The sequence below is a fragment of the Nyctereutes procyonoides genome, unplaced genomic scaffold, assembly GCF_905146905.1.
Source record: "Nyctereutes procyonoides isolate TBG_1078 unplaced genomic scaffold, NYPRO_anot_genome, whole genome shotgun sequence".
Classification (NCBI taxonomy): domain Eukaryota; kingdom Metazoa; phylum Chordata; class Mammalia; order Carnivora; family Canidae; genus Nyctereutes; species Nyctereutes procyonoides.
In genome coordinates, this window is record NW_026575128.1 from 5,865,005 (window position 1) to 5,926,614 (window position 61,610).

At 54.1% G+C, this 61,610-nt stretch overlaps 3 protein-coding genes across 6 annotated transcripts; all 3 read left to right on the top strand.

Annotated features, from left to right (window-relative positions):
- Positions 1 to 144: 144 nt before the first annotated feature.
- On the top strand, positions 145 to 700 carry LOC129520671 (ubiquitin-40S ribosomal protein S27a-like). Its single transcript, XM_055341822.1, has one exon. It carries the CDS (start codon positions 183 to 185, stop codon positions 651 to 653), a length of 471 nt encoding a protein of 156 aa, XP_055197797.1. The 5' UTR covers positions 145 to 182; the 3' UTR covers positions 654 to 700.
- Positions 701 to 36,279: 35,579 nt separating this feature from the next.
- On the top strand, positions 36,280 to 50,111 carry CSF3R (colony stimulating factor 3 receptor). 4 transcript variants are annotated; one of them, XM_055341887.1, is made up of 17 exons: positions 36,280 to 36,308; positions 37,873 to 37,927; positions 39,755 to 39,838; positions 41,849 to 42,145; positions 43,062 to 43,185; positions 43,348 to 43,535; positions 44,220 to 44,389; positions 44,502 to 44,655; positions 44,747 to 44,826; positions 45,232 to 45,439; positions 46,128 to 46,316; positions 46,722 to 46,823; positions 47,408 to 47,557; positions 47,672 to 47,812; positions 48,049 to 48,142; positions 48,410 to 48,491; positions 48,913 to 50,111. In XM_055341887.1, the coding sequence occupies exons 3-17, from the start codon at positions 39,775 to 39,777 to the stop codon at positions 49,390 to 49,392; spliced, it is 2,523 nt and encodes an 840-aa protein (XP_055197862.1). In that variant the 5' UTR covers positions 36,280 to 36,308; positions 37,873 to 37,927; positions 39,755 to 39,774; the 3' UTR covers positions 49,393 to 50,111. The 4 variants fall into 4 exon arrangements, with proteins under 4 accessions (XP_055197862.1, XP_055197861.1, XP_055197863.1 ...); XM_055341886.1 differs by lacking the exon at positions 36,280 to 36,308 and adding an exon at positions 36,708 to 36,843; XM_055341888.1 differs by lacking the exon at positions 36,280 to 36,308 and adding an exon at positions 36,708 to 36,843 and having other exon boundaries at positions 44,523 to 44,655.
- Positions 50,112 to 51,685: 1,574 nt separating this feature from the next.
- Positions 51,686 to 57,399, top strand: MRPS15 (mitochondrial ribosomal protein S15). Its single transcript, XM_055342177.1, has 8 exons — positions 51,686 to 51,857; positions 51,994 to 52,038; positions 52,872 to 52,944; positions 53,720 to 53,768; positions 54,235 to 54,319; positions 55,478 to 55,536; positions 56,807 to 56,998; positions 57,249 to 57,399. The coding sequence occupies exons 1-8, from the start codon at positions 51,728 to 51,730 to the stop codon at positions 57,381 to 57,383; spliced, it is 768 nt and encodes a 255-aa protein (XP_055198152.1). The 5' UTR covers positions 51,686 to 51,727; the 3' UTR covers positions 57,384 to 57,399.
- The last annotated feature ends 4,211 nt before the right edge of the window (positions 57,400 to 61,610 follow it).

Consider the following 61,610-nt stretch of genomic DNA (forward strand, 5'->3'; position numbering starts at 1 on the left):
ACTCAAAAATTAAATTAAAGAATGTTAACACTGGTTATCTCCAGTTGGTGGGGGTGACAGGTGGTTCTACTTCCTTTGTATTTTCTGACTTTTCTTAATAACCACGTGTTACGTTTTTAAGTCAAGAAAAACAATAGCGCTTTCCTTCCCGATCGGCCATCTGCGGTGGAACCGCCGCCAAGATGCAGATTTTCGTGAAGACCCTTACGGGGGAGACCATCACTCTCGAGGTTGAGCCCTCGGATACGATAGAAAATGTAAAGGCCAAGATTCAGGATAAGGAAGGAATCCCTCCTGATCAGCAGAGACTGATATTTGCTGGCAAGCAACTGGAGGATGGCCGTACTTTGTCTGACTACAACATTCAAAAGGAGTCCACTCTTCATCTTGTGTTGAGACTTCGTGGTGGTGCTAAGAAAAGGAAGAAGAAGTCTTACACCACTCCCAAGAAGAATAAGCATAAGAGAAAGAAGGTTAAGCTGGCCGTCCTGAAATACTACAAGGTGGACGAGAATGGCAAAATCAGTCGCCTTCGTCGAGAGTGCGCTTCAGATGAATGTGGTGCTGGAGTTTTTATGGCTAGCCACTTCGACAGACATTATTGTGGCAAATGTTGTCTGACCTATTGCTTCAACAAACCAGAAGACAAGTAATTGTATATGGATTGATAATAAAAGAAGTGAACTGAAAAAAAAAAAAAAAACAACAACAGCTTCTTTAAAAGTCCGCCTCACTTGCATAAGCTGAGGGCCTGGCTGGGCCGCAACTCATGTGATGAGGGAGGTCCTGGAAGCTTGTGGTTCCAAGGAAGCCATTTAGAAATGGGGCCAGAAAAAAAAATTTTTTTAATTAAAAAAAAAATAAAAATAAAAGAAATGGGACCAGGGTTCCTGTGTGGCCAGAGAGGGCGGGAGGAGGAAGCATGGGCAGAGGCATGCTGCCGCTCAGGGAGGCCGCCAGAAAGAACTTTCTATCAAGGTTGTCCTGAAAGGAAATGAGCAACCCGTCCCGGGAGGTGTGAAAAACACAAAACAACAACCTGATAAGCTTGTCAAGGGGTTACGGAGAGAATTCCTGCTCAGCAAAGGACTTGGAGAGCCCAGGAGCTCTGGGGTCCAAGGTCAGATCTGGGGGGGTAGAGTTTTCTAAGCCCAAGGGTGCTAAGCAGGAAGCCCACCTCAGGGGTTGGGACTGTGCCCTCAGTCCCTGGCTGCCCGGGCCGACCACCATCATAGGTGCAGTCCCACCTGTAAGGCAACGAATGTAAAAACTGCTAATGACACCTAATCATAAAAGATCGTAAAAACCGGTTTATCGAGCACGGATGGGGTTCCAGGCACCACGCTCCTCGCTTCCATGGATTAACCGATTTAATTTTTACAACAACGACAAGGTAGGTAGGGTCATCATGCCCATTTTACAGATGCGGACACGGGAGTGGGGCTAGGGCAAGGTGTTCTGGACAGAGACTTTTTCTCTCCCAGTGTTACGGGCTGAATTGTGTCCCGTCCCCCAGATTATATATTGAAGTCCCGCCCCCCCAAACCTTCAGCAGGTGGCTCTGTTTGGAGATGAGGTCTTTATGGATTTATTTTTGAGTAGGCTTGATGCCCAGCATGGAAGGGGACCCACGAGGTCTTTAAAGAGGTCAAGGAAGACAGGCACCTGGGTGGCTCAGCGGTTGGGCGTCTGCCTTTGGCTCAGGTCTTGATCCCATTGTCCCAGGATCGAGCCCCACATCAAGCTTCCTGTGTGGAGCCTGCTTCTCCCTCTGCCCATGTCTCTGCCTCTCTCTCTGTCTCTCCTTAATAAATAAATAAAATCTTTAAAAAAGGGGGGGTCAAGGAAGGTAAAATGAGGTCTTTAGGGTGGGCCCCGACCCAGTATGGCCCTAGTATTCTCATGGGAACAGATTAGGACACAGACACACAGGGAGGCAGACCAACCAGGAAGGTACAGGGAGAGCACGGCCACCAACAACCCAGACAAGAAAAGCCTCAGAAGACACCAGCCCTGGGCAGCCCGGGTGGCTCAGCAGTTTGGTGCTGCCTTCAGCCCAGGGTGTGATCCTGGAGACCAGGGATCGAGTCCCACGTCGTGCTCCCTGCATGGAGCCTGCTTCTCCCTCTGCCTCTCTCTCTCTCTCTCTCTCTCTCTCTCTCTCTCTCTGTCGCTCGTGAATAAATAAAGTAAAAAAAAAATATAAAAAAAATAAAAAAAGAAGACACCAGCCCTGTTCACACCTCCGTCTCAGACTTGCGGCTTCCAGACCGTGAGTGAAGAAATGCCTGTCATTGAAGCGCCCAGGCTGTGCCGCTGTGTTACGACACCCTTAGCAAATTAACACACCGGTGGGCTACGCGTGGCTGTGCAGGGAAGAGCGTGTCCTCCAGCCTCTGTCACTAGTAGTAGCAGGAGTACTGCTGGGCAGACGTGCAGGAGTGTGGGATGCAGCAGGGCGATGCCAGGCTGGTGGGCTGGGGCGCATGCACCTGTGCGGGCTTTGCAGGTGAGCTCGCACTGACTTGGTTGTACATGCGTGAGCGCAGGTGTGAAGCCACAGTGTGGCCATGTGGGCAGCTGGGGGGTGGGGGGTTGTGTGTACACAGACGCGTGTTCATTCAGCCGGGCCTGGAAACACGCTCAAGGGAAGGTGCTGTGCTGGGTGCACACGGTCCCCTAGGAAGGCGTCTTGGTTGGTGACACACTTCTGAGCCACTCTTGGGTCTAATGCCAACCCCGGCGGGTAGCAGAACCAGGCGTTTACCCCCACGCATAGTAAGCACTGGTTCAACACTGAGGATGATTATCACTATCATTTTTATTACAATTTTGCCGATGATGAGGGGCCCCTGGGTGGTTAAGTGTCTGCCTTTGACTCAGGTCATGATCCCGGGGTCCTGGGATCGAGTCCCACATCGAGCTCCCTGCTGATCCCTCTCCCTCTGCTCTTTCTCAAATAAAAATCTGTTTTAAAAAAAAATTGGGGGGGGGTGACACCTGAGTACTTCAATCAGTTAAGCGTCTGCGTTCAGCTCACGTCACGATCCTGGGGTCCTGGGATGGAGCCCCCATGTCAGGCTCTCTGCTCAGGGCCTGCTTCTCCATCTCCCTCTGCCTGCTGTTTTGCCTACCTGTGCGTGCACTCACGCTCTATGTCAAATAACTAAATAAAATCTTTAAAAATTTTTCTTTTTAATTTTACAGACGAGGAAACAGGAAAAACGGCCCTGCTCTATACCACATGTAACACGTACACGGTAGAAAGAGAAACAGCTCACGGAGCTGAATTCCCCCGCTACGCTTTCTTTCCCTACATTCCACCTTTCACACAGACTGACGTGCGCAGGTGTCCATCACCCACACACGTACTCAGTGTCCGTGACATATACAGTCAGGGGCGTCCAGCACGCGCGCACACACACACACACACACACACACAGGCAAGCAGACACCTAATGGTAACATGATAACAGCCCCTATTTTGCCTGGCAATGGACTTAGCACCTCACATGCATGACCTCACGTCATACTGACACCCACCCTGTAAAGCAGGTGCCGTTCTTCTCTTACAGAAAAGGAAACTGAGGCACAGAGTCACTAAGTGACCTCTGCTCGGTCACTGCTGTTGAGCAGAAGAGCCGAACCTGAGCTTTTGACCCACCTGCCCTGTGACTCCCAGCGCGCATCTCCCTTCCGTCTTTCTTTCACTCCGCACAGGTATATAATCATCCATCGTGCCACAGTCTAATATTAAAATGAAACTAGCAGCGACCCAGGCGTGGGTAGACACTTTGAAACTTGGCTCCCTCCCCCATTCTCTTCCCAGGGAAAGCCAGAGTGGTTTTACACGATCACACATCTCTGAATAATGGCTTTTCCTTTGTTCTTTTTCTTCCTGATGGAACTGGCCAGAACGTGCACCTGGGTGAGCCGCGGTCCGACGGGAGCCGCCTGTAAACAAGTGTTCAGGTGCGAAAGGTGCAAATGCCCTTTCCCGTCCTGTCTGGTCTGCGGTCTGGAACCCCAGAATTTTCAAGTTCGGCGGAGGGCACCAGGGGGCTCAACTGGGGGCCTATTTGGAAGATTAAAGGTGGGGCGAAGAGCCTCCAGGACGAACAGCAAAAGTCACAGCCGCAAATCTCTCCTCCCAAGGTCCAGGTGTCATATGGAGATGGAGACGAAATTGGTAGAAGGAGATTCAGAAGTTATTGTCCCCTTAGGGCTTTCATATAAAGGCTAAGAGGAAATTTTTCTCTCAGACTCAAGACTCCAAGACCTCGCTGACCCTCATCCCGTGGAACGTGCTACCTGTCGATAAAACTTCCAGAACAGGGGCACCCGGGGGGCTCAGCGGTGGAGCGTCTGCCTTCAGCTCAGGTCCTGGGATCGCATCGTACATCAGGCTCCATACGGGGAGCCTGCTTCTCCCTCTGCCTGTGTCTCTCGTGAATAAATAAAAATCTTAAAAAAAAAAAAAAAAACTTCCAGAACATTACGCCAGCCAAGCAAACTTGGGTCTTAATTTTTGTCCTGCTGTGCACGGTGCTAGAAGCCACAGCTCTGGAAGGACGGATCCTGATATTAAAACACGGGTGTGGGAGCAATACTTACGGAGCCGCTAGTGCGTGCCAGGAGCTGAGGATGCCGCTGGAAGAAGCCAGGGTCCAGGCCCTCGTGAGGTGCGTGGTGGTGTCAGCTCTGAACAGGGGCCATCCCAGTGCCCAGGGACAGGCTATGGCCTGCTCAGGAGTGGGGAACGGCTCCGACCCAGGCCACTGCCCTCCTGGACCTGCTGTGGGAGAGGCAGGGCAGACGGCAAGTCCCTCCGCACAGTCCCGACACGTGGCCTAGAATTCCCCAGGCTCAGATGCAGGAAGTTCCCAGAAAGGGACCCCGGGGATGTCCTGACCCAAGACCGAGAGGGCCCAGACTGGGGGCAAGGAGCAGCTTCCCTATCATGCACCTGCCCTGCCCCACCCCACCCCACCCTACCCAACACCCCCTTTTTTTAAGATGTTATTTATTTATTCACGAGAGACACAGAGAGAGAGGCAGAGACACAGGCAGAGGGAGAAGCAGGCTCCATGCAGGGAGCCGGAAGTGGAACTCGATCCCGGGACCCCAGGGTCACACCCTGGGCTGGAGGCAGGCGCTAAACCATTGGGCCACCCCCGGCGCCCCCCACCCTCCCTCTTCTTTTGCCACCACTTCTCCCTCCCTCCCTCCCGTTCCTTCTCTCCCAGGCACGCACACCCTCTGCCTCTCCGGGCACAGGGCCACCCCCACAAAGAGGTGAAGCCGAGAAAGCCACGTGTCCCCCTGGAAGCCCTCAGGCCCAGAGGTGACCACGACACTCGCTGCCGAGCACGGGACCACAGTGACCCCCAGGGGGCCGCCCCCCGGGCTCCCCAGCGAGGCGCCTGCAGCAGCACCGCGGTTTCTGGAAGCTGCAACTCCCTGAGGGACAAGGGACAGGGCGTGAGGGCCACGGCCCTGCGGCTGCAGCTGCAAGTCCACACAGGTTCAAACCCGGTCTCCGCACAGGGCCCACACCGGCTCCCCGGCGCTGGGCCGGCAAGCGCGTATCAGGGTCACGGGGCACGGGCTGGACGCGCAACCTCGGTCGGGGCACCGAGCCCCTGGGGGGTCCGCCCGATGCCCACCCCGCTGCCCGTGTCGCCGGGTCAGGGAGCTGCCTGCAGCCAGGCCTCCGCCTCCACCAACAGGCCACGGAGCGGGATCTGGTCCCCTGAGGGGTGGCCACGGGGCGGGGGCCCCCGCTGTCACTCCGCTGGCTCCCCAGGACGCTTTACAACTTCACCTCTTCTGCGTCACCGGCTTGACGGAGCATCCAAAGCAATTCCAGGACCACACTTCATTGTCACCTTTGTTTGCAAGGCACATCCGTCAGCCCCGGAGGTCGGGCCCGGCGGCTCCTCACTCTTACCTACGCACGGAGGCGCGCTCATGGAACCCCAGCCGGGACCTCGGGTGCACGACCCGGGGCACATGACCCAGGACACACTACCGAGACGCAAAACCTCCAGATGCACGACCCCCAGGCACACAACCCGAGGCGCATGACCCCGAGGCACACGACCTCCAGACACACGACATGAGGCGCACAACCCCCAGCTGCACAACCTCCAGGCTCAGGACCTCCAGACACACGACCCGAGGCACACGACCTCTAGGAGCACAACCACGAGACGCACAACCCCCAGACACACACAGTCGTGGACACGCAAACTTGGGGCGCGGCCAGTGCTTTGCCAGTCACCGTCCCTTCACACATGGTCACGCGTGCACACGCAGAAGCACACGCTCCGGGCACACAGACCCCGGAGAGCCGGAGTCCGCAGGCCCAGGGCACTACGGCAGGCCCTGCCCCGACGGGCTGGCAGGACGCCCGGCCCACGCCCAGCCCTCCAGGTCTCGCGCAGGGGAGCTCTGAGAGAGGCGAGCAGCAGCTCTCCAGGGCCCTCTGCCCCATGAGCTCCCCAAGCTGAGAAGGCCCTGCTCCCCCACAGCAGGCACGCACGCGCAACCGCACACACACCCAGCAGGGCCTCTTCAGCTGCCGAGCGAGGAGCAGCCGGCCATTAGCACTAATTACCACGCTTGTTGGGGAAAGGATTTAATTAACTCTCCACTGAGGCCTCGGAGGGGAGCCAGGGCCAGGGCAGGCTCCCAAGGCTGGGCCCCGTCCCCTCCCTCGGGTAGCTCTCCAGGTGTGGGGGCAGCAGAAGAGTCACAGGTCTGGGCAGCGGATCTGGACTGACACCTACGATGTGCGCTGAGATGTACGCACACGTTGCACTGACATACTCGGTGCTGTCCCCACAGACGTGCGACCCCACAGCTAGATGATGGCTACGGAGATGCATGGATGGCTGGATGAGGGGCGCACGGGGGGAACAGAGAGACAATGGATGGATGGGTAAGGGACGGATAAATAAACAGATACCGGGCGGTAGGTGACAGGGAGAGAGATGGACGGATGTGAGGGGCCAGGAGGATGCCAGGCCGGCGGACCAAATGCAGCTGTGCACAGGCAAGGGCACAGGACGCAGCGCTCCGTGCTCCACGCCGCGCTCCATGGCACATACACGGTAACCACTCACGCTCACGAAGGTGCATGCTCTCGCTTCCTCCTCCCCGTCTCCAGCCAAGAAAGGAGGCTCTCTGGCTTCACAGCTGCACAGGGGTCCCTGGAGCTCAACGGCTTGGACGGGAATGGTGCTGCCATTGCCCCGCCGTGGGAACCTGGGTGCGCTCCTGCACCCCCGCGCGCCTGTTTCCTCCCCTGCCAGGGGGACGAGGGTGCTGTAGCCTAGAGGGCTGGCGTGGGGAACACCAAAGACAAACCGTCCCGGGATCAAGGAGGGTGGTTGGAAGATGACTGGTGCACAGGAAACGTCACTACGTCCCAGCTAATAGTGCTGGGGTGGGTTTCTCTCCTACAGGGAACAATCTGGATGTCCCCCAAATATCCAGAACAGGCCCGTGTTCCCAGGGAAGGGAACTTCTTCTCGTCCCTACCAGCCCCCACCACACACACCGGGGAGACCAGGTCCTGAGCTGAGACCGAAGAGTGGGAAGGAGGTGCCCGGGGGATCCCGGAGGGTAGGGGGAGCCACGTGTGCAGACATGGGCTGAGCCAGGCCTATAACCCCAGCAATCAGTCAGGGGGAACCGGCCTGCGGGGCCCCCAGCCCCAAACCATGATACATATTTTCAATTTTCTCAAAGATTATATTTTTTTTTCCTTCTAGATGTTCATCTTGCGCTTTTTGACCGGGATAAACTAAAAAATAATAGAATCCAGATGGGAAAGAGATAGTCATTCATTCTGCACAGACTGTGGTGCCGGCACCAGCCACCCCCCACCCCTAACCCCTGGGAGGGCCACTGGGGAGCAAGTGGTCAGTCCAGTGCAGAATGTGGGATGTGGGATGGGGGGACACATGGCCCCCTGGGCCGCTGCACCCCCACTGGCCTCCTCCGAGCCTGGTAGCATGGAAAGAACCAGAGTATGGAGCTGGGACATTAGGGTCTTACCCCGTTATATGACCTGATCTAACCCACTCCCCTCTTGGAGCACGAAGTGCTCTTTCCTCACGTGCAAAATCAGGATGCTAATTCCTCAGTTGTCTGCGTGGGGAGAGGATAAGAAACTTGAATGAGCTGCCACAGGGGGGCTTCCTGAGATTCGACCCCACCCCACACACGCCCTGGGGGTCCTGGTGCCCCCCACCCACACTCCCAGGGCTCTGGGCCTAACAAACTGGCCTCCTCCTCTCTTCTGCAATTTACCCCATTTGGTCTCCCTGCCTCTGGCACATCCCATCCCTAGACCCTCTGGCCCCCTTGGATTGGGTGGGTTTCTGCAGCTCCAGGGCCCTGTCTGGCTTGGAAAGTTGGGCGACGTGCTCCCTCTGGTTCTGAAAGGCCACCAGCCAAGGCAAAGCCAGACTCTTGTCTATGTTAGTGCCTGCTTCCTCGGGAAGTCCTTCCCGCTAACGCAAACCGACTTTGCTGCAACATCGTTGCTTACCCTTTGCTTTTTCCTTTTTAAGAATTTATTTATTTAGGGGATCCCTGGGTGGCTCAGCGGTTTAGAGCCTGCCTTTGGCCCAGGGCGCGATCCTGGAGTCCCGGGGTCGAGTCCCGTGTCGGGCTCCCGGCATGGAGCCTGCTTCTCCCTCTGCCTGTGTCACTGCCTCTCTCTCTCTCTCTATCATAAATAAATAAAAATTTTTTTAAAATTTTTTTAAAATTTTGAACACCCTCTTTAAAAAAAAAAAAAAGGAGTCGGACACTTAACCGACTGGGCCATCCGGGCGCCTGTACTTGCTTACTCTTACTCCAGGCACCATGGGATCAAAACCTGGTCCGCCAAGGTCTATCATTTTCTGCCAAACGAAATTTTTCTCTTCCAACGCTCCTTTCGTGGGCTCGGGGGCCAACTAAGAAAGAAAAAAGATCAGAATTTGGAGTTCGAGTAGCAGCTCTGCCACTTCCTGGCTGTGCGACCTTGGACAAGTGACCTAACTCCTCTGAGCCCCGATCTCCGCGGGGTTCCCAATCCCGCCTTGCCTACCTCCAAGGTCACTGTCTGAGCCACCACCCCACCCTCCCACCCCGAGGTGGGGAGGCCTTGGGTGAGCTGTGATCACGCCGGCAAAACCTGACGGCTTCCTGGCTCCCAGGGACCTGTCCCCGTGCTCTAGGCCCCCGGCACCCGCCTCCCTGCCAGGAAGGAGGCTTTATCGCAGAGCAGGAGGGTAGTGATCTGGAAGGCGAGGAGCTGGCCACGCGGTGTCCGCCCGGGCTAACTGGTGGCTCCCCCGCGGCAGGGCCCAGCGCCTCACTCCCAGCCGGGGGGAAGCTGTGGCTTCATCATCCGTCATTAACTGGGGCCCTTCTGGCGGCTCAATTGTAGAACATGATTTTAATAACCCTGGCAGGAGGGGATCATTTTTCTTTTGTCACTTAACTCTGGGTCTGTTGGAGAGAGAGGGAGACACAAAAAGGAGAGAAAGACGAGCTGACAGGGCCGCAAAGACGGGGTGAAAGGGAGAAGCGGGGCCAGAGCAGCGGGGAGGGGGGGCACCTAAATAGGGGAGCTGGGATGGAGGTCAGGGAGTCGGAGCGGGGCGGGACAGGCACCCTCTCAGCCCCGGGGTGCCCGCTGGCGCTCCCTCGTCCTGCCAGACGCCACCCCGAGCAGGCAGGCCCAGGCTGCTCCCTTAACCTTCCGGGGCACCTGGGTGGCGCAGCGGTTTAGTGCAGCCTCCGGCCCAGGGCATGACCCTAGAGACCCAGGATAGAGTCCCATGTAGGGCTCCCTGCTTGGAGTCTGCTTCTCCCTCTACCTGTGTCTCTGCCTCTCTCTGTGTTGTCTCTCATGAATAAATAAATAAAATCTTAAAAAAAAAAAAAAAACCTGTCCCCTCCAGTTCAGCTGGGGGTCCTGCATGGAGGGTCAAAGCCCCCCAGGGTGGAGGGGGAAGAGGGAAGGATGGGCCCAGATTCGGGGCCGATGGCCTGAAAGCCCGAGTCCCTCCAGCGCGGCTGCGGTCTAGGGCAGGGGCTGACCCCCCCGCCGTGGGGCAGACAGGCTGCAGGCCCGGCGCTGCCCCGGTCCGCGGAGGCCCCTGGCCGTGGCGTTCTCACCTGACCACGGGAGCCTGCTTTGCACAGCTGTGCGGGGAACACCTGACCTGATGGGCGTGCTGCACCCACAGCCAGAGAAGTGGGGGGTGGGGGAGGATGAAACCCCCGGGGCCGCAGGGAACAGGCCCCTGGGCAGCGGAGAAGCTGCTCAGCTCGCAAGGAGCTGGGACATAAGCGGCAGGCCATGACCTGGTGCGGCTCTGCCAGGACTGGGGGGCGTCCTGTCCCCGGCAGAAGCCACCAGCAGAGGCAGGAGGACAGCCACAACGGGGCCTTGGCAGGATTCGGGTGTCTCGGGGCTGCAGGCCAGCTTCCAGCACCTTCCAAGCCGGGAGGACGGGCACACAGCACCACCTGCCGGCCACTGGGGGAACGACGCAGCAGCCTCCGGAGGGGAAGCCGGGGTCTCTGCTTTCAGGGGGTCGGGCTGGGGGGGCCCACCCAGGAAGGCACCAGACTCGGCCCTTGGGTCCTTCCCCCCACCTCAGAGCCCCCTCAGATCCCCTGAGCAGGCCCAGGCGCAGGCGGCGGCCAGGTCACAGCTCTCCAAGTTGGGGGTGACAGCAACAGCAGCTCCATCATCTCAACGGCTCATTTCCCTCCAAGCCCAGGGGCTGGGGCCCATCACAGAAAAAGGAACATCCTCAATTCAGACGTTGTTGTGGCCTCGGGTGGGGGGTGGGGGTCTCAGAGGAGAGAGGATCCAGTTCTTGTCCCAGAGGAGCCACAGTCTGGTTGGGGTGAAGGGGCTGAAAGCAGAGGCCGTCATGGGTCGGGGCCACAGGCCTTGCCCTCTTCAGGGACGCACAAAGGTCTGCAGGGGAGAAGGAACCTGCGCTGTGGGGCAGCGTGGGGTGCATCTAGAAGTCCTGGAAGTAAGAGGAACCCTGTCATGACTATCATTAACTCAGGGAGACTCAGCTCCTCCAAGGGCCCGGCCCACGGACAGGGTTATTCCCATTTCTGTCCAGTGACTGTGTTTACAGCCATCTCCTTTCTGGACCTCTGTGCTTCCCCATCTGTGAAATGGGACAAAGAAGGGGGACCAGGTCTTTGACCTGAGCCCAAGCTTTCAGCCCAACAGTGCCACCTCTGATTTCTGCTTTCTCATGTCCAGGAGGAAGCCATGCTCTTCTGAGACCTGCCAGTAATTCCTCTTTCCCAGGAATGGCAGGCGAGCCCAGTGGTGAGCTCAGAGCCTGGGCGGGCAGAGAGGGCGCTGATGTCCAGGCCAGGCCTGGAGCAGGGGCAGGAAGGACTGACCGCACATCCTGAGCGGGGGAAGCAAAGTCTCACAGCCCACAGACCAGCCAGCTCTGTCTCTGTGGCCGACGAGCACAGGACAGGGTGTCCCAGGACCCTGGAGACCTTCCAGGACCAGCCTGAGGGATGGGCCTGTGGCTAGCTGAGGCCTTCGTGCTCACACGTGGACTTGAGAGGGAGGCCTCACCCAATCAAACGTGCACCCCCGAGCTCCAGGGACTCCCCACAGCTTTGCACGCGGTGTGGGGCTCCTCGGGCCGTCCCCGCAGCCCCCCGACCGCAGGGCAGCAGGCAATCTCCACGGTCTCCATGGCCCCACTTGACCTCCCGCAGGCCCGCTCACTTCTTGCCTCTGCCCAGAAGCCTCCTCTGGCCCAGGAGAGGCCCCCACAGGGCATGGCCACCAGCATCACTCCAAAGCAGCCAGGACTGTCTGTACTTCCTCCTCCGATCCGCGGGAAAATGTGTCCCGCATCATGTGCCCCTGATCACATCCAAAGTGTGTTCAAAGCCTCTTGATTCTCCGTCCCTGAAATTCCGGAAATCCATGCTCTTCTCTTACCCCCATGGCTTGGGCACCCCGCACCCCGCGGCCTCTGCTGGTGCCCCCCAATCTCCCTCACACGGCTACCATGGGCAGGACCCTCCAACCCGTGTGTCCCTCCCCAGCCACAAAGGACAGCTACAGGAGCACATCTGCTGCCTCTGTCCCCCCCACCTCCCCCACCGAGGACACAGGACAGCAGGCTGATTGTCCCCTCCCCTGGGAGCAGAGCGCTCCAACAAGGCATCCCGCCAGAGCGCTGGGGGAGTTCTCGGGTCCCAGGCATCAGCAGCAGGAGGCCCTGCTCCCAAGCCCCACTACCGGCAGCCGGACCCAGGAGCTCCCAGCCCAGGAGCCCACCCTGCACCCCTTCTCTTCTGGCTGGCTTCACCTTGGGTTTCTCCTGGTGTCAGTCCCAGAAGGGAGCCCTCCGAGCCCCGCCCTTGCTCCCAGGCGACGGGTCCAGCATCGCTCGGGGCTTGTCCTGTGCTGTTGCAGCAAAGGGCACCTGCAGCAGCTGGCTCCGTTCCTGAACATTCCCCCGAGGCTGGCGGAGCCTAGTGAAGGGCAGGAGCAGGTGGCTCTCGGGGCAGCAGGGACTTAGCCACTAAGGGGACAGCGTAGCAGGTGAGCACACAAACGTCAGCGCTAGGTTCCTGGGCCCCAGCCCTGCTTAGACACTTACTGGGCACCATCGAGTGGGTTACCACACCTCTCCTGTTCATCTGTGAAATGGGGGTGCTGCTTGTACTGCCGAGTCGATTCTTACAAGGACTAACAGAATTAATACATGGAAAATGTTTAGTTAGAAGAGTGACCGGCCCCTAGCAGGTCTAGATGAATATCACATGAATCAAAAATGCTGTCGGGGGCAGTTGGCTGGCTTGTGCAACTCTTGATCTCGGGGTCCTGAGTTTGAGCCCCGCATAGAGCTTCCTTAAAAAATAAATCAATTTTTTTTAATAAATCAATTTATTGGGCAGTCCAGGTGGCTCGGCGGTTTAGAGCCGCCTTCAGCCCAGGGCGTGATCCCAGAGACCCGGGATCGAGTCCCGCCTCGGGCTTCCTGCATGGAGCCTGCTTCTCCCTCTGCCTGTGTCTCTGTCTCTGTCTCTGTCTCTCTCTCTCTCTGTGTGTGTGTGTGTGTGTGTGTGTGTGTCGTGAATAAATAAATAAAATCTTTTTAAAAATCAATTTATTAAATAAGATTAAAACGCTGCCAATCGGCTCCATTTGTGTTCACATTGGAGTCCCCTCCACATAGGTGCCCAGGCTCCACACGCTGCAGCCTCCCTGGCAGCCCCGGCTCCAGGATGGTACGTGGCAGCTCCTGGGCCCTTATTTGGATGGAAGGTGGAGCTTGCCTTGCACGCTTGCTTCATCCCACCCTCTAAGCTGTTTCCTAAGATGTGGGTCTCCCATCTGGGACCATGAGGACGAGAGGCACACCCTGGGGACGGGGAGCAGTAAGCTCCAAGGAGCCACGGTCCATGAACATTCCAGAGCCCCTCCACATGATGGAGAGAAAAAGCCTCTGTGTCTAAGCCCTCAAACAAATACACCTTCCCCGTGGCCATGTGAATGGAAACGCTGGCCTGGGACGTAGAGAAGCATTTTCCACAGTCAAAAACCTGCAAAAATGTCCCCTTCAAGCCAATTCCAGAGGGAACCCATTGCTGACGGATACCTCGCTCACACCGCTGAGGCCACCGTGGGTGCTGTCTGACCCCCACCCAGCACGACAGTCCGGGGGCGTTGTGGGCAGCTGATCAATCCCAGCCACAAGGTTTTGACTCTCAAAGACCAGAAATGTCAGGGGACGCCTGGGTGGCTCAGCAGTTGGGCACCTGCCTTTGGCCCAGGGTGTGATCCTGGAGTCTCGGGATCGAGTCCCACGTTGGGCTCCCTGCATGGAGCCTGCTTCTCCCTCTGCCTGTGTCTCTGTCTCTCTCTGTCTCTCACGAGTAAATAAGTAAAATCTTGAAGAAGAAGAAGAAGAAAAAAAAAAAAAGACCAGGAATGTCGGTACATTCACTTCTGAGGCCCAGTATCTAGAGGGACCGATGGCCAGGTAAGGCCCGCCCATGGCTCCTTGCAGGACAAGTCAGGATTCACGCTTGTACTTGACACCCCCCAAAAGATGGGCTGGCCAAGTGCCCGAGGTCACAGAGCAGCTCTCGGGGGCAACCAGGACTTGCCGCTCTGTTTCCACAGGCCTTAGCGGTTTCTCCCTGGTGGGTGCTTCTGCCCAGTCCCGACCCTAACACCGGGGGCCCTTGGGAAGGCCTTTCCCACCAGAACTCAGTCTGCTGCTTGTCTTTTAACTTCATTTATGGTGTCATTTGTCTTACAGATTTTTATTTTTATGAGGTCAAGCTCGACAGTGTTTTCCTCCATAGCTTCCGAGTTGTGTGCCTTTGCTTAGAAAAGCCTTCTCTGTCCCAAGGACATAGGTGCTCCACAGAGGGCCCTAGCAGCTGCAAGGTGGTGAGGCCACCTCGGGCAACCTCACAGACACTGGACACCACGGGGGACAGGGAGTGAGAGCCGGGGCCAGAGGACGTGGCCGATGCCACGCGGCCACTCAAGTGGGTCGGATCTTTCCCCAAACACCGTGCAAAACCCCCCTGGAGGCTCCCAGAAATAACTGGATGAGACCCGCAGGCTTCCGGAAATCCTGGTGAACAGATGGGGCTAGAAGCCAGCCAAGGACAGATCGTGACTGGTAATGTGACTCTGCTGGTACCCTTCCCAGGCTGCTGAGGCCTTGGGGGGAACTCTAAACAAAGTGCATGTGCCCAGCCACCACCATCGAGGTTCTCTTAAAACCGAATCCTTGGGACACCTGGGTGGCTCAGCGGTTGAGCATCTGCCTTTGGGTCAGGTCTTGATCCTGGGGTCCCGGGATCGAGTCCCACATTGGGCTCCCCGCATGGAGACTGCTTCTCCCCCTGCCTCTTTCTCTGTGTCTCTCATGAATAAATAAAATCTCTAAAAAAAAACAAAACAAAACAGATGCTTCTTTCCTGCTTCTTGTCTTGTCCAGCCACTGAGGCTCAAGTGTTGAGCTCAATACCTTCAAAACAGGTCTATTCTATAGCAGAACCCATGCTAAGTAGGCTACAGGATCGATATTCGTTGATCCTCAATGGTGACCTTTCAAGGAAATACAGTCACGATCCCAGTTCACAAATAAGGACACTCAGGAAAGTCGTCAAATGTGCACAAGAGCCCGGGATGTGTGGCGGGCAGAGCTAGGATCTGCATAGGGGCAGCCTGGCCACGCCAGCATCCCACCCATTCCTCCCCTGCTACCCCCAGCACCATCCCCTGGTGGTGTTGCAGTGGCTACCTGCTCTGTTGCCACCGTCACAGTTTTGAAACCCTTGCATGCTCAGCATCTCTTTCCCAAAAGGACACACGACAGCTTACAACAGGAAAGATGAATTCATTCAACAGAGTCGCATTGCTCAAGAATAAAAATAGCAATCCGAAGGGTTGCATTGTTGTTGTAAGCGATCCTGGAATTTGGCGTTGAGCTTCCAGGTAGTCAAGGCAAAAACTGAAACACTGAGTTCTGACACGGACGATCAGAAAGGAGGAAGCCCATCAGTTCCTCCACAGGTACAAGTATTTCCAGGAACTAATTCTGAAAGAGACTTCTCACACAGGGCCTTGTGTTGGGGACATGGTGTGACATAAGAAGAGAGCAAGCTTCTTAACACTTTACAGCAAGAGCCGAGCGAGAATCTCGGTGTAAGCATAGAGGGCACCACACAATCTTGGAAACAAGATCCAGGGGCCTCCAGCGTGTGCACTGCCTATAGGTGAAAGCTCAGAAACACTAGAATTTTTCCCCATGTGTCTTACCTTCTGCTGGGTTTTGTCATTTCTTTTTAAGATTTTATTTATTTATTTATTTATTTGAGGGGTCGGGGGATCCCTGGGTGGCTCAGCGGTTTAGTGCCTGTCTTCGGCCCAGGGCATGATCCTGGAGTCCTGGGATTGAGTCCCACATTGGGCTCCCTGCATGGAGCCTGCTTCTCCCTCTGCCTGTGTCTCTGCCTCTCTCTCTCCCTCTCTCTCTCTCTCTCTCTCTCTCTCTCTCTCTCTCTCTGTCTCTCATGAATAAATAAATAAAATATTTAAAAAGAGAGAGAGAGAGAGGGTGGGGTAAGAGAGAGAGCAGGAGCAGGGGGAGGGGGAGAGGGAGAAGCGGACTCCACTGAGCCCGATGTGAGGCTCAATCCCAGGACCCCAGGATCATGACCTGAGCCAAAGGCAGATGCTTAACCCACTGAGCCACCTGGGCACCCCCGGATTTTGTCTTCTGAGAACAGAAAGCTGTAACTGGTTTTGACAGATCCCAAAGTACCAAGGGGTGGGGGTAGGGGCAGAGCCACAGGCTATGGAAACCAGAAACACCCCAAGAAGGGTAGTTCCATTCTGAAAACTGAGGTTTCGTGCACCTATGTCCTTATCAGACATATATTCTATCCCTGTTGTGGCAGGTTGTGCGCTACGCAGAGTGGAACCAATAAAAGAAGTAACACAGGGTTCCCCACCTCAAGGAATTCAATCATTAACAGGAAAAAAAGGACCTAGATTTTTTTTAGTACCTACTGTGCGCCAAGCACTGAGCTTGGGGGTGCTTTGCAAATAGCACCTCATTTAGTATCTCGAACAAACCTATAGAATAAGTATCATCGTGGCTAGCCACAGCACAGGACCACACGGAAACTGCAAGTGCTGGACCCCACCACGGCACACCCCAAGAAGGAAGCCAGAGACCCAGTTGTCTCTGCATGTCCAACAGACCTCATCTACTTGAAGGAATCTTCTTATCCTAACCCCTGGTAGGGAGCCTCACGTCAACATCAGATGATGTCCTCATAGGTAAAAATGCTTCTAATCCACAAATAATTTCAGGCAAAAGAAATCTCAGGATGGGAAAAAGGGTCTGGGTTCCCTCCAACGGATGTTTATGGAGCAACTTATCCACACCAGGACTGTGCCAAGCAGTGTGAGACCATCCCTGATGTCAAGAGGCACCCCCGGTTTAGTGGAGGAGCAAATGCATAAATGGTAACTTTCAACATGAGTTGGTGCCTGCTGAGAGTGAGGCAAGCCCAGGGGGTTGGGGGAAGACAGAGGAGTCTATCTATTCCAGAGGATAGAGGAATCCTCCAACCTGTTTTCTCTCTCTCTAAAGAAAAAGAAGAGTCCTCCAACCTGGAGGAGGATCAAGGAAGGCTTCCTGGAGGAGGTGGCACAAGCAATACATTTTATAGGATGAGTAAGATTTATCCAAGCAGAAAAACGGTGGCGGGTGAACCAGTTGGAAAGGGAATTTTAGGCAGTCGAAAAAGCTTGGACTCCAGCAAGGAAAGAGACAAATAACACAGGGGGGGACCCCAGGGAGAGGGTGGTAGCCACAGAAAAGTTAGGAATTAGTAGAGCATACAGTCTGAAGCTAGAAGCCATGGGGATGAGTCTAGAAAGACTACCAGGGGCCAAGTCTTAAGGAGCATGGACTCCATCATGTGGGCAGTGGGACCACTGGAAGGTTTTCCCCAAGGAAGTGGCATGATCCCATGTGTGCTCTGGGGATTCTCTGGCATCAGTATGGAGGACGGCTAACAGCCTGGAGACAGAAGAGAGAGAGGGGAGGGAGGTGCACAAAAGAGAGGAGTCCTCTCCCAGCAACAGTGTGGCTGTCGGGCCCTCAAACTATAATCCTTGAAAGAAAGTGCCTTTTAAGGAGTTGCCAGCCATGCAGGGATAAGGGACGGCTCTGAGCACAGCAGCACCATCAGCGGAGAAATAGGAAAACTGAGAGTTGACATCTGCATGGGAAGAGCACAATAGGAAAACAAGGGAGTAAGAACAGGTTATACCGTCAGGATCCCAAGACTAGGCCAGAAGGAAGGTACCAGCCATCACCTTAACACTAACCCAGGACCTGCAATGCAACAGAGCCTGATGGGACCCCAGGCAGAAGTGTCCCTGGACCCCTAACAGAAGCAAACAAATCCTCGCTGGAGGACAGCATCTCCAACTTAGGCCCTTGGGATTTCCTAAGAATATCCACGGAGACCCACAGGTTTTTGAAAACTCAAATACATCTAGAGGCGAGAGTGAGCAGATGTAGCAAACAATAGCTCAAGATCCCCAAGGATGTCAGAGAGTGTAACTGGTATAATTATAGTATGTTAGATAAGGGATTGCAATTTTCCAAAAAATGAAAGATGAAATCCTTAGCGTCATCAAGTAACAAAAGACGATTTAAAAAGTGACTAGCCAGCTCTGGAAAAGAATACACTAGATCTTTTAAAAATGGAGAATGGTTAACTTGCCACTGAGAGCCAACAAATGGGTCCCACAGGAGATCGGACACGATGGAAGGGACAAAGGCTAAAAGACCCGAAGAAATCGCACAGAGCCACAGCACAGACACAAGCAGATGGAAAACGAGAAAGACAAGGGGACTGCCAGGGTGGCCCCACCCAAGGTCCCAGAAAGAGGCAAGAGGAAGGGGGAGGGGGACTATCTGAAGAGATCGCAGCTGAGAATTTTCCAGAACTTGCGGAAAGGCACGCCTCCAGAGCTATGGAGAGCAAAACATACATCTAAGGAGACAGATGAGAAGGAACCCACGTCTAGCCACACGTGGTGAAACGGCACATAGCAAAGTGCATCCTAAGGCAAAGATCTTAAAAGCAGCTACGCGGAAAAGCAACACCACCTACAAAGAAAGGATAATTAGATGACAGCACACTTCTCAAAAGAAACCGTGGAAACCAGAAGACAGGGAACAGCTTCAAAGCACTGAGAGTAAATAACCATCAACCTAGAATTGTGAGCTTAGCCAAACTATCTTTCAAGGCTGAGGCTGAAATGGAGATTTTTTTTTTCAGATAAATAAAAAAGGCCATCGGCAAGTCTTTATTAAAGGAGCCTCTGAAGGATGTGCTGTAAGAAAAAGGGAAATTATCCCAGAAGAAAGATCGGGTGTGCAGGAAAGAATGGTGAGCAAAGATGTTGATAAATGTGTAACTACATCTCCACAAACATTGTGTAAAATAATAAGAACGAATGGGAACAGAAAGAACTAAAACGCTGTGTGTAAGTGGTATGAGAATCTGCAGACGATCAAAGTTCAAGGGTTCAAAGCTCACTATGTTCCTTAGGAAGAGGTTTTAAGATCCTAATAAGCCTTAGACTTCATTAGGGTATGTGGGATGGAATTTGAAATTCCATATATTTCACTAGAAATACAGAAGAGTCTATACTTTTCAAATCAATAAAGGGAGTAGAAAAGGATAGATTAAGAAAATAAGCAAACGGGGCGCCTGAGTGGTTCAGCATTGGTGAAGAGTCTGCCTTCAGCTCAGGGTCTCAGGATGGAGCCCCCGCGTCTGGCCCTCTGTGCAGCAGGGGACCTGCTTCTCCTACCTCTGCCTGCTACCCTGCCTACCTGCACTCTCTCAGTCAAATAAATAAATAAAATCTTTAAAAATAATAATAATAATAATAATAAGCAAACGAAAATTCTAAAGTGGGGAGAAAGGATAGGGAAAAAATTGAATAAGTAAGAAAACAAATGCAAGTCAAAAGACAGCAATAATCACAGTAAACTTAAACGTCCTAAATGGGCCATCAAAAAGTGTTGGGTTGGGTTTTTTAAAATCCAGCTCTTTGCTGCTTACACTTTATGAAAGCTGCTTACAAAAAGCATTATTAGGGGAAGGAAGGGTGGGTACACAAAAACTAAAAAATTCACTTTTCCCAGAAGATAGTAATTCTCAATCTGCATGTACCTAATAAAACAGCCTCAAAAATTACGAAGTACGATGAAGTTTTGGAATATAGCGAGGTTTGATGGGGTGAGGTCTGGAGCTGATGACCAAGAAAGAATTCTTGAGACGTCTTTGGTGCAAAATGGTTTTATTAAAGCCCCGGGGATGGGACCCGTGGGCAGAAAGAGCGGCTGCCCCAGGCCCATGAAGGGAGGCTGATTATACACCTGGGAGTTGGGAGGGGTTTGGGGATAGTGTCCTCTCTAAGGAATTTTGGAAGCAAGGTTTCCAGGACCTTGAGAGGGCTGGTCGTTGTTGGGAAAAGGTCATTTATTACTATCTAATAAAACCCGACTCATGGCAGCCCAGGTGGCTCAGTGGTTTAGCGCCACCTTCAGCCCAGGGCGTGATCCTGGAGTCCCGGGATCGAGTCCCACGTCGGGCTCCCTGCATGGGGCCTGCTTCTCCCTCTGCCTGTGTCTCTGCCTCTCTCTTTGTGTGTGTTCTCATGAATAAATAAAATATTATAAATAAATAAATAAATAAATAAATAAATAAATAAATAAATAAATAAATAAAATAAAAACTAAACCCGACTCATGAGACCCTTCAAATGTATATCAGTGGGCCATGTGCTTGGGGGATGATCCCCAACATGTATCTTGGGGGTGGGGGAGGTGGTTAGAAATAAAGGAAATTTATAAAGGAATTTGTATATATTGGAGGAGATTCACAGGGTCCCGGGGGTCGGGCTAAGATTGTCTTTTGCCCTTTGCCAAGTATGAACATTGAGGCAGTTGAGTCCCTAGAGGAAGGTCCCTCTGCCTGTTTCAAGGACCTGTCAGTGCGCTGCCTGGCTTGTGCTTTGTCCTCAGCTAATCCTCTGTTCCCTCATCAAGTAGAGCGATGGAAGCACAGGGGAAGATAGAAAAACCCACTTCATGGGGGTAAATTTGAATATTCACCTCTCCATCACTGGTAGGCTAAGCAGACAGAAAATTAGAGGACTTGAACAATATAATTCAGCTAGATTTGATGGAAGTTTCTGGAATTCTGCATCCAACAATTAGAGATTACACTTCTCAAGTATCTATTTTTTTAGGTTATTTTAATTGGTCACATACTAGGTTATAAAGCAGGTCTCAATTCCAAAGAAACGTCATACAGATCCATGTTCTATCACTGCAGTGCATTGAAAGTAGAAGTCAGGAAGAAACAGATCCATTTAAAATACCCCCATACATTCAGATAGTTTAAAGTTTTCTTCTAAGTAATTCATAAATTAAAGAAGAAATCCAAATGAAGATCTAAAAACACTTAGAACAGAATGATGAAATGAAAATAGTGCCTGTCAGAACTGTGGGGTGGAGCCAAAGTAGTATTTCTAGTAAAACAGAGAGACTTGGAAGTTTCCATTTGAAAAGATGAAAAGCCAAAAAAATTAATGAACTAAGCACCCAACTTAAGAATTTATAAAAAGAAAAAAAAGAATTTATAAAAAGAGGTGCCTGGGTGGCTCAGTTAGTTGAGCATCTGCCTTAGCTGAGGTCAGGATCCCTGGGGTCCTGGGATGGAGCCCCCACCCTCTCACCCTCCCACCCCTTGAAGCCCCTACAAGAAGCCCCCCCATGAAGCCCCTACATCCCACTCCCTGCTCACCGGGGAACCTGCTTCTCCCTCCCCTTCTGCCCCTCCTTCTGCTCATTTGCACACATGCACATGCGCACTCTCTCTCTCTGTCACATACATAAATATGATCTTTAAATAAAACAAGAATTTATAAAAACCACAGAACAAACCCAAAGAGACCTTTAAAAATAAAGCTGAGAAGAGAAATTAACAACACCAAGCAAATTGAATTATTGCAAAGCAAAGGGGGAAAAAAACAATCAACAAAGTCAAAAACTGGCCTCCTGAAAAGAAAAATAAGTAGACAAACCTCTGGTGAGATTGATCCAAAATTCTGTATGAAAAAAGAACTTTTAAAGGAATGTATGTATATATCCAGAAGAGATGAGAAGGACAGAAAGTGAACACTATGAACGACTCTATGTCATTCTAACTTATACAAACTCTTAACGGAAATTAGAAAATAAGCACTTCTGAGCCTATTTCACGAGGACAGTATAACCTTGATTCCAAAATCTAACAAGGAGAATATGAGAAAGGAAAAATTACAGGCCAATTTCACTCAAGAGCATAGACACACACACAAAAAAAACCTAAACAAGGTAATAACCTGAACCCAGCTATGTATAAAAATGATAATATACGATGGCTAGGCTGGGTTTATCCTAGAATTACAAGGATGTTTTAATATTTTAAACCTACAAATATTATTCATCACATTAATAAATCAATTGAGAAAAACCACATTATCTTTTCATTAGATGCAGAAGCATTTGATATGACTTAACATTTTATTCATGATTTTTTTTTTTACTCTTAACAAACTAGAACTGGAGGAGAAAATTCTTAAATAACGTTACCTATCCAAAACATTTAGAAAACTTTATTCTTGATGGGAAACATTAGCATCTCCTTTCATATAATAAACAAAACAAAGATGCTACTACCAAGATTTCTCTTCAGGCCAAACTGGTAGTCCTAGACAGCACAGTGAAACAAAAAAATGAAATAAAAAATGTAAAGATCAGAGGGAAAGAAATGCAAGTCATTCACAGATTACATATTTATTTACATAGAAAGCCCAAAAATCTACAAAAAAGTGGTGGGTAGGATAAGAGATGTAACAAAGTTGCTACATCTTTTTCTTTTTTTTAAGTAATCCCTATGCCCAACATGGGACTTGAACTCAGGACCCAAGATCAAGAGTTGTAGGCTCCTAAGGACAGACTGAGCCAGCCAGGCCCCCTCAACGTGCTAGTTTTTTAAAACAATGTATAAAAGGGAAAGAGAAAGGTATTTTTTCCTGTAGGGGAAAAATATCAACTGCATTTAGGAGATGTAATTTTTAAATATGTATCATTTACAATTGCAACAAAACCATAAGGTAACCAGGAGTAAATCTATTTTTTAGTGATTTTATTTATTTACTCCTGAGACACACAAAGAAGCAAAGAGAGAAGAAGGCCCCCCACTGGGAGCCCATACAGGACTCAGGTATCACAACCAAAGCCAAAGGCAGACGCTCAATCACTGAGCCACCCAGGTGCCCCACCAGGAGTAAATCTAATAAAAGATGTGTAAAACCTGGATGGAAAGAATCCTAAAACTTAAAAACAGTAATTTTTTTAAAAGTCCTTCATGGACAGGGAAATTTAGTATTTAAAGATATCAATTCTTTCTAAATTGCTCTATAGAATCAATGTAGCTCCAGTGAAATTTATAACAAAATTTTTGTGGATCTAGACAAGCTAACTCTAACTTAGAAGAGCAAACACTGCTGGCGAAGAAAAAAAAAAGCGAGGAGAGTTGCTTTACCAACTATTAAGACTTATAAAGGTCAAGTAATCAAGATGATATGGCATTGACATAGGGATGGTCAAGCAGACCAACGGAAAAAAAAATACAGAGCCCCAAACCATGAATATATGGAAATTTGATATATAATATAGATAGAAGTAGCACTGCAGTTCACTGGGAAAAGCAAGAACTATTATATATGTGAGTAACTGGGTATCCACACAGAAAAAAAATGAAATTGCATCCTTACCCCAAACCGTAAATGATATTAGTCCCAGGTGGATTAAAGCTTTAAATATGAAAACGAAAACTTTTAAACTCCTAGGAAAAAATCCAGGAGAATATCTTTATGACTTCGGAACAGGAAAGGCTTTCCCCTAACAAAATTAAAAGCACCAATCGTGAAAGAGAACATTCCTAAATTCAATTAGCTTAAAATGAAGAACTTTTACTCATCAAGACATCACAAAGAAAAATGAAAAGACCTAAGCCACCAGCTGGGGAGAAGTTATTTGCAACACACAACTTACAGGCCGGTTGGACACATGAGCAAAAGACAGGAACAGCCTTTCTCAGAAGTAGGACATGAAAGACGATCAACGTACGAAAAGATCAACTTCATTAGTGAAATGCAGATTAAGACAACATGAGCTACAACTTTACACCACGTCGGCAAAAATGAAGAAGCCTGACAACTGCCAAGGGTTGCTAAGGCTCTAGATCAAGAGGAGCTCTTACACTCAGCTGGTAAGGACGCAAATGAGCGCAAGCTGTTGGAAGACAAGATGCTGCTGTTTGCAACTTTGAACGTTTGCATAGCCTACTTGCCTGGTCATTTCTCCAAAGAAACTCAAGAATTGGGATCCCTGGGTGGCGCAGCGGTTTGGCGCCTGCCTTTGGCCCAGGGCGCGATCCTGGAGACCCCGGATCGAATCCCACGTCGGGCTCCCGGTGCATGGAGCCTGCTTCTCCCTCTGCCTGTGTCTCTGCCTCTCTCTCTGTGTGTGTGACTATCATAAATAAATAAACATTAAAAAAAAAAAAAAGAAACTCAAGAATTCATGATCAGGGCACCTGGGTAGCTCACTCAAAAAAAAAAAAAAAAAAAAAAGAATTCATGATCAGGGAAACTGCAAGAATGTCCCAGGAGCAAAAAGAAAGAAAGAAAGAAAAAAGAAAAAAGAAACTACCTCAACCTCTATTAATAAGAAATGCATAAAAATAATGTTTGGTGTGGCTACACAATGAACTCTACAGAGATAAAGTGAGAAAGCTCCAATCACCTGACATGCCAGAAACATAATGCTGAGAATAAAAAATCAAGGAGCCAAAGACTGCAGTCACTACGACACCATTTTTATAAGGTTGGAAAACAAGAAAACCAAACAATATGTTGCTTACAGAAACATAAATATGTGGTAACTGTATTTTAATATATGTGTTTTAATAAGAAGAGAATAAGAAATACAAGATTCAAGATAGTTACCGCTGGGAGCACTGAAGACACTGGGAGGTGGAACAGGAAGGAGTTTACAGGTGGATAAAAGGGGGAACCTAAGGGGCTCAGAGGTGGAGCGGCTGCCTCCAGCTCAGGGTGTGACCCTAGAGACCCAGGATCGAGTCCCACATCGGGCTCCCTGCAGGGAGCCTGCTTCTCCCTCTGCCTGTGTCTCTGCCTCTCTGTGTGTGTCTCTCAGGAAAAAATAAATAAAATCCTTAAAAAAAAAAAAAAAAGGAAAACTTAAAAAAAAAGTGAATAAGAAGGTGTGGGCTATGCTTTCCAATACAGTAACTGTTAGCCACACTGAGCCTATTTTGATTGATATTTAAATTAATTAAAATTACATTAAACATAATCAGTCACATTTGCCAAATCTCAAGTGCTAAGTAGCTGCACGTGGCCAGTGGCTACTCTCTCGGGCAGCATAAACTTATAGGACATTTCCCTTGCTGCAGAAAGTTCTACTGGACAGCTCTGACGTAGACCAAAGGTTGGCAAACCTTTTTGTAAAGGGCCACATGGTAAATGGCCCTTGTGGCCACAGCTGGCTTTGGGTTTTTTTTGTTTGTTTATTTATTTGCTTGTTTTTTTGTTTAAAGATTTTTATTTATTTATTCATGAGAGACAAAGAGCGAGAGGCAGAGACACAGGCAGAGGGAGAAGCAGGCTCCCTGCGGGGAGCCCGATGTGGGACTCGATCAGACAAAGTAAATGCATGGGTATGGCTGTGTTCCAACAAATCCTTATTTAGGAAAACGGGCAATGGGTTGGATTCGGCCCACAGGCCATAGTTCATGAACCCCTACTCTAGATCTTAAGTCGGGTGATAGACAGGCGGATGGTCATTTCATCATAATGCTTTGTAATTTTTAAGCATTCCATATCAAATAGTAGAGAATTCTTTAATAAATTTTTCAACTATATCTAGGGACAGCTGGTGACATCTGAATAAGATCCATAGATTAGACAGTATTACTAATTTCCTGATTTTTATCATTGTACTGTGGTCATATAAGACCCAGGATCGAGTCCCACATCTTATATGACCTTGTGTCCTTGTTATTAGGAAACACACAATGAAAGCACTTAAGGGTAATGGAGGATCACTCGTGCAACTTACTGTCAAATCGTTTGGAAATAAATCGTCTTCGGGACCCCTGGGTGGCGCAGCGGTTTAGCGCCTGCCTTTGGCCCAGGGCGCGATCCTGGAGACCCGGGATCGAATCCCACGTCGGGCTCCCAGTGCATGGAGCCTGCTTCTCCCTCTGCCTATGTCTCTGCCTCTCTCTCTCTCTCTCTCTCTCTCTCTCTGTGACTATCATAAATAAAAAATTTTTAAAAAGGAAATAAATCGTCTTCATATATGTACACACACACACTATTAGTTCGCTAGGGCTGCCATAACAAAATACCACAGTTCAAGTGGCCTAAACCACAGAAATTTATTTTCTCATAGTTCTAGAAGCTAGAAGTCTAAGATCAAGGTGTCAGCAGGGTTGATTTCCTCCGAGGTCTCTCTCCTCCGCTTACAGACAGCCACCTTCTCGATATGTCCTCACAGTGAGGTCTTTTCAATGTATGTGGACACCCCTAGGGTCTCTTCCTCTTCTTATAAGGAGACCAGTCATATTGAATTAGGGCCCTGTGTGAAAGGCCTCATACTAACTTAATCACCTCCATCAACACCTTATTTCCAAATGAAACCACATTCTGCTGGGGGTTGGGACTTTAACATATGAGTTGAGGGGGTGGGGCACACAACACAACCCATGATAGATAAATGGTAGATAGATGGTAGATAGATAGATAGATAGATAGATAGATAGATAGATAGAAAGAAAGAAGAAAAAGAAAAAATGTTAAGAATCTGGGTGAAGGGTAGATGAACGTTTTCTATACTATTCTTAGAACTTTTCTACAGACCTGAAATGATCTCAAAATTAAGAGCTTAAAAGTACATACGTATATAGTTATGAACACTTATAATAAGCCAAAAATACACCTACAATTTTGCAATGATGCCTATGTCATTCCAACAAAAATCCATCAAGTCAAAAGGAATAGGAAGTTGACACTGGCAAAGCCAACAACCCAGCTGAGCAAGGAGAGGACTGAAAAGACCCCGGTCACCAGAAGGTTGGGGTGATCTGGAGAAAGACATTCTTCTGGACTGATGGGGTGAAAACCAGATTAGATTGGGCAGTAAGGAGATGGAAAGTTTCAAGCCATATTTTGGCTTGAATGGAAGGGGAAAGATAGAGTAGTACCCAAAGGAGATTATGTTGAATGGAAGAAACTGGATCGTGGTGGAATGTGCTGGCAAAGCCACAGAGCAGGAAAAGCCTAGAAGCCCATGGTACACCCACAGCGGAGTCAAGCTGCCTGGTTTGGGACCAGACCCTGACTCGACTACTTGCCAGCTCTCTCAGTTTTTCCATCTGTAGTATGGGTTGATGTGATAACAGACCCTACCCATAGAGCAGTCATAACACTAAATAAATGAATAAATATAAAGCACCTGAAGGAAGTTATGGTAGACACTATCAGCACAGGGGCAGGGGGGAGTGGTGGAGAAGATGGTGGGGAAGTAGAGGAACTCGGGAGAGCAGTGGAGGGTGAAGTTGGACCGTGAGAGGGACCCCTCATCCTTGGGAAATGCCAGGATGCCCATGCATTGATGGTGGAAAACCAAGAGTAGTCTCTCTTCCTAGCCAATTAGGGATTGGTGGGGGAAACTCTCGAGAAGGGGCCTCAGGTGTCTCAAAAGCACTGAAGGGACAGTTTGAGGACAAAGGACAAGAAGAGACTTTGAGGGGAGGCTTGAAGGCCCAGGAAAAACTGGAGCCAGGCCCAGGCCCCTGTCTGATCTTCCAGGAGAGTCTTCACGGGCCCCATGGCAGGCCTGGGTGGGGTGAGGAAGGGGAATAGCTGATGACAGCCCGGTCCGGGAGGCCCTTCTGGCCTGGGAGGTGGGAGCACAAGGCTGCAAAGTACTGAGCGTACAGGTGAGAGAAGCACCAATGAGTTCGGGCTGGGCTCCTGAAGCAGGAGGAAGGAAAGAGGCGAGGTCAAGGCTGAAGACAAGGAAATGGGAACTGGGCCCTGGTGCTCTCCTTGAGCTCAGAGAGAGCAGGAGCTGTGGGGGCGGCCGAGGGGAGAACCGGACAGAGGGAGTGTGATAGTCAAAGAGGGAGGCAAAGGGTGTAAAGTCTTAGAAGTTGAGCAGTTCCAGGTGACGGTAAGGCTCACAATATGACCGCTGTATTGGTGGCTAAAGTGACAAAGACCCCAGAGATGACAGGTCAAGGAACTGAACAACTAGGGTGTGGAGGCATCATCCATGTGGCTGAGAGGACCCCCCGATGGTGGCAGGATGGTGGTGGAGAGGATGATGATGAGGCAGGCACCCAAGTCAAGAGAATAGGGCCAAGTGGAGACCAGTAGAAGAGAGTGACAGGACAGGAAAGGGCGCCACAGCCTCATGCGCGAGGGCTTCAAATGAGGACCCTGAGGTCATGTCTAGATCCATCACTGGGATCAAGAGGAAATTCGACCATGCTTCTGGCTCCTATCACACCTGGAGCTGATAGAAGGATCTGCCTCCATTCGTGAGGGCTGCAGGGCAGTGTCCTCCGCTTGGGAGGACAAGCTCGGTGAAGGGCTTGTGGGTACGGGAAGCTTGCTTGTCAGAGACCACACAACCTGGCCTCTTACTCCTACACTATCCTCAGGCCCAAGTGCAGGGCCTGGCTGGTAGTAAGTGCTGAAAAAATATTTGCTGAATAGACGGGTGAGCGCATGGGTGGCAAATGAGCAAATGAATGGGAGTATGATGGATAGACAGCTGGACGGACAAGTGGATGGACGGATGGGTGGGTGGTGGATAGGTAAGTGCGAGAGGTGAATGGAGAGCCAGACGAGTGGGTGGGTCGGTGAGTAAGGGGATGAACAGAAAAAAGAGAAGGTGGGGCACGGGGGTGAGTGAATCAACAAATGCACGGATTGAATAAACTGGGCATTTCAGGAAACAGCGGAGGCCAGCCTGGGAGGTCAGAAAGGTGACAGGGGTGACCCATCAGGCCCTTCCCCAGCAGTCCAAACCCCTCCTAAGAACAGTCATAAGCACAGGGAGGTTGCAAAAGCCACCATCCCTCTGCTCCCTAGTGCCCCTCCAGCCCAAAGACTTATCCATGGCCGGAAGCCCCCATCGGTGGCCCCCTGCATCTAGGCCGGTGGGGCAGGGGCCACGGCACACGAGAGCACAGGATATCGCTGGGGACCCCTCTTCCCTCTCGTGATCCAGCTCTCGCACCCCAGGAAGCAGGGGAGGACACAGATCCCGGTTCTCATCAGAAGTTATAAACCTGCCTTCACCTCTCTTCTCTCTCGCCTGGAACAAGTCATCCGGTTTCTCCTGGACACCCTTCCTGGCAAGATGCTTAGGACAAATGCCCCTGTCTCGTCCTTCCCACGGGCCCACCCTAACGGCCTGATCCGGCTCCCCCACCCAAGGAAGCCCACGACGAGGGCCGCTCCTGGGCCGGCCCAGGGCCTGGCTGCCCCCCGACCTGGCCTGCCAGCCACAGGGTTGCAGAAGGAATAGGTTTCCTCCAGGTCAAGATAAGTATCTGAGCTTTAGCTCCCCTCAGCCTCTGATCCCCCCACATGCGGCCCCCAGGACTGTACCCCCTCCCCAGCCACACGGTGGAGAGCAGAGATAAGCCGTCCTGGCCAGCAGACCACAACGGGGGTTGGGGGAGCTCTTCCCCTTGGCCCACCCAGAGCTCGAGTCCCGCTTCCTTCCCTAGAGGCGGGCCCCAGGGGAGCTCCTGGCCAGCCACCCCGGCCCCTCCACAGCCCGCGCCCGGCACTTTGCCCTCCTGCATCCAGTGCTGGTTACGTCCAGTTGACTCCTTTCTCATTTGGGGGGCACTGATCAGAGGGAGACAATTCTGTGAATCTGAGCACCCGGAGAGGCAGGAGAGTGGGGTGCTGGCGACCACCAAGTGGAGGAGACTCCTCTGGATACTTGGCAGGAAACCTGATAGCTGTTGGGGAGCCCTCAGACCTGAAGACCCAAGTCCAGCATCCGAATCATCCGGCATCCTTTCACAGATGCCTCCACTATGCCGAGTCCCTCGCCAGGCACTGGAGTCCCCACAGATCAAGTCCCCTGCCCCCACAGCACACCCGGAGCCCAGGTGAGCAGCAGCTCACCCGGCCTGGGAAATCCAGGGAGGCTTCAAAGAGGAGGTGGCATTTCCACAGGGTTTTTTGTTTGTTTTTTTAAGATTTTATTTATTTATTCATGAGAGACATGGGGGTGCGGGGCAGAGACGCAGGCAGAGGGAGAAGCAGGCTCCATGCAGGGAGCCCGATGTGGGACTCGATCCTGGGTCTCCAGGATCACGCCCTGGGCTGAAGGCGGTGCTAAACCGCTGAGCCACCCGGGCTCCCCCTCCACGGGGTTTTAAAGGATGCAAAGGATTTCTTCAGACACAAAAATAAGGGGGAGGGCATTCCAAGCAGAAGGAACAGTGTGGAGAAGTCTGGGAGCTGAAGGAAACAGCACAAGAGTGGACAGTGCTGATAACTGAGGCGGCTGGGGTGGGGGGTCAGGTCCGTGAAGGGGAAAAGGAGGTTTAGAAAGGGAGCATGAGGGGCCCCTGGGTGGCTCGGTTGGTTAAGTGGCTGCCTTCGGCTCAGGTCATGATCCTGGGGTCCTGGGCCCGAGCCCCGTGACTGGCTCCCTGCTGGGTGGGGGGGGCTGTCTCTCCCTCTGCCTTCCCCCCTCACTCCTGCACTCTCGCTCACTCACTTTCTTCCTCAAACAAATAAATGAAATCTTTTTAAAAATAAGATGGGTGGGGTGGAGACATGAAGGAGGCGCCTGGGTGGCTCAGTCAGCTAAGCGTCCAGCTCTCCATTTCAGCTCAGGTCATGATCTCAGGGTTCTGAGATCGAGACCCGCATCAGGCTCTGGGCTCAGCATAGAGTCCGCTTGAGATTCTCTCCTTCTCCCTCTACTCCTGCCCTCGCTCACACATTCTCAGTCTCTAAAATAAATAAATTAGGGCAGCCCGGGGGGCTCAGCGGTTTAGCACCTGCCTTCAGTCCAGGGCATGATCCCGGAGACCCGGGATCGAGTCCCACATCAGGCCCCCTGCATGGAGCCTGCTTCTCCCTCTGCCTGTGTCTCTGCCTCTCTCTCTCTCTCTCTCTGTGACTATCATAAATAAATAAATTTAAAAAAAAATTTAAAATAAATAAATAAAATATTTAGAAAAAGAAAAGAAAAGAAAAGGAAGGGAACATGAAGACATGAGGCTCCAGCACCAGGAAGGGTTAGAGGCAGGTTTTGCAGGGCCTCAGGGATCACGAGGAGGGCTTGGGACTTTATCCCACGGGCAAGGAAGCCCCATGGCAGGTTTTCACTTGGACAGTGGCCAGCCGGGGCTGTGTTTTGGAAGCAGCCCTCCAGCCGAGGATGGCAAGGGCAGCAGGGCAGGACGGGGATGGGGATGCACAGGCGGACAGCCACACTCTGGAGGTGGGGGTCCTGACCCCGCAGTGGTGGGGGCGCTGCCGGGCTGCATGTGGGGCCAAAGAGACAGCGAGGGCTCCCGGCCGGGGCCAGGTGTCTGCACGCCGTTCACCAGGACAGGGAAGCAGGTGGTCAGGGGCAAGTGGAGGCGCTGCGCGGGGGCAGTGCCAAGGGGACTGGTCCGTCCGTCAGGGGCTGCCCCGGGGTGGACAGAGGCGATCCCCCTCGGTGTCCAGAGTGAGAGCCTGCCCTTCCACTGTCCCTGGGCCACCGCTGCCTCCCACCGCTCGCTGATGGCCTCCATGCACCCTCCTCCCGTTCCAGCCTCTGTGCCCCTGGTCCTGCCGTTCCCCTGCCCCGAGCATCCCTTCCTCAGAGGTGAGTGCAGTTCAAAAGAGCAATGGTGGGGTGCCTGGGTGGCTCAGCCCAGTGGTTGAGCAGATGCTCAACCTGCCTTGGGCTCAGGGTGTGACCCCGGGGTCCTGGGATCGAGTCCCACATCGGGCTCCCCGCAGGGAGGCTGCTTCTCCCTCTGCCTGTGTCTCTCATAAATAAATAAATAAAATATTTTAAAAAGGGACCGATGGGGATTGACAAAAAGTGCAGAGAGCAGACTCAGAGCCCAGCTCTGCCACCCAGTGGCTGTGTGACATGGGGCAGGCCACTTTCCCTCTCTGGGCGCCAGTTTCCTAACCTGTCTGAGGTGAACAAGTCCCCAGGGAGCTCAAGGTCTAGAAACGGCCACAAGGTAAAACAGGACCATTGATCTCGAGGTGTATCGAAGCCCCTGAGCACGCAGACCAGAACCAAGCTTATGGGGAAAGGCATAGGGTCTTTCCTCTGAGCCCTGAAGACTGGGGACAGCCCGAGCCCACGGAGCCAAGGACGGAGGGGGCCGTTCGGGCAGCAGGAACGGGCAGCGGGAACGGGACGCAGGAAGGGCCCCCCAAAGGCCGGGAGGCACACAGTTCAGGGTGTGTTCAAGGAAGAAGGAGTGTCCAGATTCTGGTTTCTTTCTGAGTCAACAGCTCAGGCACTTTTTGTAAGCGGCGGTCCAAGCCGGGCAGCCTCCAGTAAACACCTATTTGCACAATCGAGGTCACACACAGGGACGTGTTTGCACAATGACCCGTTTGCACAATCTCAGCCGACTGCTATATTCCAGCCAAACCAGCCCGCGGCAGATGAGCACAGCCTGGGCTTCCGGACACCGGCCCCGGCTGGCCCACCCACCCCCGCCCCCCCAGGAGGCGGCAGGCCCTGAACCCCGCAGGAGCCCCACAGGCCGAAACAGAGGCTCACACGGCCCGGCCCGCAGCAAGGGGCTCCCCCCAACCCGGGCTCCCTGACCCAGCCCTCCAGCCCACGGGGGGCACTCCATGGGCTGGAGCAGGGGGCCGGGGGCAGGAGAGCTGCAGGAGGAAGTCCCCACGGGGCAGACACCGGGTGTGATGGAGGGGGTGACCACATCTGCCTCGTGCTTCCCAGCTCACCAGAGTAAACACTTAATGAGCATCTACTCTGTGCCTGGCTCAGTGCCACATGCCCCACACGCATTATTTCACCGATTTCTCCAAAAACCTCGTAAGGCGAACACTACTATCACCATTTAAAGATGACGACACCGAGGCTCAGGGAGGCCCAGCAACTTGCCCAGTGGCCCACAGCGAGTAAACGGCGAACCCAGGCAGCCTGACCGCTCAGCCCCGCTCTTAACCTCTCAACACCAATATAAGGTCTCTATATAAGGTCCCTAACGTCTCCCCCCACACACAAAGAGAGTCCTTTCTTAAATCTGTCATGTCAGCCGCTGCAGGTTGGCTTCCTGGAGCAGGTCCTCGGTGGAGAATGGAGATCAGTAAAATCTCGCTCTGAAATGCTGAACTTGGGCAGCCGGGATGGCTCAGCGGTTTAGCGCTGCCCTCGGCCCAGGGCGTGATCCTAGAGACCCGGGATCGAGTCCCCCATCAGGCCCTGCATGGGGCCTGCTTCTCCCTCTGCCTGTGTCTCTGCCTCTCTCTCTCTCTCTCTGTCTGTGATGAATAAATAAACAAAATCTTAAAAAAAAAAAAAAGGAATGCTGAACTACTCACTGGGAGGCGTGGGGGGAAGGAAAGGAATTTTACGGAGCACCTACCACGCTGGGTTTCATACCTCCCAGAGTTCACAGGGTCCCCACGAGCCCTGGGAGGGGTGACTAGCCCTGAGGCCCACAGGGCACTGGACGGAGGCCTGCGAGGGAGATTCGGTGGCCCCAGAGGTCCTCCACGCAGAGGCTGGAGGCAACGAGGAGAACGTGGTTTCTGCCCTCGAGGAGTCCACAGGCCAACAGAGGAGGCAGGCAGCCAACAGCCCGCTGTGGGAGTCAGGATCGCAAGAGTGGGGGGCGCCTGGTCCCCCCGGAAAGATGCTCAGGGCAGGCTGGAGGTCCGAGCCGGGCCTGAGGCAGGACCGGCCAGCCGGAGGCACTGGGGTCAGTGTTCAGAGGCTGAGGCTGGCGGGCACATGTAAGCCACCTGCGTGACTGCAGCCTGAAGAAGTATGTCTGGGGAAGTAGAGGCAGACAAGGCAGGACAGGGAGGCGGGGGAGCTGGTGGGGTACCTTGATTGTGCTGTTAAGGGATTAGGGTGTGTCCTAGGGCTGCTGAAGAAAGGGGACTGGCGTGATCAGCCACGCCTGCGTGTAGGGAAGCTCACGCTGCCAGGTGGTGACAGAGGCTGGAGGGAGAGAGCCCGGGGCGGGGAGCCCACGGGGAGCCCGCGACAGAGGGGAGATCTGACAAAGAGCAGATGAATCTCAGAGCTGTGGACAAGACGGAGAGCTCCACAAAGACAGGAATGAAAGCTGCTTTTGGGGGGCAGCCTGGGTGGCTCAGCAGTGGAGCATCTGCCTTCGGCTCAGGGCATGATCCTGGGATCCCGGGATCAAGTTCCGCATCAGGCTCCCTGCACGGAACCTGCTTCTTCCTCCTCCTGTGTCTCTGCCTCTGTCTCATGAATGAGTAAATAAAACCTTTAGAAAGAAAAAGAAAAAGAAAACTGCTTTTGGTTACCATGGCACCCTCGTACCTGCTCTGGGAACATGTTCTCTGCAGGATGAACCCAAGGCCCATTCTCCTTCATCGTGGACTGGTTGGATGTAGGAGTGGAGAAGGGGGTGTGAGGAAGGACTCCTGGGCCCCTGCGATGGGGGGGTTCAGGGGGGAATGTGGATGGTGATACCCTTTACCAGATGAGGCCTGTGAGGATCGGGGACAAGTCTGGCAAAGTGGGGGGAAGATTCATCCATTCGATCCTTCATTCGGTAGGTGCCAAGGGCTCATTCCGTGGCAGGCAGTGCTGTAGGCAGCAGAGATAAAGTTTTGAACAGAACAGACTAAAACCCTCACCCTCCTGGAGCTTCCATTCTGGTGGGAGGTAGGAGGGTGGGGAAAGCAGTGACAGATGGTGAAAAGGGATATGGGGGAAAAAGCGAGATGGGGGTAGGGGGAGCAATTTTTGTAAAGGGTGAGCAGAGAAAGCCTCAATGAGAAGTGGATAGTTGAGCAAAGACCTAAAGAAGGAGAGGGAGGGACCCGTGTTATTATTTGGGGCTGGGGGGCAGGGGGAGTATCCAGGCAAAAGAAACAGCAAGTGCAAAGGCCCTGAGGCAGGAGGGAGCCTAACAAATTTGAGAAACAACAACAACAACAAAAGAGTAGCTGGAGCAGAGCAGCCAGGGGGAGAACAATAGGAGAGGGGTGGGGGGAAAATGGGGCCCTGGTGTTGAGTGGGGCCTTGTAGATCATCCAAAGAGCCTTGACTTTGGTTTTTTGGGGTTTTTTTTTTTAAGATTTTATTTATTTATTCATGAGAGACACACAGAGGCAGAGACCCAGGCAGAGGGAGAAGCAGGCTCCCTGCAAGGAACCCAGTGGGGACTCAATCCCAGGACCCCAGGGTCACGCCCTGAGCCAAAGGCAGACACTCAACCACTGAGCCACCCAGGCGTCCCAAAGAGCCTTGACTTTGACTCTGAGTGAAATGGGAACCATTGGGGGTTTGGGACAGAGGATGACATGAACTGACTTGACATGAACTCACTTTTTTTGGTCAGCATCACACTGGCCGCTGAAGGTACAATAGACAGATGGGCAGGGGGACCGGGATGAATGAAGTAGGAGACCAGAAAGCAGACGACTGCAACCATCTATGTACGAGATAACGGTGGCGTAGCCCCAACTGGTATTGATTTAAGTGATACTTCTATTTTCTTAACTTTTTATCATGAAAACATTGAAACCCAGAGCCAACCAAGTTGAACTATAAGGGGAATACCTGCCTACCCAAGATTCTGGTTATATTTTGAAAGAACAGTCAACGGGATTTGCTGAGCATGCAGGGCCTATGGGACACCTTGGGGAGGTGGTCACAAACAGGTGGATATCTGCATCTGGACCCTCAAGGGCAACCCAGGTCTGCCCCTCATACCAGACTCGGAAGCCCTCTCTCACTTATAAGGATCGTATGTTATGGACACTCTGCTAGTTGTTTGGTACCTAACCTTAGTAGGTCATTAATCCAACAGACTATGGACAGTCTGAACCTTCTTCAGAAAAAAATGCACAGAGTCACCCGGGTGGCTCAGTGGCTGAGCGTCTGCCTTCGGCCCAGGGTGTGACCCCAGGGTCCTGGGATCGAGTCCCACATCGGGCTCCCTGCAGGGAGCCTGCTTCTCCCTCTGCCTGTGTCTCTGCCTCTGTGTGTGTGTGTGTGTCGTGAATAAATAAATAAAATCTTCAGAAAAAGAAAAAAATGCACAGAAAATTATTTATAAACCGTTCCAGGGGATTCATGGATACAGACAAGGAGAGACACACAATGTAGCCTAGTGCGTTAAGTCAGAACACGGTCAGGGTAGCAGAAGCGCTGTGAGTTAAGCAACTTCAAGGCTGCTTTCGAAGACCCTGAGCCTACCAGGTCATCCCTGGGGCTTGTTCCCAGAGTCCCCATTTCTCCATCGCCTGTCAATGGTGGAAGACGCACAGTGATGAGGGGCCCGGCGAGTAGGTACGTGTTACAAACCTTCCCCTGACCTGGAGGTTGCCCCCTGAGACCCGTGAGGTCAGGGCCCCGAGGCTACTTGAGCCAGGGTCCGTGTCCCACCGATGCTGTCCCAGGGGTGGGGGCACGGAATGGCACCCAGTGCCCTGAGGCCTGGGCCCTGGCCAGACTCAAAAGCTCTAAGGTCAGGAAATCCGGAGGCGGGCGAGAGGGACACTGTTGCCACATCCCCGGCCTCGATGAGACCCCCGAGGCAGGAAGGCTGCCCGGCCTCACCCCTCACCGGCTTCTCTCTGAAGCTCCTTCCTGGGAGGAAGGGGCTGCCCTGTGCCTGGTGCCTGAGTGACAGCCCGAGGGAGGGAAGGAGGCTGGGCAGGTGTTGCAATCCACAGCCCCTGGGCCTGTCACAGGCCGAGCCAGAGCCATCAACGACAGGGCTGGGGAGAGAAGCCCGAGGGCGGCTGTTTTCAGGAACTGGCCCAGAGGGGAGAGCGGAGGCCGGGGAGGCCAGGCAGGGGCCCCACAGGCTCCAGCCTCCAGCGTGAGTAGGGGATCCGTGGGGGGGGGGGGGCTGCACCAGGGCGTCAACCCCACGTCCACTGCCCCAGCTCCGCCGAGTGCCCGTGTGCAGGCCCGGGACCAGGGCTCCTGCCTTTAGCCTTGGCCCCTGGGAACCAGGAGCCCGGGACACGGTGGCTCCTTTGCAGGGCTGCCCCCACTTTGGGGGGTACGCACCGGGGAGGTCACAAACGGCCAGCCATGTCCTTGGGGACACGGAGCTGGGCTCTGGGACGGGCATAATCACCAACCCTCTCTGCGTCCCCCACCCCCAAGCCCGTTTCTCCCTGGCCAGTCCAGACTCCGGGTCTCCCTCTCCTGCGTCTGAATCTTTCTGTGCCTTTCCACGTCTCTCACGTTTCCCTCTCTTGAATCCTAAACTCTCCTGGGGACCTCTGGCTTCTCAGCCTCGAGCACCTGTGTCTCCCCCTGGGCTCTTCCCTGTGCACCTGTCCTGCCCAGCCTTCTCCGCCCGCACACCTATTTCACTTTCTCCCTCATTGTGCGGCTGTGCGCCCCCTTTCACGGCCCGGCCCCACATCGGTGGGATGGGCGCCCCCCCATGGGAGAGGAGGGTGCGAGCTGGGGCAGGGAGAGCGGGGGGAGAGTGCAGGGAGAGGAGAGGAGAGAGGAAGAGGCCTGCACGGCCTCCGGGAGGCAGCAGGTTCCGCTGGGACCGAGCGGGAGAACCGAGCAGATGACCAGAGCCAAGGGGACCCGGGTGGGGGGCAAGGAGCTGCAAGCAGGGGACCCCAGAACAGGGCTTTGAAGCCATGAAGCATGACACAGACAGAAGCAAGGTGGCTGTCCCAGGAGGCCGGGAGCAGGGGACGAGGCCACATGTTGGATCCCATGACACGGCGACCCACATCGTCATGCGTGGAAAGCACTCATGGTCACTGAGAGCTCCTGCCGTGCAGGCTCCGTGCTGAGCGCCTCCGTCCCAGCCCACCTGGGTGCCTCCTCACTACGACCCCGGGAACTGGGTGCTCACGTCCTCTCTCTTTCACAGATGGGGAAACCGAGGTTCAGAACGATGAAGTAACTCATCCAAGGTCACGAAGCTGGTGAGTCGTGGAGCCGGGCTTCAGAGCAGGTGGTCTGGCTCATAGCTGGCCCGCAGCGAGGCCCTGCTCCACACGTCCCCCCGAGCACACCCAGCTGGGGTAGGGGGCGCCCTGGGCTGCTGTGGGCGACCAGGAACTGGTGCCAAACATGCCATCGTTCAGCATCCCAGGGGGAGGACGCAGGGGCCTCTCGAGTGGGCGGGTCTGGTTGCCCATTCCGGACAGGAGCCGGAGGAGAGGGATGAAGCAGTACCTTGCAGGGCACAGGCTGGGCCCCATGCTGACCCTCGCTGGGGCAGCAGGGCTGGGGTATGATCCAAAGCACATGGGAATAGAAACCAGTGCCCCAAAGCCTGAGCCTAGGAGGCCACATCTTCCCCACCCAGTGTGCATGGGGGACGATCAAACCGGTACGCGGCAGTAAGACAGTTGCCAACCACTGATTGGTAGACAGTTGTGTGGGTTTCTCACTGCACAAAGCTGCCCAGCTGAGGAGCAAGTGGAGGCTGAAACCAACCTATTCTTCAGCTGCCAGGTCTTGGTGTGGGGCTGCATCTGCCCAGAGGAAGGGGCACTTTTTTCCTGATTAGCCAAAATGTGACTCACAGGCGAGCAGTCCCCTGGCATCCTGATCCAGAAATGTAGATGGATCATTGCCCAGGGCTTGGGATCTGGCCCCCGTGGGAGGGAACGGTGGTTGTATGTCGGGCAGTTCTTGTTCACACCTGTGCATAGCCCAGGGAGAAAAGGGAGAGCAGCCTTCCCCGTCCAAGCACAGGGCACCGGTACATGTTGTGCTCCTGTGTACACTTATCAGCTGCCAAGACTGTCAATCAGTGCCAGAGACCCTGGTGCCTGGTCCCCAAGACCCCGGTGGGAGCAGGAGGCGGGGTTAGGCCAGAAGCCCACCCCAGTGGGACAATTTTGCATTGGTGTTGAGGAAGGAACTACCACTCTCCACATCCAGATGCTGTCGCCATGACTACAGGACACCTGGCCCCAGAAAAACCTCTGGAGGCCCGAGCCCTGAACAGGGGGGCGGGGATGGGGTGTTGGACCCCTTGCGCCCTCCCGTTCCCGCCATCACCATGGAGGCTGGCTGCCCGAGCCCCTTGGCCCAGCTACCCCATGGAGCTATCCCTTTCTGCCAGGGAGCGTCTCTGACCCTTCAGGCCCTGCTCACCCCACAGAACTTGCCTCACAGGCATACGTGTGTAACCTGGATGTGTCAGGAAGCTAGTACCCCCAAAGAACATCCCTTCACCCATGGGGAACGGAAGTCGGTAGATAAACGTTGCCGTCCTCCCTCCTGTTCAAGGGATCAAGTATCCTGAGGCATGTTTCTCACAGCTCCTTGGAAGGTTCCAGAAGGAGGGAGCCCAAGCTGTCCACAGAGATGACCAACTCCGTGATGCACCCTTGTTGGCTTTCCCTCCTCCCTCACCTGTTCCATTCCGTCCAACCCCTTTAGTCTGTTCCTGGGATCTTTCCAAAATAAGCCACCTGCATGCTAGCCCGGCTAGGACAGAAGGGAAGGGGGAAGAAGGCCGTTCCTTGATGCTCCTGCCCCTGCTCTCTCCTGGAAGGCAAACATAACAACAGTGGCCGTCACTTACAGAGTCATTTCCTGTGTGCCTTGCATCATTTTGTGTCTTCTTCCCAAAGTCCTGTGCAGTATCGACTCTCGTTGCCTCCATTTTGCAGACAAAGAAACTGAGGCTCAGCAAGATCAAGTAACCTGGCCAAAGCCACGCTGAGGCAGAGCAAGGGCTAAGCTCAGCTCTGGTTCCAAAGCCCATGACCTTCACCATCCCCCTCTGCCTCCAGGTGAACACCAAACAGGCACGATGGCAGGGCTAGGATCCTGGAGTCTGAGCGTAGCTGCCCTGATTGCCCTGCTGCTCCCCGGAAGTGAGTATGGCCATAGGGGTGCTGGGGGGAGAGGGAGAGAGAGTGGGGGGAAGAGGGAACCATTTGCCCTGCCTCACTGCTCCTGGGCCACAGATGAGGGGTGGCTGGGTCGCCGGGCCCCTGCCCGCACACCTCTGCGGGCACAGCACCACCCGGGAGGAATGCGGGAGGGCCTGGGCTGCTCAGCCTGGGAAAGGCCGGGGGACCCAGGTCTTGTCCACAGGTCTCGGTCAGGTTGTCAGAAGGAAGCTCTGGGTCCCCTGTGCAGCCTTCACGGGCAACAGAGGGATCAGCCCCGGGGAGGCAGGCTTCATCCCGGAATAAGGAAGCTCGAGCCGAGCGTCCCATTTTTGGGAGTATGCATGCTGAGGCCGGGGCGGACAGGGATGCTGCATAGCCGGGGTCAGCAAACACGGCCTGATATAGTCACATTTAGGCTCTGCGGGCCACCTGCGGTTTCTGCTGTGTGTTCTTACTTATTTTCTGTTCCGCGGTCACTCTTTAAAAATCTAAAACCCATTCTTAGCCAGCAGGCCATACAAAAAACGGGCCATCCCGGGCCCGGCTGAAGAGGATGCAGGATTAGGGGGAGTCTTGAAGTAAACAGTTTTGGGAGGTCCCCTCCAGTCGGAAATTCTGAGTCTGGGAAGCGACAGGAGCCCCACATTGAAAGCCGTGAACCCCGCCCTGTGATCCTGGGCAAATTCCTTCTCCTCTTGGGGCCTCGGCCTCAGCAAAACAGGCCTCAGAACACAGGAGACAGAGGAAAGGAGGCGCGGGGGGCAAAGTGCACTGCTTACTTACGTGTTTACACACTAAACAAATGCCAAGGGCCTAGTCCACACTAGGCTCTGGGGAAGACAGTAGGAGGCACACAGCAGAGGTCTCCAGCCCCACGGAACCTCTGGTCTCACTGGGGAGGCGGACAAGCACCTGGTCACATGAGCCTGTAATGATGAGGGATAATAAAAGCTTTGGGAAAGTTCAGGGCACTTGGCTTGGGTCTGGTTGATCAGGGTCCGGTCTGGTTCCCCCAAGATGCTAAATGTTACCCAGGCACCCTGGGAAAAGGAGCCCCTGAAAAAGGGACAGCAGCAGGTCCAAGGACCTGGAGGCTGGAGAGATCACAGCATTTTCAAGGACTGGCAAGAGGGCCAGAGCAAGCGCAGCTGGGAAAGGATGGTCTGAGCTAGAACTGGGAGGGGCAGCGTGGGCAAGGTCACAAGGGCTCCGGACCCAGGTCTTTATCTTAGGGCAGCAGATACTTAACATGCCAGGCATTGTGCTAAGTGCCTTACCTGCACTAGCACATCTAATCCCTCCCACCACAGGAAGGCAGGGACTAGTTCTAGTCCCTCCTCCACGTACAGATGAGAAAATCGAGGCACAGGAAGCCTCACTAACATACCAGGGTCACGTGATTAATAAGTAATAGAACCAGGGTGCTGGGGCACCGGGGTAGCCCAGTCGGGTGACTGTCTGCCTTCGGCTCAGGTCATGATCCCGGGGTTCTGGGATCGAGTCCCATGTCGGGCTCCCTGCTCAGTGCAGAGTCTGCTTCTCTCTCTCTCTCTCTCTCTCAAACACATAGAATATTAAAAATAATAATAATAAGCAATAGAACCAGGCTGTAAACCCAAGCCGTCTGTTCCAACATCCGAGCCTTATGCACCACACGGCCGACGTGCTGGAGGGCTGTGGTCCAGATGGGGTAACACAATCAGATTTGAACTCTGAGGGCTGTGGCCACGGGGTTCTTATCATGCCAACCATTGCTTTCGCCACCCCGGGGGAGGGCGCCGCAGTGGGGACTGGGCTCTGTCTGGCGGGGTGCTGGGGCTGGCTCGCGAGACCTCGGTGCACACCTGTCCTCCCAAGGTCACGTTCACGTCCCACTGGTGTAGCTTGAAAACCAGTCTTGGTGGGAAGGTAAGGGCCTCAAGCTCGAGCTAGGAGCACAAAGGCTGAGGTGCAAAGCTCTGCTCCGCCGCCCCTTCTCTTCCACCCCAGGCCGGGAGGAGTGCGGACGCATCAGCCTCCCAACCCCCACCGTCCACCTGGGGGATCCCCTCACAGCCTCCTGCATCGTCAGCCCCAACTGCAGCCACCTGGGCCCCGAGGCACAGATTGTCTGGAAACTGGGAAGAGAGTCTCAACCCGGAAAAAGGCGACAGCGGCTGGAAGACGGAAGCCAGGAATTCACGGTCACGGTGCCCCACCTCAGCAGCCCGCGGGTCCTGCTCTCCTGCTACCTGCGCTGGGACCACAGCCTGCAGATGCTGGACCAGGCCGAGGTGCAGGCAGGCTGTAAGTCCCGGCCGCCAGCCACCCGCTGTCCTTGCCCTCCTGCCAACACCGATAAGACCTGTTGTTATTTACTGAGCTCGTGCTCCGTAAGCTCGTCTTGGGCACGGTTGGTTATCAGACCATCCGCCCTACCAGTGGATCATGCTACTTAGCCCCATGTTGCAGACGAGGAAACTGAGGCTCAAGAGACTACATGATACGGTGAAGGTCGCAAACTGAGGGTGTAGCCGAGGTTTATATCAGGCAGCGTCGTAACCATCACTCCATAGGGCTGCCGAGTCAAGCCCAACGACCCGGCCACTAGGGGGTGTCCCCGGGGAGGACCCTTCACACGCTGGGCCTGCTCCTAGCTTCTCTCCACCCCAGTCTCGGCCTTCTTTCAAACCGAGGGGCCAGGCTTTATGCCAAGCCAACGCCTAAGAAAAACCCTTAAGACAAGGTTTCTTTGTTAAGAGTCTAAGAGTCGCCAGTAGAGCTAATGCACTTAGTAGGTGCCGGGCATTGCTCTGAGCACTGTGTGCACAGTAAGTCACTCGGCCCTCTCAACCCCGAGGAGTAAGCATGTGGCCATCACCCCATTTCACAGATGAAGAGACTGAGGCACAGGGCAGTTCAGTGACTTCAAGATCACAACGGTGAGTCCCTGTCAGAACCAGGTTGGAAAGCCAGGTCTACACCATCAGTGTCAGAGACTCTGTGATGCTGCCCGCCCCCCCCCCCCCCCCGTGCAGGCCTGCATTTGACTTTCCCCAGGGCTGCCCCCGCAGGGTCACCCTATATATATATATGGAGACGAGCAAATAGGGTAGCTCCGGGGAGGAACAACCCAGAGCAAGGAAATGAAGCTAACTGGTTCCAATCAGAGCTTCCAGAGAGGTCCTACTCAAAGCCCGCACTCTCCCCACCCGATGTGCAGACCCTCCTGCCGCACCCCACAACCTGTCCTGCCTCATGAACCTCACAACCAACAGCCTCATCTGTCAGTGGGAGCCGGGACCCAACAACCACCTGCCCACCAACTTCACCCTAAAGAGCTTCAAGTAAGTAAGGGTCTGTGTGCTAGCCCTGTTCTTTTGGGTCCCGGGGTGGGGGCGGGGGCGGGACTGTGGGGGTGCGGGAGCCAGAGGCAAGCACAGGAGGGAGAAGGGAGCCTCGCTCTCTTCCACTGCTGCTAGACACCCAAGCCTGGTATTGCCTGGCAGGAGCCGTGGCAACTGCCAGACCCAGGAGGACTCTATCCTCGACTGCGTGCCTAGCGACGGCCAGAACCACTGCTCCATCCCACGTAGACACCTGCAGTTGTACCAGAACATGGGCATCTGGGTGCAGGCGGAGAACGCGCTAGGGACCACAAAGTCCCCACAGCTGTGCCTCGTTCCCATGGATGTTGGTGGGTGATGCCAGGCCTGGGGGACAGGACAGGCCCCCCTACAAGGGGCAAACTCAGAGCGTCACAGAGAGGAAATCATACACCCAGGGTCAGACAAAGAGACACTGGAAGACCCAGGCAGACAAGAGCAACAGGGACAAGATGGACTGCAGGTGGGGACAGAGACACAGACACACAGACACGGAAGAGACACAGAGCCAAGGAGGCACATTCACTCATTCATTCTTCCAGCAAGCTTCCTGCAGCGCCCGCTAACCACCAGGCACTGCTCCAGGTGCCGGAGATGCGGCACTAAACGCACGACCAAAAGTCCTGCCCCTGGAGCTTTATGTTCCAGCCGGCAGAAAAGATAAAATAGGATGTCAGGCGACAGGAAGGGTGAAGGGGGAGCAAAGGGGGGGCAGGTTACCTGGGTACCTGCAGGGTGAGAGCACCAGGCAGAGGGAACTGCAAGTGCAAAGGCCCTGGGGCAAGAGGATGAAACAGAGACCCAGACCTAGAGACAGGCCTGCAGAAACATGACGTGATGACATGGAGATGAAGAGACAGAGAGACAGAGAGAGACAGATTGACAGAGACCCACAGGGATGGCGACCCAGGGCAGAAACTGGGAAAAAAGCAGGAGTAAGGCAGGCCCCTCGGGGACGGGGCAGGGCAGGTTTCTGAGAGCCCCTCTCCTTGCAGTGAAGCTGGAGCCCCCCACGCTGTGGGCCCTGCCCCCCAGTCCTGAGGTGGCCCCACCCCAGCCTGGCTGCCTGCTGCTGCGCTGGGAGCCATGGAAGCCAAGCCTGTACATAGAGCAGAAGTGCGAGCTGCGCCACCAGCCACGGCTGGGCGAAGCCAGCTGGGCCCTGGTAAGGCGGAGGGCAAGCCCGAGAGCCTGGGGTGGGGGTGGCTGAGGGGAGGGCGGGTGGGCCGGCCTCAAGGCCACGGGGTACAGGCTCAGAGCCAGGGCTGCCCCACCAGGTGGGGCCCCTGCTCTCCCAGACCCTCCAGTACGAGCTCTGCGGGCTCCTCCCATCCACGGCCTACGCCCTGCAGATGCGCTGCACCCGCTGGCCCCTGCCTGGCCAGTGGAGCGACTGGAGCCCTAGCCTGACGCTGACCACCGCGCAACGGGGTAAGCAGGGGGGTGAGGGGCCGGGAGCAGCGATCAGGACAAAGCCCAGCATCCGGGGCTCCCCCTGACCCTCTTCTCGCTCCCTCCACAGCCCCCATCGTCAGACTGGACACGTGGTGGCGGCAGAGGCAGCTGGACCCCAGGACGGCAGACATGCAGCTCTTCTGGAAGGTGACCCATCCTGACCTCCCTCCACCCCTGACACTTCTTCCAACCCAGCCACATGCCTGTGGTCTGGGGCTCAGGACTCCGACGGGTCTGGGAGGTGTGGATGCATTTGTAGGTGATTTGCATGCACCTTGCATGTGCAGGCCGCTGAGTAGTGCCCTTCGGGAGAGATGACAGGGAGGCCTCGCCTAAGGCAAAGGGTCGGTTCAGGGAATAGTTAAGTGCCAACTGGATTCTTCCTTTCCTCCCTCCTAGGACCTGGCATAGGGAAAGAGGGAGGGAGGGAGGAAGGCTGGCCTCCAGCCTGTGGGGCTCAGCTCGTGTGACCCATTTGCCATCTAGAAGCCCTCCCCCACTTAGGACGAGCTGTCCATCCCTCTGACCACCTTCTTCCCGTGCCCGCTGCAGCCAATGCCCTTGGACAGATACAGCGGGCAGATCCAGGGATACCTGGTCAGACTAGCAGGCCCGGCAGGGGCAGGCCCACTCCTCTGCAACACCACGGAGCTGAGCTGCACCTTCTGCTTGCCCTCAGAAGCCCGGGAGGTGGTCCTTGTGGCCTATAACACAGCCGGGACCTCCCATCCCACCCCAGTGGTCTTCCTGGAGAGCAGAGGTAAGGGGGGCCGGTGGCTAGCAGAGCACGGTGGGTAAGCATGTAAATCAGAAGCTAGACTGCCCGGGTTCACATCTAGTCCTGTCACTTGCTGACGGCACGACCAGGGCCAGTGACTGAACCTCCCTGGCCTAGCAAAGGGGGAAAATATGCTGCTGAGCTCGAGGCATTGTTATGAGGTTTGTATGTGCGTTCAGACGCGGGCCTGGCACCAAGTTCCTGCTCAACAGGCAGAATATCAGCTCCTATTATCATCTGAGCCAGAACCAAGTTAAGCTGGTGGAGGAACCACACACACACACACACACACACACAGCCCATTCTGCCGGGAAGATGGGAAGAAAGCCTGACAGCGATCAATGCTAACGCCATGTGGTTTGTGGCATGTGCCGTCATGGTCCTTGGTGCGTGTTACCTTACTGGGTCCACCAAGAGGCCCGAGAGAGGCACTCGTTCTATCACTGTCAGGCACTCCTCCGCCCAGGCACTGTGCTAGGCTTGTCCTATACATCATCTCATTTGATCTGCACCAGAGAACCCATCCAGATGAGCAAACTGAGGTCCCGAGGTTGACTCACTCAAGGCCACCCAGCTTGTAAGTAACAAAGTCAGGATTTGAACCCAGGCTCCAGGCTCTGGCACTTGCATTCTTCTCGCTTTGTTCTTTCGCCTCCCACTCGGTCTCCAGGTCCACCCCTGGCCAGACTCCACACCATGGCTCAAGATCCCCACAGGCTCTGGGTGGGCTGGGAGCCCCCCAGCCCTCGACCTCAGGGCTATGTGATTGAGTGGGGTCTGGGTCCCCCCAGCCCCAGCGGCAGCAATAAGACCTGGAAGATGGAGCATAACGGAAGCATTTCTGGGACCCTACTGCAAGGTGAGACAGGCCGGGGGGATGGAGCGGGCGGTGAGCAGGGCCTGGGAAGCAGGGAGGCAACGCTTGTTTGACGGGAAGCGAGGGGCCACCCGAACCACCCTAGAGAAGCAGACTCCTCACTCTTTCTTGATCCTTTACTGTCCTCTCCCATCCCCAGAATCAGGAAGTTCTTCTCCCACCCTAACCCGATCTTCTCTTTTCACAGCCCTGACCCTCCCACCCTTCTAGCTCTCCCCACTTTTCTGCCCTCCCTCCCATCAAATGATCTGCAGAAGAGATAGAAGCAACTAGCTCTGCAGCCTGAGGCCTGGGTTATCCGCTGCCAAGGATCTGGGGTCAGCTCCTGATCATCTGAGTGGGGGTTAGGCCCTCACCGGGGCGCCCTAACCCATTTTCTCTCCACAGAGAACATCAGGCCCTTTCAGCTCTACGAGATCACTGTGACCCCCCTATACCAGGACAGCGTGGGGCCCTCCCGACACATCTATGCCTACTCCCAAGAGATGGGTGCGTCAGCCACCAGGCCTCCCCAGAACCCTCTCCTCTCAGCGCCTGCTGGGGCCCTGGCCATCGGGACTATGAGGGAACATCCCCCCACCCCTGGCCCCAAAGAAGCTCTCTCCCAATCCCAACATTACCCCTGGATAGCCCCAGACCTCTGCAGCCAGACAGGTCAGGCAGCCGGGTGACAGAAACTAAGGAGTGAGTTTGGCAGCAGGTCTGGCAAAAGTCCATCAATCACCCTTGAAAGAAATCAAGTGTAAGTTGCGGCAGAAATTAGACGGAGGGCCTGGCATAAAGTCAGAGGGCGAGGGGCAGAAATCAGACAGCGAGCCCAACTAAACCAAGCCGGTGGACATGGGGTGGCGAGGCTTCGGAAGCAGAGAAGCGGGTTCCAGTCCTGACCCGGCCACTTATTAGCAGTCGATGGAATGCACCTGAAGGTCCCGGCAACACCAGGGGGGCCGTTTCCTTACTCCTCAGCACAGTGTGTCTCAGTTCTGGGGTCTGGGGAGTCACGAGGGGTCCAGCTGGGCTCCCCACTCTGCCCAGCTCCCCGGCAGCCCCTGTACCTCTCTCTCTCCCGGCAGCCCCCTCCCGCGCCCCAGAGCTGCATCTAAAGCACATTGGCAAGACCTGGGCCCGGCTGGAGTGGGTGCCCCTGCCCCCTGAGCTGGGGAAGAGCCCCCTTACCCACTACACCATCTTCTGGACGTCCTCTGCTCGGGGCCAGTCCTTCTGTGAGTCTATCCTCAGTACCCCACAGCCCCAGAAGGCCTCGGGGGGAGCGCTCAGCAGCTGCGGAGGGAGCCTCGGCATCTGGGCCCAGGCTGACCATTGTCTTCTACTCCCAGCCACTGTGCTCAATGCCTCCTCCCACGGCTTGGTCCTCCACGGCTTGGAGCCCGCCAGCTTGTACCACGTCCTCCTCAGGGCTACCAGTAAGGCCGGCGCCGCCAACAGCACAAGCCTTACCCTGATGACCTTGGCCCTAGGTAAGGCGAGAAGGGGGCCGGCCAGACAAGGTTGTTGGGAAGGTTCCTCGGCCAACGGATCTCTCATTTTGAGGCCTTGCCTGGATCCGCTGGTCTGAGGGAGGAGACCCAGACCTGCCCATGAGGCTCAGCCTGAGGGAGGAGGCCCAATCCTGCCCTCAGAGCCCAGTGTGACGGAAGAGGCCCAGCCTTCCTTGCGTGCACTCTAACCCCTTCTGGCTTTCCCTTCACCCCAGAGGAGTCTGAGCTGCATGTCCTCCTGGGCCTCTTTGGCTTCCTGCTCTTGTTCATCTGTCTCTGCGGGGCTGCCCGGCTCTGCTGCAGACCCAGGTAAGTCCTTTTTTTTTTTTTTTTTTTCAGGTGAGTCCTTTTAAGAGAATTAATACCTACCTGCCCCTGCCCACAGGGAACTGCAGGCTGGGGTGGGCCAATCCAAGTCCCTCCTCGCCCTCGCAGGCCTCAGGGCCCACGTCTAGATCAGGCCCTGCACCATCTCCTCTCTGCCCAAGGGGCCTTCCGCTGCTGGGAGTGGGTGAGAGAAAGGATGGAAAGATGGAGGGCAAGCCTGACCTGGCCCTCTCCTGTCCTCTTTTGCAGCAGAAAGAATCCTCTCTGGCCAAGTGTCCCAGACCCAGCCCACAGCAGCCTGGGCTCCTGGGTGCCGAGCATCATGGTGGAGGTGAGAACCCCAGAGGGAGAGGGAAATGGGGCCGGGGGGTGCTGGTCCAGGATCCAAGTGAAAGGAAACCCCTCCAAGGATGAGGACTCAGGTCTTCCCATCACTTCCTAGCAAGGTCCCCTCCCTCCGGAGTAAAGCAAATCTCACTTTGGATCCCAACTCTACCCATTTCAAAGCCTCAGCCATCTCACTGTGAAATGGGACATATCTCCCACACAATCCTTGGGGACAAGCACCTTAAGCTAAGTCTGAAGTGCAGAGCAGGTGTCAGAAAAGCATGAGGTGCTTCACAAGCATCATCCTCAGGGGTTCCAGCAGAGCGCAGCAGGAATATCTCAACTGTCCCCAACTCAGGAAGGGACACTGGTTGGGACGAATGTCTCAGATGAATCATGTCCTCACCCCCCATCCTTGTGTCCAGGAGACCTTCCAGCTGCCCAGCCTTCGGGACACCGGCATGCCACCCATCACCAAGATCACAGTGCTGGAGGAAGAGGAGAAGAAGCCAGGGCCCTGGGAGTCCAATGACAGCTCAGGGACCTGTGGCCTCCCCACCCTGGTCCAGGCCTACGTGCTCCAGGGGGACCCAAGAGCATGTTCCACCCAGCCCCAGCCCCAGTCTGGCACCTGTGACCAGGTCCTCTACGGGAAGGTGTTGGGCAGCCCCACCAGCCCAGGTCCAGGGCACTACCTCCGTTGTGACTCTACTCAGCCCCTCTTAGGGGGCCTTACTCCCAGTCCCAAGTTTTATGAGAACCTCTGGTTCCAGACCAGCCCCCTGGGCACCCCAGAGCCCCTCGTCCCAAACCAGGAGGATGACTGTGTCTTTGGGCCACTGCTTGACTTCCCCCTCCTGCAAGGGCTCCAGGTCCATGGGGTGGAGGGGCTGGGGGGCATCTAGCATCCCCCACTTGGGCCTGTCTCTTGAGAGGTCTGGGCCATCCAGAGGAGAGGAGAGTATTAGTAAGCCCATCATGCAAAAAACCACCTAGTCCCAGAAGGGCAGTAAGGCTACAGGGTCTCCTCCCCATCTCTGGCCCCCAGCATCCTTCGTCTCTCTCTCCAGTCCCCACAGGCTGGGCCCTTAATTTAGTGGCCACGGAATGCTTCGTCCAACCCTGCCCACTAGCCTCTTGTGCTTATTTCCTGTAATCTCAGTCTCTTAAACTGGTTCATGGTTTGGTTTGGTTTGATTTTGAGAAACTCTTGAGTACGCCTGCACCTCTGTCCTTTTCCTTTTTAGGGCCCTAGCAGTGATGGGGGTACTTATCAGAAGTGTTCGTTTGCATATTTCTTCCTTTGCTCATTAATCCCCCCAGCCCTCACCTAGCATGTAGGCCCTGTGCTGGCAGTGGGGATTCAAAAATGACTTGACTCAGTCTGCCCTCAAAGGGTTCGCATTCTAGTGGTAGAGACTCGAAGACTGCCCATTAGGGCAGAGTGGCCAGGACTGAGGCGGGGATCACAAAGTGCTGTGGGACAGGAGAAGAGACCTCAGAAAAGACTAATCCTTGCTGTGTTGGAGAAATACAAATAAAACCATCTACTGGGGCGCCTGGCTGGCTCTGTGTGTGGAGCATGCAAATCTTGATCTTGGGGTTGTGAGTCTGAGCCCCACACTGGTTGTAAAGATTACTTAAAAATAAAACATTAAAAAAATTTTTAAATAAATTGTAAATAAATAAATAAATAAAACATTCAAAAACAAAATCTCCTGCCAACCTAGAAAACCTCTCCACCAGGGTGGAAGAGGATGAAATCAGTTTTATTACTGAATGAACATTAACCAGAATGTGATGGACATCATCACCAACCTTCCTAAAAGCTTGAAAAGACAGAAAGAAACTTTACCCTTGTTTACCGCCAAGCGGATACAGGTTACTGCACACATTTTCTCAAGATAAATGATACCTAGTCCTCAGGCAAGAGGACATCACAGCACCATCCGTCACACAGAGTTCATCCTAAATTCACCTGGTAAATGGGGTAGACACCTGTTTGCTAATTGTCTTTATCCCAAAGAAAACTAAATTTCTCTTTATGAGAAGAGGTAGGTTCGCACCTTAGAGTGAGGCAGAAACTGTCTTCCTTAATCACTGCATTTCAAGAGATGGCTCCTAGATCCTAGATCCCTGAGAATATCCCATGCTGCAAAACTGGCAAGAGGCATATTTAGCTTTTTGAAAAGATTTACATCTGTCTCAAAAGGGCAGAGAAAGAATTCACAATGACAACTTTCCAAAAGAATACGCTTTAAGAAGAGTGAGGGGGAGGAGAGCTTTTTTCCCTTTTTGCACCAAGGGAAAATTAAAATTTTATTTTTATTTCATTAAAAATGTACTTTTCCTGCTTTGCATTTGTCCTTGTCCTTACATCCCCCCATTTTGCAAAAATCATCACAGCAAATATTTGTTGAGAGTGTACCATATAGCACATCCTTCACCTCGGTTCATCCTCCAACAACCTAAAAGGCAGATACTGGGGACACCCGGGTGGCTCAGTGTTTGAGCGTCTGCCTTTGGCCCAGGTCATGACCCTGGGGTCCCAGGATCAAGTCCTGCATCAGGCTCCCTGCATGGAGCCTGCTTCTCTCTAGGCCTGTGTCTCTGCCTCTTTCTCGGTCTCTCATGAATAAATACATAAAATATTAAAACAAAAAAACAAAAAAAGCACATTCTGCTATTACCACCCCCATTTGATTAACAAGTACACGCGGCCCAGAAAGGTGGGACTGGCTTTGCCCACGGTCACAGTGAGTAAATGAATGGCTGAGCTTCCATCCCAGCCCAGGGCTGTCCCACTCCAAGATCCGCGACCTTCAGCTCGAGGCTTACGGGGCTGACACCCAGCAGCTCTCAGGGGAGCCTCATCCTGGAGGATGGAGGAAGAGGAGGTAGGGGGGAAGGCTACTGCAGGCCCTGCAAAAAGCCTCCAAAAGGCCAGGGCTCCAGGCCAGGAGCACAGAGTGGGAGTAATGGGGGGGGCGCAGGCCCACGAAAATAACGACCTCTGAGAAGGTGTGCAGCCCCGCACGCCGCGAACCCGGGCGCAGCCCCCGCCCCCTGTCCCGCGCAGCCGGAGCAGCCCGAGCCGCCCCCACGCCGCGGCTCGCGCTCCCGATCCATTCTCTCGGCCATCGGCTGCTCCGGCCTCGCCGCCGCGCTCCATTGGTCGAGCCTGGGGCAGCATGGCGGCGCCCTTGGGAGCAGGGCCCAGGCCGCGGGGCGCGAGTCGCCATGCTGAGGACGGCGTGGAGGGCCCTGCGGTCGCTTGCGGCCCCGGCAGTGGCCCGGGCCTCAGTCCCCGGGCTGCCGGGCGGAGCGCCCAGGCCTCCCTCCCACCGCTGGGGCCTTCCCTGTCCTCGAGGTGGGGCGTCGGGAAGCGGGGCGGGCGGACGCGGGGGATCGGGCGGCGGAGGATGGGGGGGCGGGAGGGGGGAGGAGGAAGGGGCGCGAGCCGGGGCTCTAAGGACTCGGGGCTCGGTCCTCGCTCTTCTGCGCAGGTGTCATCGTCCCGGCCGGGCACGGATATGCCACCCAGAAGGCAGGTAGGAGCCCTCGGGGGGGACGGAAGGCGGAGAGGACCTGCCTGGGGGGGGTGGAGGGGGGAGCGGGAGCCTGCGGGGGGGGGGAGGAGCTGGAGCCTGCTGGGGGGGGAGCTGGAGCCTGCGGGGGGGGGGGGGAGCTGGAGCCTGCTGGGGGGGAGGAGCTGGAGCCTGCGGGGGGGGGGGGGGAGGAGCTGGAGCCTGCTGCGGGGGGGGGGAGCTGGAGCCTGCTGGGGGGGGAGCTGGAGCCTGCTGGGGGGGAGCTGGAGCCTGCGGGGGGGGGGGGGAGCTGGAGCCTGCGGGGGTGGGGGGGGAGGAGCTGGAGCCTGCTGGGGGGGGAGCTGGAGCCTGCGGGGTGGGGAGAGGCTGGAACCTGCTGGGGGGGAGCTGGAGCCTGCGGGGACGGGAGAGGCTGGAGCCTGAGGCGGGGGGGAAGCTGGAGCCTGCGGGGAGGGGAGAAGCTGGAGCCTGCTGGGGGGTTAGCTGGAGCCTATGGGGAGGGAGAAGCTGGAGCCTGTGGGGGGGGGGAGCTGGAGCCTGCGGCGGGGGGGGGGGGGGGGGTAGGGGATAATTCAGGCCATCCACAAGAGCACCCACCACAATGGGGGATCTTAAGAGGTGTGAGAAGTTTAAAGACAAATTACAGGCTCTTAGGAGAGTCATCTACTCCCAACATGAACTATCAAGACGCTGCCTGCAGGATTTGCAGAGCGCAGAGATCTCTAGTGCCTTGCTTGAGGCTCTGGGTGTCTGTGACAGTTGGTGACAAGAGCCAGGACAGGGAGGATGGGCAGTGAGAGTTGACTCTGGGTGTTTTCCTTCCCTACGCTTGACAGCCCAGCCCACCCAAGATGACCCACCTCCTTCGACGCTGCTCAAAGACTACCAGAATGTTCCTGATATTGAGAAGTAAGCAGGGGGTCCTAGGAGGATTGGGAAGGAGAGAGGGAAGATAGCGGCTTCCGAGGCCTGGCGCGCTGTATCTGGAGCTTGGTGATAGAATCGGGCCGAGAGCTACTCAAGCCCAGGCTTGGTGCGGGGCAGCAGGGGCAGAATGGAGTTCGTGGAGCTCAACGGCTTGCCTTTTTTTGTTTTGTTTTGTTTTTATACGGAGGGAACGTGCCTCACGGGTCTTTGAAGATGTCTCATCTTTTGATCTTCACAAAAGGCCTGTGAGAGAAGAAACAGTGTCCCCATTTTATAGATGACTAATGTCTGCACAATGTCATACGGCTCCTAGGGGCCGGGGCTGAAAGACACCAAAACCAGGATCCTTCTGCTCAGCCCCTGCCCTGTACGGCGGGAACTGGGCTGTCCCTTCCACTGTACAGTGTCAGGAGAGAAAAAAAACAATGATTCTAGAATTGAAATGTCTCAAGACAGACTGAACCATATTCTAGCCGAAATGAAAATCCTCCCCCTGCCCTCCCTGTGAGGAGCCTGGAACAGTCAGGCTGACAGCCCCAGTTCTGTGCAGTTGTCCCATCACTCCCATGTTCTTGGCACAGCAAACCCGATTCGTGCTGACTTCTAAGTTCTGGGAAGGGGCTCCCACTTCCACAGAGACTCTTGTGTTATAACAGAAATTTTCAGTCATCCTTGCTTTTCAAACTGAAATGGAAACAGCGCTGATTCCCCTTTCCCTCTCCCGCACACCAGTCTCATTGCTCTGGTTTTCCCACAGGGTTGACGATGTCGTGAGAAGACTCTTGTCTTTAGAAATGGCCAGCCAGGTGAGTACCTGTGCCAAACCTCAGCCCCTCCCAGCCCTCTCTTCTGGGATGCCCTCCTACTATGGTAACACTTCATCCTGTGCATTTATCCCGCTGTCATTCTGTGTCCACTTGTCCATCCCCCAGACCGAGCATCTATCTCTAGGGCAGGGACGGTGTTGTTCTCTCACTGTATCCCTAGCACCCAACAAACAGTAGGTACTCAGTAATGATCTAATGCCTGAATGAATGAGCACGGTTTGGGGACACTCATCTAACAAGCTGTGTCACCTGTCATTGGCCTTAGGCTCACCTAGATGTGAATGGCCATATGCTGACCAATGGCCAAGGCCTGGTGAACAGAGTGAAGCCAGGTGCCGAGCTTTATGGCTTCATTTCTATGGCTGCAGCCAGGGCCTTCGAGGTATAAAGGCTAGTTCTTAGGGAGCAGCAGACCTCACGGATTCTCTGTCTCTATCTTCAACAGAAGGAGAAGCTAAAAATCAAGCACCAGCAGCTGATGAGCAAGATTGTGGCAAACCCTGAGGACACCAGCTCCCTGGAGGCTCGAAGTTGGTCAGGGGGCCCTTGGGGAGTGGGAGTGCAAGGGAGTCAGCTAGCTGGTACTTGGCCCAGGGGCCTTGTCTACAAGGGTACCGGGTATTAGATGTGGTTTGATGAAGCAAGAGGCAAAAAGGACCCAGGACAATAAAAACGGGACTCTGTGAGGCTGGAGTCAGCATCCAGGTCCCACCTCATACCTCTGTGGTGAGCCCAGGCAAGTGTCCTCAGGAACCAAAGCTTGTCTCCATGTCTCTACTCTGCAGCTAAAGTGGTATGAAGGGGCCAGGAGGTCAGGGCCAAGGTTCCACCTCGCTCTCTGCAATGCTGCCAGAACTCATTGTGTGTGCAGGAAGGGCCTGCAGTGGGGCGAGCGTCTCCCTGGGGCCACCGGCCTCTTCTTTGCCCCCATGTCTGCAACACAGGCAGGAATCAAACAAGAGGCTTCCCCAGGAAGGATGTTGCAGGGCTTTGGGAGATGAGTGGGAGCTGATATTCTGAAAACTTATTAGGGAAAACACAGAGTTAAGTGTGGCAGCTGGGAAGGGAGAGGAAGGGATAGACCCTTGACAGTTCTAGAATCTAATCTTCCTGCATTGGCTAGGACTGCCAGCACCGTGTTGAATCATTAACAATGACGGTGTGTATCTAGACTAATCCTTAAATTTAATAGGAACATTCTGAAGTTTTGCCATTAAGAATGCCGTTTGCTGTAGTATGAACTCTATTTTTGTGAAAGCACAAATACATGAAAACGCGCATTAGGAAGAATTTAGTTATTTTTTCCTCAAAGGCGACACTTGGTGTATTTTTTCTCTATCGTGATGATGTATATTTTATAAAATTTCAATAATCAGGTATTTGTTTTTAATAAATAATACTGTAAAAGCTTTTATTAAACAACAACAACAAAAAAGAAGGCTACTTGCTATGGTTTGGACAGGATTCCTTTAGAAGATTCAGGAACATGCCTTCCTTAGGTTTTGCCTTCTGAAGGAAAGATAATCCAAAGTCTTTTAAGATCTTGGACTCCAAGTGCTCTGGGAATTGTAGAGAGCTGCACCACAGCATTGATGATTGTTATTCCTTGAGGTCTTAAAACATAACCCAGGCCCCAGGCCCTTCCTTCCTCTGTGCCAGCTCTCATCCTCTGTGGTTTGTGGTTTCAGTTGTTGCCTTGACTGTCAAGATCCGCAATTTTGAAGAACACATGCAGAAACACCGAAAGGTAAACCCTGGGCATCGCTCACAGCTACTACAGCAGCGGAGGGGACAGGAATCTGAGGGGTGAAGGGCTCTGGGTCCAGAGGAGCAGCTGGAGAAGCCAAGTGGCTACAACACCAGGGTGTCCACCCCTCAGCTGCAGTGGGAAAAACCTTTCCCTCCTGCCTCCAATAGAAAAATGGGAGCCTTACAGGGCTGCGCTGAGTGGTCACCAGGGGGCACAAACACAAACCTCAGGCGTGCCCCCGGTGTCTGACACATAGCAGGTGCTCAGTAGACATCTCTTGAATGCATGAATGGGGTCACATTGGCCTCGGTTCAAACCTCAGCTTTGCCATTTCCACCGACAGATGTGTGACTTTGGGGAAGTTGCTTTATGTGCCCACGCCTCAGTTCTCCTGTCTATAAAGTGGGGATCGTAGCAAGACTCGCTGGCAGGATAGCAAGGACTACCTAAAATACGAAAGCACCAGCATAGCACGGTCATGTGAAGTACTAGGCCTTGTGCTGAATTCTTCACATACATCAGCTCATTTAGCCCTTCTAGCCATCTTTCTGTTCCGTTGTGCAGAAGAATGATCCAGGCAGGGGTAATGAAGTTATTCCTCAGGGCACAGCACTAGGAAATGATGTGCTAGGACTTGAAATGAGGTGGTCTTGCTCCGGGGCCCATACTCTCAACCATGATGCCATATCCCGCACAGCACTAGGCACGGAGCTGCCGTAATTAGGCAACTGCAGGTATTCTTAATATAAACACATCATGGTAAATACGGACTGGTCCAGCGCTATGCAGGGGTGGCACCCCAGTGTTCCTGGAGCCGGTTGAGCCTGTTCTTCGGAGATGAGATTTTCGCTCATTCGGCCTGTGGAACAGCAGTCCCACTGCAGAGAATCCTCCCAGAGGAGCCCAAGGCCTTCCCTTCTCTCCACCCCAACTGACAGTGTGCTGAGCTCTGGGGAGGCTGAATGTGTAGGGGAAAGAGCATGGGATTTGGAGTGAGACCCATAGATACAGATTCAAGACCTGACCTCACACAAGGTCCTACCCTATACAGTTCTAGAGCCTTCTATGAATTCAGTGACATCTTTGAGCCTTTCCCCCCACCATCTATAAAATGGGATAACAATGACAATACCCACCTCAGAATTGCACTATTTGTATAAGATTGTTGGAAGGTTTCGGTGAGATGATAAAGCGACCATCCTTTGCTGTAAAGTGGCACACCGCTTATTTGTGTATAACACTGAAAGTAACACCAGCTCTCTCGCAGGACAAAGTGCACAAGCGCTATCTGCTGATGAGCATCGACCAAAGGAAAAAGTTGCTCAAAAACCTCCGTAAGACCAACTACAGCGTCTTCGAGAAGACATGCAAGGAGCTAGGGATTGAGTACACCTTCCCCCCTCTGTACCACCGGAAAGGCCACCAACGCTGGGTGACCAAGAAGGCCCTGTGCATTCGGGTACGAGTCAGAATTGCTGCTTTGGTTGGCTCCGCTCTGGGACTGTGGTAGGGAGAGGGAAAGGGAGGGTTGTCTGTTCCTGCCTAGGCAAGGATCTAGCCCCAAGGCCTTGAGGAGGCTCACAGGCCATCACCCTCACAGAGACAGGCTGGCCTGACCATCCAGGGAGGTCTCGTCCCACCTCACCTGCTCCAAACCTGAGGTTTTTGCACAAGATTATAGTCTCTTCCTGCTCCCTTTTCATCTCTAGGTTTTCCAGGAGGCACAGAAGCTCAAGAAGCAAAAAAGGGCCTTAAAAGCTAAAGCAGCAGCCCAGAAACAAGGCCAGAAGAACCCAGAGAGCCCTTCCAAAGCTGAACCAGAAGCAGTCAAAGAAAACCAATAAATTGATTAGAGTCCTATCTTCCGGCCTTGAAAGATAATAGGAGAGCAGGTGGGGCTCTGTGTGGCCTGAGGAGGAGGAAGAGGAACTCGTTCTTTCACTCAGCTCTGGGGTCCCAGGCTGTGGGAGGCAGAGCCTCTGCCCTCTCACACCAGAGGACACACTCTCACAACACACCTTACACACGCATAAACACGCTGTCATCCAAGTGACATTCCTGCAGAAGTAAGATTGAGCACCTAGCAGCACGGAGGAAGATGGCCGGCTGGTGGCCTGGCTGCCGGGTGACAAGGCCAGCTGGAAGAGTTGCCTTCTGGACTGGGCCCTGAAGAACGAGTAGAAGTTCAGCAGGCAGAAATGGGATGGGAAAGCAACCTGGGCAGAGGGCATTGCAAGTGCAAAGGCAAAGAAGTCAACAGGTGCACGTCCAAGGGGCAGAGGGAAGAGGAAATAAAGCTTGATTGGTAAGCCGAAGCTGGGTGCGAGAGGCTCGATATGCTGGCTGCCCTCTAGGGAGTGGGGAGACCTTCCAGAAGGAGTGATGACTGCACCAAGTCTCTGTTTTAGATGGTTAAGCAGCAGCAGTGTAGGGTAGATGGGAGGGGCAGACATTGTTTTGGGTTCAGGGGTACTGATGTTCAGGTTGAGAATCTGATAAAAAGCTACAAGTCCTATCCACAAGAAACTGCACACACATAAAACATTCCTTATAAATTCTGGGGAGTTCCGGATGCCTCTTTTCTTGCAAAGCTCACCCGTTCACACCAAGTGTCCAAGCCTTGGTGTCTGAGTATGCTTGGCGTGTTTGAAGAACCCAAAGAAGACAGTGTGTCTAAAGCTGAGTGAACAAGAGAAGAGTTAGGAAGAGATGAAGTCAGAGGGGAAAGCAGACACCGGAATATAGAGTTTTCTGGATGTATTCGACTGCTCAGGCTGCCGTTAGAAACCATAAACTGGTGAGGAACCTGGGTGGCTCAATGGTTGAGTGTCTACCTTTGGCTCAGGTCATGATCCCAGGGTCCTGGGATCGAGTCCTGCATGGGGCTCCCTGTGGGGATCCTGCTTCTCCCTCTACCTATGTTTCTGCCTTTCTGTGTGTCTCATGAATAAATAAAATATTTTAAAAGGGGGGGGAGATCCCTGGGTGGCTCAGCGGTTTAGCGCCCTGTTCAGCTCAGGGCATGATCCATTGAGCCCATCAGGCTCCATGCAGGGAGCCTGCTTCTCCCTCTGCCTGTGTCTTTGTCTCTGTCTGTCTCATGAATAAATAAAATCTTAAAAAAAAAAAAAAAAAGATCACACATGTGCAGTCTGCTCCAGGACCTTTAAAAAAAAAAAAAAAAAACCTGGCTTGAGGCTAGGAAGCCCGAGGTCTAGATGCTTGTCAATTCGGTTTCTGGTGAGGAATCTTCTGGTTTGCAGGTGGCTGCTTTCTGTGTCCTCAACATGCAAGGGTAGACAAGATCTCTTCCCTTTATAAGGGCACTAATCCCATCATGAGGATCCTACCCTCATGACCTCCCCTAATTCCTAATACCTTCTAAAGGCATCCCCTCTAAATACCATCAGTTGGGGTGTAGAGCTTCCGTTCATGAATTTGAGGATGTATACAAACAGTCGCAACAGTGGGGGAAAGACTTTGGACTTCATTCTGTAAAGGAAAGCCCAAATAAGGGGAAGATGTGTTAAAGTGGCATCCAAAGAGCAGTTGGAAACATCCAGGACTGCAGCAAGGCCTAAGCTGGAGACGGGCTCAGGGCTTGGGTTTACACGGTGATTGAAGCCACAGGTGTTGAGTGAAGTTGCCCAGGGAGAGCATGTAAAGGAAGAAAGGGCCATGTCAGAATGGGTAGGATGATCTCCAGGCATATTCTGCCTCTGGAGAAGCTGGGGGCGGAGGGAGGTGATGTGACAGGAGAACAGAGCCTGGGGTCCTGTGGAATCAGAAGTGAGATGAAAGGCTCAAAACTGCAGCCTCGCTGTTCAGATGTCACCTCCAGGAACAGTAGGGAAGGCCTATGGGGCAGGACTTTGAGTGGACGCAGCTACGTGGAGAAACCACACTGGAGGGTCAGGTGCCGCCATGGGGTGGGGGGGTGGGTGCTAGGGAAGGTGAGAAAAGGGATCCCATGGAACAGGCCCTACAGGAAAGGCATCCTAAGGGCTGCCTTAGGCACAGCATCTCTAATCCTTGAGGCCACCTTCCTCCCCCATCCACCCCCTCTTGGCATGGTTATCCTCAGTTTACCGTGTGAGAACTGAGGCTCACAGGTTAGGTAACTTGTCCAAGTTCACACAGCTGGTTAGAGACAGGCCTAGGAATCCGGGCCGCACCTGTCTTTACTCCAAGCCTGCATTCTGCTCATCCTACCACACTGCCTGGGGGCAACAAGCGGCCTGAGCGGCTATGGGAGGAGTCGTGCTATAGCATAGCAACGAGCTATCGAGCTATCGGCAGCTTAACCTAAAGTGTGAACCCGGGCTGCTCGATACATTCCTATCCTAGTTATTGTCCCTTTCTTTTCTTTTTTTAAGATTTTATTTATTCATTCATGAGAGACAGAGGGAGAAGCAGGAGTCCAATGTGGGACTCGATCCCGGGGCCCCAGAATCACGCCCTGGGCCGATGGTACGTGCCAAACCGCTGAGCCACGCAGGGATCCAGGGATCCCCATTATTGTCCCTTTCGAAACCGCATGGACCAGGCAAAATCAAGTTAAAGCCCTGGACTACCGGCCTTCAACTACTGTATAGCATCTAACGCTGAGATGGTTAAGGACCAAAAGGTCTTCGTGGTAAAGCAGTTTCGGTGGGATGGAGCGTGCGGACTCCTAGTTGCAGTGAGGTAGGAAGCGAAGGTGTTAAGGAAACGCAGGTGGTGACTGTAGACTGCCCTTAAAAACTTGGCTGGGAAGGAGAGGGGACCAGAGAAGGTGTGCTAGGACTTGAGCTTGGGCAACGTCAGGGCAAAACTGCCAAGGTAGGCAAGGTGGGGAGGAAGAGGTGATGTGCCACTGAGGAGGCAGAGCCCACGAGGCAGAGGAGTTTCGCCGGATTAGGGGCAATGATCTCCAGAAAGGTAGTTGGAGGGGCGCCTGCGTGGCTCAGCTGGTTAAGCGATCCAACTTTCAGCTCAGGTCTTGATCTGAGTTCAGGTTGTGAGTTCAGGCCCCACGTTGGGCTCCACAATAGCTGCGGAAGCAACGTTAAAGAAAAAGTAAATAGGGATCCCTGGGTGGCGCAGCGGTTTGGCGCCTGCCTTTGGCCCAGGGCGCGATCCTGGAGACCCGGGATCGAATCCCACGTCGGGCTCCCGGTGCATGGAGCCTGCTTCTCCCTCTGCCTGTGTCTCTGCCTCTCTCTCTCTCTCTCTCTGTGTGACTATCATAAATAAATAAAAATTAAAAAAAAAGAAAGAAAAAGTAAATAGGGGAGTTGGAGGCCGAGTAGAGCGCGTCGAATGCCACATTGAGGCATTTAGACTGTGACCCCGCAGACAGTTGGGAGCCCCCCAAGGGATGCGTCCCATCGACCATGGCAACTGCTAAAATTCACCTGAGCAGCCAGTGCTGGAGGGAGAGGGCAGGAGCAGGGAGGAGCATCCTAACGCGGGCAGAAGAGATGGATGTGAGAACGATTTGGGGGAGCAGAAGTGGTGACTGGTAACAGCGCCCGGGAGACAGAGTTGGGAGCCAAGGCCCAGGTGTCGCCCCGATGCCGGGAGGGGGAGGATTCGCAGGTTTCAGAAGTACTGAAATCCGCAGAAATGGTTGCTCATCCAAGGAGAACCGCACAGCCGGCGCCCGGGACGGGACGCGGGGCTCCGGGCGGCGAGGGAGGGGTCTCCGCCCTCGAGCGGGGCAGTAACGGGGCAGTAACGGGGCAGTAACGGGGCGCCGCAGCCCCCCGCCGGCTTTGCTTCACCCCAAGCAGCTCTTGGGGCGGAAACGCAAGGTCAAGGGCTTCGGGCCCTTTCCCGGTTCCAAAGAAACGTCCGTTACCAATTTATGGAGCATTTCGGGGCATTTCGCGCAGTCCGGGGGGTGGAGGACCGGCCTCCAACACCTGCCCAGGGCCCCAGGGCCCCAGGGCCCCAGGGCCGCGCCGCTAGGGACGGGCGGAGTCCTGCTCCGGCTTCCCCGCTCTCGGCCGGGGGACTGGGGGGCCGGGGATGGGGGGTCTGGGGACCCGGGGTTGGGGCGTCTGGGAGCCTGGGGGGCCGGGGATGGG

Coding starts and splice junctions, on each gene's coding strand:
- CSF3R (XM_055341887.1), top strand. CDS start 39,775: ATGGCAGGGCTAGGATCCTGGAGTCTGAGCGTAGCTGCCCTGATTGCC. Junction 42,146..43,061: donor GGCCGAGGTGCAGGCAGGCT/GTAAGTCCCGGC, acceptor CCCGATGTGCAG/ACCCTCCTGCCGCACCCCAC. Junction 43,536..44,219: donor CCTCGTTCCCATGGATGTTG/GTGGGTGATGCC, acceptor CTCTCCTTGCAG/TGAAGCTGGAGCCCCCCACG.
- MRPS15 (XM_055342177.1), top strand. CDS start 51,728: ATGCTGAGGACGGCGTGGAGGGCCCTGCGGTCGCTTGCGGCCCCGGCA. Junction 52,945..53,719: donor AATGTTCCTGATATTGAGAA/GTAAGCAGGGGG, acceptor GTTTTCCCACAG/GGTTGACGATGTCGTGAGAA. Junction 55,537..56,806: donor ACATGCAGAAACACCGAAAG/GTAAACCCTGGG, acceptor GCTCTCTCGCAG/GACAAAGTGCACAAGCGCTA.
- LOC129520671 (XM_055341822.1), top strand. CDS start 183: ATGCAGATTTTCGTGAAGACCCTTACGGGGGAGACCATCACTCTCGAG.